The sequence below is a fragment of the Megalops cyprinoides genome, chromosome 6 (genome assembly GCF_013368585.1).
Source record: "Megalops cyprinoides isolate fMegCyp1 chromosome 6, fMegCyp1.pri, whole genome shotgun sequence".
Lineage (NCBI taxonomy): Eukaryota > Metazoa > Chordata > Actinopteri > Elopiformes > Megalopidae > Megalops > Megalops cyprinoides.
In genome coordinates, this window is record NC_050588.1 from 6,958,807 (window position 1) to 7,024,522 (window position 65,716).

Here is a 65,716-nt window from a genome sequence, read left to right on the forward strand (position 1 = left end):
TCATTTTAACCAATTCAGGATAAGGCCATTTAGAATAACATACTTGATTCTCACAGATCAAGATGCAGCTATGCTATGCAGAGTCCATGCTCCTCCACTGAGGATTTTTACAGGGCTCATAACCCAGAAATCGCTGGTTTAATTTCTGGGTTGTTCATTTCTGTTTAACCCTTAGTAATATACTTAACCCAAATTACCTCAGTAAATAGCCAGCTCTTTAAATGGATTAACTGTAAGAATTCCAAGCTATGCAAGTCACTCTGGACAAGATCAGAGCAATTCGTATATCACAGATGTAATGGTGGTCATGGGGGAATGTAAAATCTGTCTGTGTGTTTCACAGAGGATCCCTACCCACCTATATGTGGATGGAAGGTGCTGTTCTTCCTCACTCTGTCCCTCAGTGTCATTGCAGTTCCACTGCTGCTCCGTGCCTGGAGGAAGCTTGATGGTATGGACTTTATTTCTGCTCTCACCAACAGTGTAACGATGTCAAAACATTAGAAATTCTTTACATTTTCACCTTAACTGTAGCACACAATATATGACTTCTTAAATTCTATTGTGAATCAGAACATTCCTATAAATCACATTAAGTTAATTGATATTCAAGTAGCCAGTACCTAGCCCCATTTGCGAAATATGTTCTTGATTCATGTGTAAACCTATTTTTTCTCATCCCCATCCAATGAAATTAAATTATAGTGATATGTATTTTAATGTACTTATTAATAAAATTCTTTGTCACTACAGTTGTTTTGATTTTTGTCTTTGTCTTGATTTTTATGAACTATTTTCAATTAATTTTTTTTTGTTCTTTTTTTACAGAAAAGTGCACATATGTCACTAATTTGGGTGAGTGTGTAGTAAGCCATTTCACACATTGTCGACAGGAAATTAACTCATGGGGTGCAGCATTCCTAATAATTGTAATTGTAATTTTGGATCAGATATTATACGGTATGCTATTTTGCTGTTTGAGTTTTATTGCTTTTTGCTTAGGGTTTGTAATTGTAATTTTTAGAGTGTGGATTACTATAAAATCAAAAATAAAACTGTGTCCCATACCCTCTGTTTCACCTAGGATGCCTAGAACAGCCTTTTCACTCTGTAGTTACAGTAAAAAGTGCAGAACACAAGATCCTCCACAAGAAACCCATGTCATGGTGTCAGGAAACAGTTTCAGCACTGCCCAGTGGTGATGATCTTTAAATGCAGACCTTTTCATTTATGTTCATATTTTATTTTAACTCTCTTTTTCCAGTGACTTATCACCTTGAGAAGGAATTGGGTGAGAATAAAAAATACCATTCTAATTGATTATGTTGCATATTATGATGCATATTATAAAGTTTGAATCAACTTTTGATTAAAAAAAAGTACTACGTGGGTCTGCGATGACATAAGTTGAGGTGATTCTCATTGTGAATGTGTCTTGGCTGAGTTACATATTGGTTGGTATTTTCACAGCGGGCTTGAAACAGCCTATTAAATCAGGTACGTAGCATCCATTTCTGACAAATCTGAACTTGTTTGATCACAATAGGTGTGGTTATGCATAATAAAATGGACAATAAATTTTAAAGCCAGTTCATCAAATTCTCAGGGAATGATTTCCTGAGATAATTCATTCTTATAATGTACACTTCTTTTACTTTTGTTACTGCAACTACCCTCATAGTGCTGACATTGTAGTTCAAGGTTTCAAATGACATCTATAAAAATATATGCTACAATTTGCTTCAAGAGACTATTCATAACATATTTATCATAGCTAGGTATTAGTTAGTGGCTAAATGTTCAGTTAGCAGGATAATTTTCTTTAAAGTCAAAACTGGTAATATAAAAGAAATAATCTCCACTCATCAAATTTCTCTAAATATATAAAATAATAATTATCACTCTTTGCATGAATTATCCATTTCCTTCTGATGACTCGTCAGCACAAATGGACTTGTTGTAATGACCAACAGTAAGTTAAAGATAATATTTATTTTGGGAAACATTGATCAGTCTGCTCATCAGTAATGATAATTATGATTACAGTTTTTGTATTCTCAAAAGTAGATCTTGATCTAGATCTTGATCTTCAGTCCCCATAGTGGTCCACTGTGCCCAAGTTGACTTGTTTCAGTGGAAAGGGCCAGTTCACCATCACTGTTCACCATCTTCTCTGCCAAATACCATTTATTAAATTAATGGAGGCCTCAATTTAAAGTTTCACTTTAGAGTTTAGAGTTTCACTTTCGGTTTTCCCACAGCAATATGTGGCTAAACAATGATAATGCATTTGTGTCTGCAGAGTTTAAATATTTTCTCACTTTTTCATATGCTTTATTCTTTATACCTTCAGCACTGTGCTGAGGCTGTTTGGACTGGCTTTCATTGCAGTGTCTCTGTATGACGTATTATTTTTGGGATGTGACTTCATTTTTTCCTGATGTAATACTGATATAATATCTGTTTTTCTAGAATGGACATCTATTCGTAGTTGCACAGGTATGTAGAGGTACACTTGTGGTGTTGTTTCTTTTCAGTTGATAAGCTCTTTATGAGGAACTTCTCACTCCGTGGCTGCACATGTTGTGTGGCATAGCCCACCAAGTTAATATGGAACATATGTAAGTTTATCCTTAATCCTACAACTCCTCCCTCTGTGTAATGTACCCATGCTCTGTCCTCTCTGTCTCTGTCCACAGCTACTGTGACTTTGGACCCTGATACTGCGTACCCCAGACTTGTGGTGTCCAATGATGGGAGAGAGGTGTACGTAGGAGAAAAATGGCTGGATTGCCCTGTTGAAGATCGGAGGTTCAAACACTACCCATACATCCTTGGCAGGGAGTGCTTCATCACAGGGAGACACTATTGGGAGGTGAAGGTGGGAGATAAGCCATGGTGGTATGTAGGAGTTGCCAGGATGTCAGTGGACAGGAAGGGAGAGAACGACACAATCCCTGAAAATGGCTACTGGACGATGGAAATGCGTGGTGAGGGGGAGTATAAAGTTGGCGGAATGTCCCACTCCCTAAGTGTGAGGCCCCACAGGGTGGGGGTTTATTTGGAGTATGAAGAGGGGCAGGTTTCATTTTACAACGCTGAGACCGGTTCTCACATTCATACATTGACCGACCATTTCACTGAATCGCTGTACCCTTTCTTCTATCCTGGTATTACTGAAGGTAACATCCCACTCGTCATCTGTCCTGTAGACATCTGAAGGCTGGAGCCACCCCACCACCCAATAGACAGCTCTGGTCCTGGACGACTGCAGGGCATGTAATTGCCCCTTACCTCGTTTAGTGGAACTTAATTAGTTAAGTATTTAAAAAAAGAAGTGACCTCAGCTGGCATTCCTAGTGTAAGTAAGTTGATAAATGACATGCATACACCAAAAGCTTTCACAGGGCAAGGGGGGCAAGTCCTTGTGGTCTCTTTCTCTGATTCCTTGTCCTTCCTTGTTTCTGCATCTCTCCTGAAGTGCATTTTCCATTCATAAATTGCTTTAACTTAGGTTGATATTGCTTAGCTGACTTAATTCTGCATATCTTATTCCATCAGTAATACAGTACCTGAGTGTCAAGCTGAGTGTGACCTTATAAGTTAATCTAGAGAACGTTATGGGTGTGGGGAGATCAGTGCATTGAACATATGAGTCAATCATAGACACAGGCGGCTAGGCTACAGAAAAGAGTATTTCTTTATTGAAAATATACAGTAGTGTGACTGTAGCACAATAATAAAGTTATTTTAATTAAGATTTACACTTAATAGACTGTTGCTCATTCTGCATTGAGTGGGAATTGTAAGAAGGGGTGTAAAAGTGTCATTACATTGAGTAAGTTGGAGTAAATTGTGTTTTGAACATCCTAGAGTAGGTGGCATAACTACCTCACTGTGGCAGAGTATGTAAGCTCACTGCCTTGGTGTTTGATTGTTATGTACAGCCATTCAGAGCAGAATGTGTGACACATTGACCCTTCCCCACCTAACTGCTCAGGGAATGATGTCACCATTCATTTCAGAAACAGAAAAGTGTGTTTTGGGGGTGTTGTCGTTGAATCTTGTCGTTGCCAGAGCATTGAGGCTGTGTCTTGAAATCCATGAACCTGGGAAATTATTCAACACCCTTCATGAACTCCAGGAACTCTGTGGAGGAGAAGGTGATCAGTGAAGCATGTGACAAATTGAACATTTTATCAGATTGCTCACATTGAGACCATGATGTTTTTACATGAATACGCTGGATTCTGCATTGGTGGTCTAAACAGTTTGAATGAGTTTACTCAATATTTCTACTACTGTGACTGCTGTTTAGATCTAAATCTTGGCTACATTCAAACCGCACACTCTTTGTATCTTGCTTTTTAGGTGTGGATTTCATTAATTGATCCAGTCCAGTAGATGGTGCTATAGAGTATTAAAGGGGATGTCAGTTTTAGTGGGCAAATATTCACCCTGGCTGATGATATGGCTCAGTGGGATCTTTGTTCATTACTTCATTTGTTTTACTGGTGTCCCTAATAAATGACACCTTGTTTTACTGAGAAACTCAACTCACCGTCATAGTCGATCTTTCCGTCATTGTTTTTGTCACCGTCCCTCATCAGTTCCTCAATGTCATCCTCGGTGATTGCCTCGCCTGTGTTCTCCAGCATTGTCTTCAGCTCCTCCAGGTCAATGTAGCCATCGCCGTTTCTGACACAAGCAGGAAAGCCATTAGAAATATTGGTGTTAATTTTGTACGTTTATAACATTTTTATTATTTTTGTATATGTTGTAAATTCTTACATAACGCATTTATGATATGTGTCCGTATTTATTGACGTGACCTGGATAAGTGCACTCAGTCAATAAAAATACATACTTGACTGTTTGAACTGCTGTTCGAGTTGTCATTATTGTGGATAGGATGAGGGGGAGGTTGTCCTGTAAGCCATTGCTGCAGCGACTCTTACTTGTCGAACATGCGGAAGAGTTCAGCCAGCTCCTCCTCAGACTTCCCTTTGCTCTCCTCCTTCATGCAGCGCACCATCATCACCAGGAACTCGTCAAAGTCCACTGTCCCGCTGCCTGTGAGATGCGCGCACACACACACACACACACACACACACACACACACACACACACACACACACACAACCACATACAGTCATACACACACACATACACACACATTCATAAACACAAGTGGCCACAGACACACACACATACACACAGAAGCATCCATATACAAACAAGCAACCGCAAACGCACACATATGCACACAAATGCACATATGCACAAACAGCCGTATACACCCAAGCAAACACAGACACGCACACACATATACACACAGGTAATCAATGAGTCAGGGATAGAGTATTTGTGCACAAATCTGTTGGAATAATCACAGTATGTGAGAGACAGAGGTGTAGGACACCCAGCGCTGCAGCTTCAGGCCCTGCTGTCGTGACCGCAGACCTACCGTCCTCATCTACCTCGTCAATCATCTCCTGCAGCTCCTCCGGCGTGGGATTCTGGCCCAGCATCCTCATCACCTTCCCCAACTCCTTAGTGCTGATGCAGCCGTCCTCCGCATCCTGGATGAAGATGTCGAAGGCAGCCTTGAACTCTGCGGGATTGAACACAGACAGGGAGAGGTCAGTGCTGCCTGGCAGGTTCACATGCTTCAAAGCAGGTGCTGCAGAATGAGCAATGTGAAAAGGTAATAATCAACAGTTCAGCATTGAAGACACAAGAAGTTACAATAAATGAATACACGAGGGGAGAGAGGAACCGGGACTCACCATTTTTCTGCTCCTCTGTTAAGTTCTCAACCTGTTGGGAGAACAATAAGAAATCAAACAGTGATAAATATGGAGATGGCTGCCTACAGGGCAGAACCCATTTCTCTGTGGAGGACATGGAGATATGAGACATCAGAATGCTTCTGTACTGTGCGGTGTTGCAATGCAAAAAACTCTATTAACAATTCCATACAGCTACCCTGTATTGAAGAGGGATAGGCTTTTTTGCCAATACAGATATTTTAACGATGCGTATCAAGAATAGTTTTCGTATTGTTGCTCTTCAACATATGTCCTTTGTTTCTGAATCTTACAAATTTGCTGGCTCCATAATTTTCCATTGAAAGTATATTAAAACTGATAGATTGGCACTTGATGTTCCACAGAAAGCACTCAGACCTTAGGGATTCATTTTACTGCTTACTTGGATGCTTATCTATAGAATAGATCTGCTAGTAAGTTCACAGTGGAGGACCTGCACTCCCACAAGAAAAGGAGGAAATGAAAATGCATTCAAGAGAACATTCTGTTTTAAAATTTCAAAGTCCATATAACCTAAACATATGTGCGTTTTCTTACTTTTAAAATTAAATTCTTGAATATATTTTCTATTTTTTTTTCCTAGTTTCTATGTGAGTGAAAGTCCTGCCCTTTGGGCTTAATACAACACAAGCTGCAGTCAGCACCTCAAGCTACTGACTGTAAGAATCCCAGTTCATCCAGAGGAAGTGCATTCTGTCTTAACCTTTGCCTGTCTGCCTCTCTCTAGGAGCCCGCCCTAGCCCCTTTTGCAGGGCAGCCGTCTGCACTTGTGTTGTTTGAGTGAAATGTCACGTTGCGTTCTTCGCCCGCTATTCTTGTCATGCAGATCAGAAGACCGAGAGACATTTGTCAGAGCCAACAGCTGTCCACTCCCCCCTCCCTCTGGAGAGTCCTCGGTTTACGCTGTCTGCTCTGCCGTTGGCAGGTAGAAGGATCTCAGGCATTTCATCTCTGAGCTCATGCAATGCACAAATGTGACGATAACAGATGTATCTGTAATAACATTGACACCCACGTCATTCCGATCGCTGTAATTTGCTGATCCTGTCAATTTGGACAAAGGGTTGCTCCATTTGCTTTATTGCCTTTAAAATGGCTCTGATCACAATCAGGGGAAATTGCGAATAACCTTAATGTTAGGCCTTTTGTAGGGTATAGGTAAAATGGTGATTAGTATCAGTTTTGAAGAATATGATGTGTCTTGGACATAGACAGATGTTTGCAGCAGTTACTTTTTCTCCATAGCATTATTTTCCTCCTAAGGATTAATATTTTCTCTTCGTCCTCTTCAATATCCTCAACACTAAATATGTTAAATCTTACACTGAAACATTCATTCTATGAAACTAAAATATTTTGACAACAATATTTTCATCATTCGCTGTTTGTAATGATGTTACTCACCTGCATTCATTGTTATCAGCTCTTCAGAGAATGACTGTTGCCTTAAAACATTTCATGTGCTTTTGTCTGAAACATATTAACTACAATATTCAATGTGTTTGATAAATAATCATGTGTGATGTAGAATGTTTAAGATGATGCACTTAAATCATCATCATTTTGTAGTATGAATCCTAACTAAGATGAAAAAAAAAAACCCAAATTGCTCCCAGTCAACATCCCCCCTCTCTAAATAAAGGTGATACATGACCCGCTCTGTCTCTGTCATGACCATGTTTAGCTTCACAAAGCCGTGTGGATGACATAGCTGCACTGACTGTGACTGCCAATTAACACCCTGCTCGTCAAAGCGCGCTATTTCCTTTGGGTCACAGGCGCACGCGCTGCACTGGCACTGAACAAAAATCCAGGAATATCATCCTTAACAATTCTAATTCAGATAATAATCTGATTTGAATCAAAGGTTACAAACTCTTTCTATTGTTTCTTACCAAATTATTTTGCTGAACTATTCAATTTAGTGATTTGGCTGCTGTTCAGTTACTGCACATTTCTCAAAGCTGTGATAGTTCAATGTTGTCCCAACGTTAGTTTAACCTATGGCTCTCACTTCTTCATAAATCCAATAACCCAATGGTTCACAATCTTTGAAAACATTGTACATGTAAAATTATATAAATTCATACTGGATTCAAAGCAAGGCAGGAAGCCATTTAGACTCAAGTTCACTGCAAATTGTAGCTCCCCCCTCTAAATCAGAAGAAGTAATACGTAGGGTGGAGCATAGTCAGAATGTTTAGAGTGAATGGGGCTCAGAGTAACAGTTCAGCCTTGAAAGACAATCTGAGTCTGGTCACCTGTCTGTTGTGCCTCTTCAAGCCTTTTATAGACTTCCAGCCTCAGACAGAACCATTTGACCTTAACGGGAAATACCAATGGACACTCAACTTCAAAGGTTTAAGGTTCTTTCCCTATTCAGCGCCAACTTCACTCCTCTGAAAAAACTCTGCATTCAAAATTTGAGGTCTGTACACATATTTGCATTGCTTTTAATAAAATTCAAACTTCTATTTCCCAGGACATCAGTACTCTATCTATCTTACAGAGAAGCAACGAAAAAAGTGTAGACAGTAATGCACTCTGGCCAACAACAACCTTCCACAAACAGTTGCCCAGACAAAACGCCTACTACCATTAACACACAAAAAAAAGCTAAAGGGACTTCTAACTTTTGCAAACAGAGAAGGAGGAAGTGATGTCCCAGAAACATCCACCTTTCTCTCTGTGTGTCCATTATGGTTCTACCCCTCCTAGGGTGGGGTAGGGACCACTCCTAAGCCTTGCTGAACCCCCTGCACAGAGGGCATCCTTCCCATCCCTACTCACCGCTGCTTTGTAAACATCATCCATGACTGCTGTCCTGACTCGGTCTCGCACACACAGGCACACAGAGACGCTTCCACTGCCGCAGACGCAGGACAAAGGCTTCAGACGACATCTGCTCCTGGTTTTATTGTTGGAATGAAGTCCTAAAAAAACCTTGCCTCCCTCTGCGTCACTCCTCTGTTCTCATCACACGGAGATATAGAGGTTCCTATAATTAGAGGAGGAGCTAGAGGCAGGCAGACAATAGGCAAAAGGGGCCAAGTTTGGATATAGTGGCCTGAGGAAGCTGTTGGCCTGAAGGGAACTTGAAGGTCTATGCCAAGGGTACTCAACTGGGGACAGGTGGGAGTGCAGTCAAACCAGCCAGTTCTGTCACAAGTGGAGCTCTCAGAGCTTAGACACAGGGTAAACTGGTTAAATGTGTGCCATTGTTTGATGAAATGTGTGGTAATTAATGAGGAACTTTAGAAAGAAAGGCCTCTGGAATTAGAAACCGTACTGCTTGAACTCCTCTAATCTAGTACAGCAAGAAACCAGATTAGTCAGATGAAATTGTGCCAGTAATTTCCCAAAAAGGAAAGGTTCTCTCTCTGTTAATTCCCCTCTCTCTGTATTGGTGTACCCCAAGGCTCTGTCTTCAATCCACTTTTGTTTTCTTTTACACTGAATCATTTTACATCATCATTGCTGACGGTTTCTCTTTTCATGTCTATGCAGAATATGTAGTTCATTTCATTTCCAGTTTCAAGTTCATTTCCTTTCAAGTTCATTTCCTTCCTTTCACACTTCAAATTCTCATGGTTTTCCTGCTTTAGGATTCAACACATCTGTCAGAGATCTAGTCTTGGATGTTTTTTCCACCACACCATCTCCAAATTTGACCTCTTGGCAATGGCTACATGCCTCTGTCTGTTGACATTTCTGTCTGTAGAGTTGGTCACTGTCTGCATCTGCAGGAAGGTCAGAGATGTGTTCTTGACTCATTTGTCAACTTTGATGACTGCAGTTCTCCCTTGGATGCACACACTCTCACCTGTAAGGACCTATACATTTTGTAAAATATACTCGCACTATGCATAGTAGAAATAAAGATATTTCCTTAGAAGAGGGGAAGGAATGTAACAAGCTCTTCATGTTGGAAAATATGTCTTATGTCACGTCAGATCTGCATGTGCGCATTTCACATAAGACCTAATGTTTTAAATCTCCTGCTACCAGAGTGGCTAGTATTACTCATACACCAGCAAATTACATCTCAGTGTTTTTTTATTTTGCTGCCTGACCATGCCATACCTAAAAGATTTTCTGGAACAAAGACATTTTAATTTCAAAAATATTTTAAATGGGTGCCACTGATAGATAAACGGTAGCATTACACCAACATGTGCATGGAGTTCAGTTATACATAATTCTAGCAGTTACAGGGAATGAGTAGGTAAAATGATCATTTATTACCTGAAGCGAGTAATTCTGAATTTCCCCCTTAGCTGTATTTGATCTTGCTGCTGCTGTCAGTACAGTAGCTGATTTGTATTCCTTTGGTCATAAGAGAGTCAACATATCACTTGTTATGGAAAGGTCCCCCTATTAATTTCCCTCCCTGTTTTGCAGTAGTCCTAGGCTCAATTTTTGGCCCACTTCTCTTTTGTCTTTTCAATGGCTCCCTAGATCAGCCTATTATTTCCCATGGTTCCATCTAAAACACACAGAAAATATATATTATATATTTGATCACAGGATTTCCTTCTTAGTGTTCAGCACTGTCTGACTACACAGCTGATTACTGATTACATGATTGACTATGTCTATAAATGTAACCTTCCCAGACCTGACCTCTTATATCTTTGTGTCCTAACATCTCCTTCTGTTGACAACAGTGTGCTTGTCACTGTTTGCTTCCCACTCAAATAATTTCTAAATGACTTAATGACTTTAATTCTCTTTTGGTTGGGCTTCATTACTACCAGTCGTCAGCTAATTCAAGTCTGCTTTTCAGCGTGTCCTCTTTCTTTGTCATTTCACAGCTCCCTTATGGTGGTGGAATGAATGTTGCAACTGCAGTCTCTTACCTTATTAAACCTTTGCATCATATACTTATTTTACCACCCCAGCCTAATTTATTGCCTTCAGTTTTCATACCTCCTTCTTCCATTCTTCTACAACTGCTTTCTAAAAGCCGAGCTAGAGTGCAATACTCTTCTCATAAGAACCATCATTTCCTCCCTGTCCATAGCTCCTTAGCCTATTTTTAACTTTGACTTTATTAAAGAAATGGTTATTTTGTCTGAAAATACAAAGAGGTTGGCACACTTTACTTTATCCACAGAGCTGTGCTTATCTTTGCACAGAGAGAGTGACATAGCCAGCGCCTCCAGACACTAACAGTCTACTGATGGAGGCTTAGAGGATGCCCACAAAGAGGTGATGACATCAGCTCTTGGACATTAGCATGATGGACAGCACTGGACTAAGTTACTTGAGGCAAAAGCCAAATGCTAGATGATTTCACTGCTAGCACGGGAGGGCAGAGACAGAGGAAGACAGAGAGAGGAAAAGAGAGACAGAAAGAGGGAAGGAGGCTGAATGACTTCAGAAAGCACCGACAGTAACAACACTTTGCTTTCTGCCTGCAGGACAAAGATGTAAGCCTAGTCAAAATCTCAACCTCATCTCTTCAAAGTCACCACACTGACGTTTGCAGACTAAAGGCTTCCACTGTGCTCATAACCTGCCTTTACAGATGACTGAACTTCAAACAAGACAGATGAACTTGATTTACAGCCTATTTTGGTGCCCTATTGTTCTCTTTAGCTTGTATATTTAAAGCGAGGGGGCCACAGTGTTACCAGGCCCATAAGAGAGACAAATGAGCTGCGAGATGAGGGAGTGGTGTACTGTTTCTACAGCAGCCTTGCCCTCGCATGTGTCAGCATAGCTGATTCTTAACTGGTTTCACTATCAAATCTCCAACTAATCACTGCCTCTCTATTTAACTCTCAGTCTCTCTTTCTCCTTCTCTATCCCTTGCCCTCCTCCTCTCTCTCACATAGGTACATGCACTTTGGAAAGCCCCAGTGAGACCAGTGATAGCTGTGCTTACAGTTCTGGGCATAGTCATTAGAATGGAAATAAGAATGAATGGACAAAACAATGAAATGGATTTAGGGATAATAGAGTTTTTGAATGGTATATCCATTCCCAAAGACATTGCTGCTAAGTTATATGGGTATCATCCAAAAGTGTGTAGTCTAAACATATGTTGAACGTGAATGTAGCATCTGAGAGAGGGTGTGGAAAAGAACAGACTTACACTTGACGTTAAAACCAGGTAACCCACACTAAAAACAGGCTTGCTAGTTAATGGCTAAATTCACCAGAGGTAACAGTTTGTAAGACCATCTTTACTGACAACCAGCAATATGCTACATTCAAGTCCCCAGCTTGTTATTCTTAGACCCATGAGAGACCTGAATGGGGGGGTAGAGTTCTTTCAATAACTCCATTCCAGTGGTTCTAATCCTGTGGCCCATTTGACTTACTTAAAGGGAAAAAAGTCTCCCTGACAAAGTAGAGTTAGTCAGAGGAGTAAGAACTTCTTTTGTAGAATCAGGACAGAAATGACCAATCAAGAAACAGCAAGTGAAACAGTGTTGTATCTCCTCTACTAGATGAATAAAATAGAGTAAAATATACACAAATTTTCTAGATTGTAATCATGATTCCTCCTGATAATGGATCCACACAATCAAAGCTGATATGGCAGGTGTAACCATGCCCCCCTACATCAATATGTTTGCTAGCATTACATGTTGGTCATTTCAAAATTTGCAATAGTTGAATTTAACAGCACAACACAGCCATGCATGTGAAGCCATTTTGTTCATAATATGTATTTCGGGTTAGAGAACCGGGTTTCATAAAAGGTCAAATGAAAAAGACAATCCTGCTTGGACTGGTGACAGAGGCATGGTGTCAAAGGAGGGGGGGGGGGTGGGGTGGGGTGGTGTCATCATGACAATGGCCTATGCTATTTTGAGTCCATTTGTCCTTGACTGGAAATTGAGCTCCTAGCCCGTACCATCGGTTCAGCTGTTGGCGAGAGAGTGAGAGAGAAAGAGAGAGAGCAAGGGAGAGAGCGAGAGAGAGGAACTATACTATGTTTGTGGGGAGGCAAAAACCCCCTCTTCACTCCTGACACAGTGAACAGAGAAAGAGAACACCTGCCATTGTCTTGTAGCCGTGCTGGAGGACACAGAGGCCGAAGGTCAAGTCTATGAGCTTAAAATAAAGAGAGCTGTGTATGGATTTAGAGATAGGTTTTTGCCACGGGGGCAGGTGGGGGTTAATTACGGTCATGTTCAGTCAGATGGGAGCTGGCATCCAGTAAGAATGAAGTAGAAATATATTATTCCTGTTTTACTGGTACTTGAGAGTTTTCTCAGCAGCAGTGTGCCTGTGTAGTTTTCCACAGGATATTTATATATTGCCATTTTATTTCAATGGCGATGACTAATTTTCTTGCATGCTTTTGTTACCAGCTTGAGAAAACAGCAACAAAGTTCAAGTTCAACAGCAGTCAGAACTCAGAATAACTGCTCCTCTTCTGTATATGTACATTGCAAAAAAGTGTGAATGGTTCTCTTAATGAATCTAAACCTCACAGCCCACTACACTACTACTTCTGACTGCTACAATCTGATGGACAGAAGTGGGTTTTCTAGAAAACAGCCGCTATTAACAGCTGTTTCAGACAAAACTGCTTGATTGTACTGTAACTGTTTTGTTTAAAAATTTCTGACATGAAGACAATAAAACATCCTCACTGTATCACTTTTCTCAAGTTTTTTTCAAATATATTTTAACCATTTTTTAAAATAAATTGTTACTAATTGTAATTCTTGCCAAATACAGTTGTGATCCTTTTGCTTCTTTTCTTCCCTATCTTCTGATTGGAAAATTCTGGAGATGTTTGTCTGATAGAGTTACATGACAGTTATTTACAGCATGTACACAACAGCAGAAACACACGGCACTTCCAAAGCGTGGGAGCAAAAAGTGACATAAAATGCTACTGAAAAGCAGAAGAAATTGTCCTTTCAAAAATGTACATGAAATTCTATTATGTAGATAAATACTGTTACACAAGCAAATTGAGTAAAGCAGTTATGTTAAATTACTTGACTACTACATAAATAATAAGACACTGTATTGTACAGTAATTACAGAGTCGGAGGTAGCTCATGCTACAATATGAGCTAGTTTGAGCTTATTGAGTGCACTGCACGTACTGCAGCCACTAGAGGTCAGTGTAGAGCTAATGTGAGATATGGATAGAAGATGGGTTCACTGTTTTCTTACCCTCCCTACGATTACCAGCATTGAAGCACCGTCCAAGAACATCCCTTTAATAAAAAGGACTTGTTGCATGTTTATGTGATGCAATAACTGGGGTTGGGAAAAGTAATAAGCAGTGTTTCAATGTGTTTCTTTTTCTTACTAAAAATATGCTAAAACAAGTGGTAGACTATACAAAAATGGGATGAAACATTATAAAATAACTGTTTTCGTACAAATATTTCATGGAAAATCTACAAAATGATGTTGGTTATCCCCTCCTTTGTGCCCCTCCTGAACCAACCTGGTGAAGTTCGCTGAATATGGGATTTTAACGTCAAAAACTTTAATGTCAAATCCTGCTTTAAGTGTGATTTACCTGTTGCTGGGTAAAACATGCTCTGTCATCACAATGTAGGCGACTACTGGGACTACATCATCTGCACAATTAAGCCCTAAGCAGCGTTAGATCTCATAGGCTCGTAAATCACAGATATTTATTATGCTATTTTTTTTGGTCACTACTTCATAAAGCACCTCTTTGTGTGTTCTGTATTTTACAGGGGAGGCTTCGGTCAAGTAAATTGCATCAGGAAACAGGGTGAGGGTTCTGCGTGTTAGCTCCCCGATCTCAAGTCCAGCTCCTAAACCGCTGCTCTTGACAGCACAAGCGGATAGATTTCCCCCGACTGAAACAGGTGTTTTTCTTACCATTCAGTTATGCACGCTACCATCCACAGCCCACTCTCACTTTGCCTCTCAGAAAAAAAAACCCTAGCTCAATCTCGAAGCCCTAGCTGTCTCTCAATGCCGATTTTGTTTTGGCAAACCGCAGGGCGCCCGCTCTGCAAACACCTTGTAGTAAAAACATATATATTTTCCGCGAAAGCCGAAAAGCGGCTGAGGGGAAAGGCAAACTAAGGTAGGCTGAGTAACTGAGTAAAGCAGAAGGGAGGGACAAGGAGAGAGACCGGAGAGGAGTACACTGTTTATCTGACGGGATTCACGCGTTGTCTTGAACAACCTCTGAAGTTGACTCTGGGAAGTCACCTGAGGGCAAGTTAAACCTCTTCTCTAGAACGAAGCGTATGTGGATCAGCCAAGTGAACATGAAGGGGAAAAAGGAAAACTTGTTGAAATGAGGGATTTCCAAATGTATTAGTTATAGTAACCATGCAACCAATCATTCAGTTAATTAAAACTGTTACCTTATTCCGCTATTTCCTTTAATTTTCTTCCTGTTTATGGGAAACCTCCACATGTGGTTTTTGGTTATGCTGAGACACGTAAACAACGGTCAAGTAATTTTTAGGTGCACCTCTTCAATTTGAACATATTTGGCACTGATAATGGAACTCAAAGGGGGTAGAGTATGTAAGCTAATTTTATTTTATTTTTATTTTTTTTGCTTGCCATATTAAAAAATAGCTTTGTGTTTATTTATGTCTCTGTGACAGTACTGGGTGTGTGTTTGTTAGAGTGGAGGAACTGGAAATGCAGTTGCATTTATATGCTCCACAGACTCTCCAAATGTATTGTGAAGTTGTGTTGCCATGCAGCTATAGATTTAGGAATACTTAAACTTAAGCCTCGCACCAATTTGATGTTGCTTTTCACAGTGGAACATTTGTGAATGAAGTAACATTGTGCATGAAGTGTGTATGTGGCGGTGAGTATCAGAGGCACATTCAGTCACCCGAAACACACGTGGACCCCTGTGTGCCATACCAGGGGGATTCTCATGTTGTAGCAGTTGACTTCTCCATGATCCAGGAATGAGGCAAAAAGGGCTACTCTGTGGTGGAGCGGGGAGAATTTCTCCAGATTGTGATTGCTGTGTCTTATTGTCTTTCTTTTGTGTGTGTGTGTGTGTGTGTGTGTGTGTGTGTGCGTGCGCGCGCGTGTGCTTATGTGTATGTGTGTATGTGTGTGTATGTGTGTATGTGTGTGTGTGTGTGTGTGTGTGTGTGTGGTAGGCGTGGGGGCGGGGTGAGGGGGGACAGGAGAGACAAAGCTTCCTTTCACTCTCTGCAAGACCTTATTCCTTTTCAAACATACACTGCCAGCGGAGTGCAGCCAACCTGGGATGCCTACAGTAAGATGCAAAAAAAAAAGCAATCCATGCAGTTTCCCTACCTAATTCTGTCTGCTCGGTGTGCCGCAAAGCACTAAAACAGACCCATTTCCAGGCCCATTCGCTCGTGCCATTCGGTGTCATCATCATAATCGTGTCTCAGATAGGCTTTCTCTCGCTGAAGCTCCACCTTGGTTTGTTTGTTTAAGACGGGGGATCTGTTGGGAAGGGGGTGTGTGTAAGGAGAGAGGGGGGCAGAGAAGAGGTAGGTGTTTTTTTAAAGGAGGAATGAATGAGGAGCTTTGTTGGAAATGTTTTCCTTTTATGTTTTTTTTTTCCCTCTTCCTAACGTCCCTTCCTCCTTCCCCTCCGTCCCCCTTCACCTTGGAGTTTTTTGTAAGTGTGTGTGCGTTTGTGTGTGCATGCGGGGTAAACGTGCTTCATGGAGGAGAGCATTTAAAGGTCCTGCCACAAAGGTCCTAAACCGTGGGTTTAGCTTTGCAGGATTCCCCCAGCAGACGCAGACGCAGAGGCTGTGGGAGAGAGGCTTGCTCGGCGCGATGTACGGGACAGTGCTCTTGTGTCTCTGCGCGTGCACCGTAGCCGCTGTTGCTAACGGGAAACTTCCGACCAGGAGAGGCCCGGAGGAGAGGAGCACCCGTGACCCGGCAGCGGTTGCCCTGGATACACCTGTGCCCGGCAGAACTCTCCCCCCAGGTGAGTGGCGGCATCGCTGCGGACGGTTTCCACACTCCGACAGCAGATCTGAGATCAGCTTGTCTCCACCCGATCCTGACCTCGACAATTTAGTACAAAGTTTTGATTCTGATGCAGGACCAGTCAGCAGAGAAGTGCTTATATGGACAATGTCAGATGTTGGGCAGGAGGACTGTGGGTCATGTAACCCTATATGGTATGTGTCTGTGCACCAGGGAGCGGTGGCCAGTGCCTGGTGAATGGGATCTATCTGTTTGAGGGATCGGTCTGGTCTCCTGAGCCTTGCTCTGTGTGCCTTTGTCAGAGTGGAGTTCCGCGCTGTCGCTCCACTCCCTGCGCCAATGATGGTAAGATAACATGGGTGACCCTCGTGGTGACCAGATAAACACTGTAGTAGCCACGGGAATGACAGCTTTTTGTGAATGACTCTTTCAGTGATGGAAATGACTGCTTTTTGTGAATGACTGTTTCAATGGTGGGAATAACTGCTTTTTGTGAATGACTCTTTCAGTGATGGAAATGACTGCTTTTTGTGAATGACTGTTTCAATGGTGGGAATAACTGCTTTTTGTGAATGACTGTTTCAGTGATGGGAATGACTAATTTTTTTTTTACATTAGATGTACACTGAAAATTAAGATTTTGCCACAAGAGAAAATTTTGCATTACAAAAGAGTTCATTGTAAAATAAGAGCATAGGAGATACATTTTCTTAACAATTTTCAGAATCTTATGTGATCCCTGTTTTCTCTTTTTAAGTATTCTCTCGTCATGATATTGTTTATAATGAGATTACAGTTGGGAACTTTAATCTTGTGTGTTTTTAAGGAGTGACAATCTTAAAGTGGGAAAATAAGGAAAACTTTGTACAGTGTGTAGCTGGGTGTGTATGATTACAACCTCTGTTGCTGTAATGTAATGTAACCCAAACACAGGCTGGACTTTGACTCTTAGGATGATTCATTTAAATACACATCCACTGGAAATTATGCTATTGGCAAGCATTTTGGCTCCCTGAAAGGTGAAATCACTGCCAGCATCAGGTTCACATTTAGATCAGTAGGTCAGATAATGTCTCAATTTATTTGCGGCCTGGATTCCGAATTCCTGACCCAGTTTCTGGGTTCATGCATGCATTGGGCTCATGCATATATCTTCATGCAGATCCTCTCACCCCTAAGTCCCCGGCCCATGGGGAGAGGGGACCGCCCCGGAAGGTAGCATTGAAGGCGGGGATGAAAGCGAGGAGGAGGGCTGACGGGAGAGGCGACGGGAGCGGCAGGCTGCAGCTCTCTCCCGCCGTGCTCAGGAGGAATGTGGCCGAGGCGAAGCACAAGCAGCAAGAGACAGGGTCCGTTACGGTGAAGGAGGTGAGCGTGAGCGTGAGCGTGAGCGTGTGTGCGTGCGATACGAGCGTGTGTGAAAAGGCGTGGCATCAGGGCAGAGAGGGGCGGTGCCAGCGTAGATCCAATTTGTTGGTGATGGCTGTGCCCTGACTGATTTATTTTGTGTGTAAAAACTGAGCCCTTAGTATTCCCACGATGTCTGAGTCTGTCTCTGGAGGTGAAGCTGGTGTGATGCCCTCTTGTAACCTACCTGTCATAAAAATGCATGTACAATCGTATTTGTATGTATGCATCTCATACAATGGCTGCTGAGGTCCCAGCGCTGTTGCCCAGGTTCTTTCCAACCTTCTTTGTTGTGTGGTCCTCTGGGTAGCTGACAAAGAGGGTGGCAACAATCGGAAGGAAGCAGGAAGCTGGGACGAAGGTGGAGATGCCGAAGGTGGTGAAGGCGGGGAAGCCGCCTCTGGCAAAGGGGAGGGAGGCGGCCGGAGCGGTCGACAGCAGCGCCGTGGCGGTGAAGAAAACTCAGAGCGGAAAGAAACAAAAAGACGACGATGATGACGACGAGGACGACGAAGACGAGGACGACGATGACGAGGACGAGGAGGAAGAGGAGGGGAAGGAGAAGGAGTGCGAGACCACGCCGCCCCCCGAGCGCTTCCCCAGCTCCGTCTTCAACAGAACCGGCTTCATGGAGTCCCTCCCCGCCGGGTGCCTGCTGTCCGAGTCTCTGATCGCCTGCGGCAGCGTGGGGATGGCTCACCTGCCCATCATCACCGACCTGGGCGTCAAAACTCTCTACCTGGCAGGTGAATGGCGAGAATGAACAGAAAGCATACACCGTGCAGCATCCACTGTATTCAGGTTCTGGGCAGAAAGAATGCATAAAGAAGAAATTAGAAGTCCGTGCACTGTTTGGTCCCAGGACAATGTACTTAAGTAGGACACAGTTAAGGACAACATTTCAAGCAGAGACATACTAATGAAAATCCTGCTTGCATCAAAACATCATTCTCTATTATGTGTCTTTAAAACAGATATTTTTGAGAGGAGACTGTGTGTGAACATTTAAACTTCACAGCACCCTGCAGTGCTGTATTAGTTCAATTTCCCATAAAATATGTTCAGTCATTTTGAGAGCAAACACACAGAGACCACTGTAACTAGTGATGAGGCTTCCTGAGTCCCAAAATGGGTTACCAGTCATTTGCACTGATTTGCACCAATCATTGTGTGCTGCCACAGAGATTCACTCAGAGAAGGCAGTGATTGACAGCACGTGAGCTCCGCCCATCCCTGGGTTTAAGAAGCTTCCGTCACCCATCGCTGCCTGTAACTGTAATGCGATTAATACCTCTGTGCACTTCTGCGTGACACTGCTCTTGGACATAACTGTGCGTTCTGTTCGGTCCTCAACGTAGACAACAAGATCAGCAAGCTCCCGCCCCGGGGCCTAGCTGGGCTGCCCAACTTGGAGTGGCTGGATCTCAGCAAGAATAAACTGGAGGACTCCTCCCTGAGCATCGGGGTGTTTCGGGTAAGTCCTCGGACGGAGAAGGCGGGGCCGGCTAACACTGTTAACAGTTTCCAAAAAGCGCAGAGCGCTGTCGCCATCTCGACGGTGCTCCAGGGGGTGGCACTAACGCCTGGCTAGGATACACAATGCCCCGGGCCCGCCCCTGTGGGCCACTGGGACGAGCCAAGCCTCTGCCCCGTTATAAAAGCAGGGGCAGGACCCGGCGCTGTCTGGGCTGACGCGCCAGGACTGAGTCATCGTAGCACCGTGGTTATAAGGGAAAACAAACAAAAAAAATCAGCGGTCAACACAGAGGGTGTTTCTAAAAACAGCGCAGATATTGCGGACGTCCACATGTACCCAGGCCTCACAGCTGTGCGAAGTCCCTTAAGCCCAGCATCTCCACACAGAATGTCCCCGCCAACCGCCAAAGCACAGCTGCCCAGGGTGAGGCCAGTAGCCAAGAGACATTTTGTGACTTTAGTCACTGAATGGAAAGAGATAATCTGAAATTATCTCTATTTCAGCAGAACCTAGAAGAGGTGGTATCATGAATTTTACATTTGTATTGTAAGAAAATGCATATTTTATAAAAAATCACATGTGACATTGCTGGACAGATTCATATTGGTTGTGTGTATTAATCAATTAAGTCATAGGAACACAATTTGTCTCTTGACAAGTGCCAACAAAAACTTTTTTTTTTGTTTTTGAATATACTTTTGTCAAAAGTAGCATAAAGATGAGCACACATACAAAATTAGCCATGTCAACTAAGCTAATGACAAAAGCCAGACTCGGTCGACCCGTTATGATTGTCACAGCTAATATCATTTTGTGTACTTGGCACCGACTGGATACAATTACCCTTAGGAAAAGGTTCTCTGATGTCCTTAGCAAATATCCATTTGCTCTCATAATCATCCCTGAGTCTACTCTATCCTTTTCTCTCAGCTACAGCTTGAGTAGAGTGCTGTAAAAATGGCTACTGTGCATCACCCAGTATAGGTTCTTTCTGCCTTTAGCAACTGATCCTGGATCAGAATATACGTTTTACTCATAATGGTTGTGGTTTGGATTTGGGGTGGGAAAGCTAAACTTAGATCTGTTGTCAGAAGCAGAAAGTACCTGGAGTGCACCATACAGGTGAGGCTACACATTGATGGGGGCTGCCATAGCAATTAAGAATACTCTGTAGCCTTTAGGACTTCAAGTCCCATGACCACCTTTGAATTAAAACACACTTTTCAACTAACCCATAATCTGGAAATAAAGCATCAAAGCAGAGTGCTATGGCCATTGATGGCAACCTAACATTATGCCAGTCCTACCAGAGTCATCTAATTCCCAAAATAGATCAATCCGACCATGAGAAGAAACCACACCCTTGTGGAGCATATCCCCATCGCTGCAGATACAAGGTAGAGACGTATCCTGACCACACGCGGTCTCTGTGACCACAGACTGACCATTGGGAAAGTCAAACGCAGAAAATCCTGGACCCATCACAGAGGGCTGGGGCTGTGGTCTCTGCAGCAAATGCTCCCAAATGAGGAACAAATACACAGAAATTTTACAGTATCCCTTCCCTCGTTTCCCACAAATGACAGATCCAGAGAGACTGGCTGTTCTACTTGGACAGGGACACGCTGCATTACTTTGTGTGAGTGCGGCCACTGCCTGACACAGCACTCATTTTTAGATATAATTGACCTGGAGCTCTGCAGCAACCCACATAGAGCAGATTTCTCCAAATGGACGTTTGCAGAAATCTAAAAATCCTGCAGAAAGACACTGCTGTGGTAAACTCGGTTTTGAAGGTGTTAACGATCATACCCGTGTGGTGCCAGGTCCTCAAAATCAATTTTAACATGTTAAATGCATGTCATTACTTTTTTCATGTTCAGTTATGACAGTAGCTTGTAACTGATAAACAATGCTCAAGACTATGTCACAGATGGAATTTCTATAAAATTGGCCATGGACCACACACAGTGAAGCACCCTACCTAGCTCCTGGTCTTCCCGAGTCTTGGTGAAGTGTGGCATTAAAAGTGGCTGGATATTTGTTTTTTTTTTTCCTTTTTTAACTGATGAGGATCTGCTGAGAATAGGTTTAAGTTTAACTTCTTTTAAATCATCCATTGTTAATGGACATCCTGTCCTGTTGATGATGTAGTTCCAGTTGCATCTTCCAAGAGATTAGACATGCAGATGAAATGAGTCACAAGCCTTTTAAATATCAGTCTTTGTGTTTTGAAGCCTACGCTAACTATATTTTAACATCATTCCAAGGGTATTCTCTCTGATGATGCAGCTTTGAGAGTTTTTTCACAGAATTTGCGAGAGCTGTCAAAATCCAGCATAATGTAGTTGCCAGTAGTCGGAGTCCACATCGTCTAATGTGATGAAGTTTCATTTTCTAATAGGGTGCACTTGTGTAACCGCCGTGGTCAGAGCAGGAAATGGAACCACATTGGATAGCTCAGACAAGAGATAGAATTAACGGGGCTCCTGAGTGGTTGAGCTGGCAAAGACACTTGAGTGCATGCTGCATGGCAAAGTTCAACACACTGCAACCTCGAGTCAAAAGCTGATTTTAGGGGTTCACAGTGGCAGGACATATTTGGCTTCATTCCACCGGGACTGGGTTGATGTCTCCAGCCAGGGTTCGCCTCATTACACCACTCATTAGTACTCTTTAAGGACTTGTTGCTCAGGGGAGGTCAGTAATGGATGCATCTATCCTGCCTGTGAAGGAAAGGCCTTCACATTATCCCCACATAACCTGTGCTGGTCTAAAAATTGTTTAAGTCAGTAATTTTTTCTTAATGTGTATAACTGCAAAAAGGTTTCCTACCTTTACAAAATCAACAACAGTATTACTCTACACTGGTAAATTCACTCTGTGGTGAATGTGTTTGTGAGGCCAGCAGTTGGATAATGAGCTACAACTGACTAAGTGGTAAATATGAAAAGACTTGGTCTACCTGCAGTAGAGAGGGATTGAGCTGCTGGTTTGTTGGTGACTTTAGCTGGTTAGGTAGTTGTTTGCTGTATTTGTTTTTTTTACTCTCTTTTTTAATGAATGATGCATCAGCTGGCATCTTTACACTACCTATGGGTGTTTTCTCTTGTTGTGCGCTGTATGACCTGTAGAGTGTGAAATGCCCATTGGCTGCATGAGGGAGAATAGGAAAAGTGCATTTCATAATCAGTACAGAGGATGTTGCAATGGGGTACAGATTGGCAATAACAAGGCCAGATTAAAGAAACAGGGGGGAAAGCTTCAAAATACCATTAATGTCAGTATCAAAACAAGATGCTGATAAAATGTTTCTCCCTTTAAAAAGATTTTTTGGCTCACACAAAGTAAATCCACTTATTACTGCAGTGGTGCTGATCACGAGAGAAGGTGACATCACCCCCCCCCCCCCCCCCAATGTGAAGAGACAGGACAGGAGTTCCATTGATGCTTTGGATAAGGACCTAGGGTCATACCTTTAGTCAGACATGCACCATGTCATGGTAATGGCAATCAAAGACCTGCTGAATTTGATCAACACAGTGTGTTACGTACAGCGAAGTGGAAACATCCCAATTTCCAGACTATTCATGGATAAAAACATAAAAAGGAAGCCAACAAACACTGCCCAAAAATGGGACAAATACACCAGTCACAAACAGCAGGGATTGGGATGGATAATGTGCCTGTCGTTTCACGTGGTCCTGTATATCCTTCTTCACTGCAAATTCAATGTAAGCATCATCCAGTCATTAGAGGTCCTACCCTGCCACTCAAACTCTTTGATGATGTAACAGCAATTTGTTTGTTTGTGCTTGGTCAGATAGCCACCTCCAAATGCAAGAACAAATGTGTCTTAAAGCTAATTTTGCATGGTTAAAAACATATTTCTCCTATGTGTTTCACAGAGAAACAGAAACTGATTTCTTCAATTGCACTGGGATTCAGGAGAGACATTTTCAGTGACACAGAAGTTGTGTAACACGGTATACATATAGCAGAATAACACACTGATTCTGTACATATGCTCACTTTTTTGTACCGTGTGGTGTTTTTCTTACCATGCATGATGACAGCACGCAATTCTTTGACTTGATACAGAATCTGACAAAGCTGAAAAGGATAAACCTGGATGGGAACAATTTGACAAAGATCCCACGACTGCCAACATCCCTGGAGGAGCTCAAGATTAACGATAACAAGATCAGGAGCCTAACACCACATAGCTTCAAAGGTGTGTGTGTGTGTGTGTGTGTGTGCCATGGGTAATTGTCTGCATGCATGCGTACGTGCATGTGCGTGTGTGTGTGTGCGTGCGTGTGTGTACATATGCTTGAGGTGCTATGTGGGTCCGTATAAGTATATGGGTCACTGTGAATGTATGGATGGCACACATACAATAAACAGAGTCCCCAGTGTAGTGACAGGGGCATGGGGTGATGCCATCTTTTAGAGGAAACAGATGTCCTGCACTCACTCTGAATTCCATTGCCGTCGCACTGCAGAGTCAGGACATAACTCTGCTGTTCGGGCCAAAATTCCACTCTGGTTTTCTCAATTTGGCCACCTAAGCATCCCCACGATTCTGTTTTACTTGATTCTCTGCCTTTACCAATGTGTGCCGAACTGGCAAACAAAAAATGCCAGCTGCGATACCCACATGCTAAATAGTCCTGGTGGACACACTAAATAGTTCTTTGTCCCATTCATTTTAAGGCATTGCAGCGCTGAGCATATCCCCAAACAGCCAGCGCCATTATGTTACTGAATGTGGGTATGTCGGGCTATAGTTTTAGTAAGGGTGCGTGAAAAAAAGAATCCTGCACACTCATCTACCACAAAATTCACACAGTGGTGAATTTTCGTCGGACAATGTTGACATTTCGGGAAGAGATTTTTATCAGAGCGGTGTGTGTAACCATTACCATGTGTGTCAGTACAGTGGCGTGTTCCAGTTCTGCAGCAAAACAGCTAGGAAAGGGGTACACATTTGGCTTGACACAGGCGTGGGTGGGAGTCATGCCTCCGGTCGTCCTCAGGTTTGTCCAAACTGCTGACGCTGGAGCTGGAGGGCAACGGTTTCCATGATGGGAACGTGTCCCCGCTGGCCTTCAGACCCCTCAGGGTGATCATCTACCTGCGGCTGGACAAGAACAAGTTCCGCGCCATCCCATCCGGACTACCCCCTTCCCTCCAGGTCAGTGAGAAACCGAGGCATTTCGGCAAGTACAGCAGGATCAGGTATTGGTGGCCGACAGTGTAAGCCATTCGCATTTGCATATCAAATTCATCAATGATGATAATGGTGTGATTTTGTGTCTCCTTGTTTTTGCCACAGTAACGTAAATGTAAATACATTAACTGTTACTCCATCATACATGATTATACATTAGATATTGGTGATGCATACAATACATACATATAATGCAACAGTACAGTATATTAACCGCAAAAGTATCAAGCAGCGATGGCCAACAACTCATAACACTGACCCCTTACTTACCTTAAATCCCGAACTACTGAGATCATCGCTTGGTGCCCTCCTGGATTTGTCACACAAACATAAAAGGAACTGAACTTAAAACAATTGTTACTGCACTGTACAATACATTATGCAGTAGGGGTGGGTAATACAGTACAGTATATCAATAGGTGCAAGAGTACCAAGCTGTGGTGGTTTACAATTCAAGTCATTTACAAGACCTTAACACATCCTTTTGTTACTGCCACATACATGTAGAGGTGCAATAGTATGATGCGCTTGTGGCCTTTAATGTAAATTATGTATGTTGATCGTATTATGACATCCTTAATATTGTACTGTAGTGGGGCCCGCAACATTTTGAACATGAACACCAAACCTGTGCTTCCAGGAGCTGCACCTGTCAGAGAATCGAGTGGAGGAGGTGCATGAAGGGATTCTCAATAAGACGGTGGAGCTGAAGGTCCTGGATCTGAGCCATAACCGCATACGGGAGGACCGCATCGCGCCTCGGGCCTGGATACACCTGCCGTAAGTGTGACCGTGTCATTGGGGTTCAGGTTTCAGCATTTGTTGGGCAGAGCATTACCTGTGTCCCTGTGTCTTCCTCTCACTGCCGACAATCACTTGGCGATGACAGTGAATGTGTACAATGTAGCTCTCTTTTAATCATCCTCATGCTGGCATTGCTGTTTATCAAATATCAACCCTAACTTACCGTTATACCAGTGGATGTCCATGTAGTTTTTCCACATCAGATCACTTGCCATATGAATGAACACTTGACCAAAAGTTAGTGTGAAATCCTTTTCAGGCTTCCCAGTCTTCTTCAGAGAACCTATACAAACGCCTTTGCTCCGCATCTCCTTCTCTCTGCAAATTAGGCTGTTAATACTCATGCTTTAAAAACTGACCTTGATCATCTAAATGCCTGAACACTGAACACTATGCTAATATATAAATATAGTCTGCTCCATGCATGCCAAGCTGATTTGCATTGTGCTGTTCAGAATTTTTTTTGGAATTTTAACTCAATCAAAGTGCATTCTGGAAACTGAAGGCAGACAAGAAGGAAGTTATAAGGATTATACATGGTCTCTGCTAAGATAAAAAAAAAAAAAAACATTGCAGCAAATACTAAATGACTTAAAGAATTCAGGATAGATTTACATATACAGATTTGGAAAAGATTCGATTGTTGCGGGGAGGTACAAATCAATTGATCATTCATTGCTCGTGCATTAGAGATGACATCAGTGCATGACATTCCTGTTGAGTGAAGCAGGGATTTTTTTGTTTTTCTCTGTGAATGCCTACTAAATTGTAAGGAAAGTAACACCATGCTAAACTTTCTGATTTCTGATGAAGTTGCCCTTTAATGTCTGAGTGCTTGCTTAAACTTTAGAATGTAGTTCCTTAACAAACCACAAGAGAGAGCACTGTTCCCACTGTGTCCAGTCAGATACCTTCCCTCAACTGAAAACTGGCTACTGCAAAAAGAATATAGACGTTGTTTTAACTGCAGTTTTAAGTAATTTTAGTTGCACCCAACAAAATGAAAACCAACAATAACAAACATTTTGGTTTTTTGACGGTTGTGGACACATACCTGTTTGTGTATCTTATGTAAAATTAAATCATTTTACTGCCTCTGTGCAAAAGTAGTTTATTAATTCTATTACTATGCAGCATCTAATGATCTTACAACCAGATGCAAAGCAAGCCAGTAGTGATTATAGAATATTACCTTTTTAGGAGTTGCTAACACAAAACATGAAAAAGATTAACCATTTACAACCTATGGAAAGCAAAAGAAAGATCAGTTACCACGGAAACCATAACTGTTTACCTTCGGGCAATGCCATATTGAAAACAAGATACTTTTTTCCTTTTCTTTTTCCCATGACTACTTGCAAACTCAATGACAGATTAGTGTAAGGTGCAGTACTGCTCCATTTGTGTGGAGACAAAGATTTGCATCCTCATCTGTAAAATGATCCAGCTGTAAAATTCTTTCTGTAAAATTCATAATTATCTGTGTTGTGACCCCTGGGACAAATTTGTTAATCAAGTAAATGGCAGGTGATTACACAGACATGGCATCTGGAGACATATAAAAAAGAATGATTAATGAACCTACATGCTGAGACGACAGCAATCCATTCTTGGGGCATACGGTGTATTTGATTTGCTCAGATGTGGTCAATTCCACTGTGCTTTTGTTGCCTCGGTATCCTTGAGAACCACACAAGGATCTTCCGGAATGCATACATTGTGGTGGTGTCACTGAATTCTTCAACATATGCTCATGTGCTGTTGAGATTGAGAGAGAGAGAGCATAGAGACCAAGCAGTAAAGAGCAAGGACAGAAAGAGCTTATCACTGTATGTCAAACCACAATGTGGAAAGGCCCTGGTCAGGACTATGTGATTTTGACTAAAGGTTTGGATTGTAGAAACTGGTGTTTACGACCGCCCTGGGCCAAGACGTCCTGTTCCACATTTAGAGACGTGAAAAGGCGTTAATTATAATATTCCTTAGATAGCACCACCAGGAAAGGCATCCGTCGTTCTTGAACAGAGTATACCACAGTTAAAGGTTAGAAAGAAGAAGGAATTATGCCTTCTATGGTCACTGCAGTGGTACCATTAAATTCTGGCTGATTCTGGCTACAAGACCAGTCATTTCTGGATGAGTCACCACTGATCAGTCAGTGTGTCAGTCTGGCACCAGCACACTGACATACATGACACAGATTGATAGGGATTAAATGTTTGTTAAAGAAAGCATCATAATAAAAAAAACTGTAATGTATGTAACTTAAATCTTAAATTTTGATTTGGTTTAGACTACAGTGAATAAGACTGAGCCTATGATATCAAAGTAAGCAGGCATGGGTAACTGCAGCAGAGATTTGGATTAGAATCACTGGCCAGTGTGAGCCATGGTTCCCTTAAGCAGTGTGTGTGTACCAACCACTGAGTTTTTTATGGTTCATAAATGTGCTCCTTTTCTATGTGTTATGTCACACAGTATCATTTGGCACTCCCATCTTTCATATTTATATGAAACGATCTCAGTGATCAAAAGGTGCCCAATCATGCCCTGTCTCATCACACTGGCAATGCACAGTAATAGTTAGAGTCCTGGACTCTCAAACTTTGGACTGTTAAAGTGAATGTGAAGTTGCAGTCCTAGGTTGACAGGGACAAAATGGAACCCCCAGCCATTCCAGGTTACTGGAAGCTACTGACAGGCAGCTTGCGCTTCTAGTGAAATCAGGAATGGCTCAAACTGCTATGGATTATGAGTCATATTACCAGTCCCTGGGGTCAGGGTGATTATACTGCTGCTTCTCAATGGGAGTCCTATCCACTCAAAAACATGCGGCTGGACTAAATCCAGCATTTGCAACAAACTTTCCAAATTACCTGTGAACCAAACAAAAATATCGCCAGGGTTGAACCAAAAAGCCAAATTAGCTTAACTCTGCTTGGAGGACCGTGGGATCATGGGAGCCCTGAGACGCTTTTTGGATGTGGAGAGGCACAGTCCGGGCTCAGGGCCGTCAGGGGAGTGCCCGTCTGCCTGCTGTGTCGAATTGGGAGCCCTGCATCATTATTTTCTCAGAATTTTAATTTCTCCATAAAAACAGCATTATTCAGCAGTACAGTGTCAGACTCTGGTTTTGACCTCTGTTTTTAATGCGATCCCTCCAGCCATATTTTTTCGATTCAGCTCCATGACTCCAAGTCGATCACGCCTCGTTTGCTAATGCTTTTCATAGCTGGTTGATTTAAGGGGCATTGCTATTTATTTGGGTGGTGGTGGGGTTGTTATTTTGTCTCCCCTCTTCTGTCTGTTTCCTTTTTCCTTCCCCTCAGTCTTGGGGGTTGAAAGTACATAACAATTAAAACGGTAGTAATAACTCATGTAGCACTTTTTTGGGAAAATGTACATCTTATGCACTGAGTACATTATCATTACATAGATAAAAAGCAATAAATGAATGAATGTATGAATGGATGGATAGTAAATTTATTAAGACAATATTTATGTAAAAGCCTGTGACTGGCACTGTTTGTAAGAACAAGAGAAACACCAAAGTGAAAAGCCAGTTTTGTTGGGTTTTTATTTGGAAAGCACAGGGGATTTTATTTGATGATAAGTCCTGAGAGCTGGTGTGACAGCTTTACACCTTAATAAATAACAACCAGCTGAGGGTAACCTCTTGCAGACGACAAATCCGGAATTTAGCTCTCAAGGTCATTTGACCTTCCTGCTTTAGGGGTTTGTTTTAAGGGCTCAGAAGATGAGCAAAACGAGAAATATTTCCGCAAACCTACAGATACCTTATTGGGGGCAGGACCCAATCCCTTAAGACCATAGAATCCAGAAGGCTTCTGTTGGATTGAGTGAAAACCAGCAATGTGTTAGTGTTCAACAGAGTCTCAATGGTGAGGCTACTGGGACAGCATCCCCAAGTTAACATCAACCCCACTGCAAAATAAACCAATTACAAATCTACCTCAGAAACAAGTGGGAGTTACTATTTACTATGTGCTATTCCAACCACTCCCCTAGAGAAACATTTTAAGGTGGACTTCCCAGCATCGTTCAGCCCACACAAGAAGCCAAGGCCTGGAATCTCCTCTGAGGACAGTACTACATTATGTACCAAAAGAGAGATGCAGGGACCTGGGAATTTACTGTGGAAATAAAGACAACCTTAAATGAGTTTGAATATGGCCTTAACACAAGCATTCTTCTCAGCCACACTCACCCTGGATTCAAGCAAAACCAGTGAGACGTCTACAGGAAAATGGGATTCAGAAGAAAGAAAACCCGATTAAATTACAAGTGACTTTTTAACTTAAGATGGTTAAGATGGTAACTTTGTGGTTTTGACTGAATCCAGGCATAACTTTCATTGTTATTAATGTGGTGCAGATGAAAATGTACTTTTTTTATTGCAGTGACCTTTCTTTTAAGAGGATTTGATGGTTTTAAATGGAAAACCATGAGCCTTTGAAACAGGTAGCTAGTACATTTGAGTATGATAACCGCTATCTGTTCACTCAGAGCTGCGGCTGGTGAGAGAAATTCAGTTTTCCTTTGCCCCAGCAGGTTGTGATATCCCCGGGGGTCTGCCAGCTGCCTCTTGCTCTGAACTGAAACTCATATCTCTCCTGAGGCCCGATGCGCTTCAATCTAAATGCCTGCTAAACCCTCTAACTCTTTCAAAACTGTTTCAACTCTTTCTGACGTCTCGCTCCTGAGAGCGTGGCTCTCACGCTGAGCCCCAGAGCTCCCTCCCGCAATGTTTTCCTGAGCGTCCCGCTCCGATTCACAGTCAGCGAAATTATGTTTCCCCAGAACCTGTTGTGTTTATTTTCCTAGCACTGTGTCCGGTGTGGGCCGCAGGCTGGCTCGCGTTACAGTGCAGTAAATCCCGGCTGTCCGTCAGAGGCAGCGGGGCGCCTGTCTCGCACTGTAAACGTCACCGTCACACCCCGCCGCCGCCCCCCCCGCCCCCCCCCAAGCCACCCCCGGAGTTTCAGCGATGCTGACTGCTGACTTGCTGACTTTATGTTGCCTTTGGTTCACAAGTTCCAGACCAGATCAGAATCCGCTGGGATTTATGTGTGGGGTCAGGGTTGACACAGTTATATACAGTCTGCAAAACATTTTACTGGATTTTTTTGTCCTTTTTCAATGGGAGGAATTTGCGCCCGAAAGACATGCATATGCATGTACAACTGGATGCTGCTGTGACTTCAGATGCTTTTCATTTGTTTGCTTAAGCTCTCAGAGATCCGGAGTGGGTATCTACTGGGGGACTGATATTGCAGTCTCTACGTCCCCCTTTGACAGTAGATAAGAGAGGCAACCCATCTCCGGCCGACCCCCGCTACTCTTTTATTGAAGGAAATACCAGCGGATTAGAACGCATGGGAGCAAGTCCCACAGTGCCAGAGCAGACCCCAGAGGCCTGTTCCCTCTCTCCCTCATCACACCATTTGTTTCTAATTAGGACAGGGGTGAGGACAGGGAGTGGAGGCTCAGTTTGTTTGGGATGTTGTTTGTGTGTGTGTGTGTGCGTGTATGTGTGTGTGTGTGTGTGTGCGTGTGTGTGTTTGTGTGGAGGGAAGGGGTGGTGGTAGGGTTTACAAGGCAAAAGAGATACAGGGGAAGCAGAGGGAGTGAGACTGACACACTCCCAAAAGCAAAGAGAAGTAGGTATTGAGGATGAGGGGTGTAAAAGTTAAGGGGGTGTTGACAGGGAATGTGTAGGGCTTCAGAGAAGGGAATGGTGGGTTCTGGTTTGTGAGTTGAAATATCGGGCGGAGATTATGGGGACTGATCTGAGATGGTGTTTAAGAAAAAAAACGAAGTGGTTGGGGAACAAGGATGCTGTAGACTGTTTTGGCAACATGGAGAGACGGGGAAGATCTGTCACCCACTGTAAAATATGACAAACAAGACAAAAGACTTCTCTGAAAGTATATTTTAACCGCAAATCGCATATCTTCTTGGAATATTTGTTTTGGTCATGACTACTCAGACTCAGTCTTTTGTGCAATCCAGTGGTAATAAATCTCTAGTATAAATGGACCACTTTCAGTCATCTACCCTATAAAGCCACATTGTGTCAGAAACACAGCTATTTGTGCCATGAAGAAATAGTTCCAGGTTTGTTTCATGTAGTCATCAACTGGATCAATTATCACGTCACTAATGCATTTATTTCCTGTAGTATGATCTGTGGCAATGCCCTCAGAGGGAGAGTATATTTGTCAAAGTGACTCATTGACTGAATGACTGAAGGAGTCACCCTGGAGCCGTAATGGCTGACAGCGTGGGCATCTGGTTAGTGAAAGTAAACACCTGCAAATGGTAATGAGCCAAACCCGCATCCTGTAAAAAATCTGTTTAAAGACCACATTTATGGTGGTACATGTCCGCAATTACTGATGAAGAGATTAGCCGGGACAAAACCCAGCACATACAAGAGGCCACAGAGGCCATGTAGGAAGCCTGGGACAGCCCTGCTGTGCCATAAACGTTATCCTAATAGCTTAAGTACAGTCTGATTAAAATGTTAAACTGTGCATTAGGATGAAGTGCGTGTATTAACAATGCCTACTTTCCCAACCTTCTAATTTAAGAAGCAAGCCATGGTCAGCAAAACAATGCTGCCTATAAAGAAAACCGCAACTCGGGTACCCGAGACAACTGTATATTTCACCTGTGTATCTTTTTGGAAATGATAAATATGTGGTAAATGAGAAAGCATTCTTCAGAATGCCGTTGTGGCTTTAGGCCGGACGTAACAGTTTCATAATGGGTTACATAAAGAGTCTGTGCCTCAGGGAAAAATGACTTACCACCTGCAGATCTGTGCAGATGTGGAGCACATTTACTTGCACACAAACACATATTCTGAATCTGGAACACTCACACACATGCACGCACTGAGATTGTTATTACAAATAACAGTGAAATTTCTTTGGTGGCAGTCATCACTAGATGGGCTGGCCTGGTGTTGTATGTGGAAATAAAACAAAAGGTATACCCAAAGTATATACCAGTAATTCAGGTCCAGTGATCTGATGTGTATATTTCACCTAAACTCCCAACTATGCAGACTAAATTTCAACTGAAAGAACAGAAAACTCAAAACTGCTCCCTGACCTATAGCATTTTAAAATGCAAAGTTATACAGCAGGGCAGTCATCTTTGAAGTGGCATAGTTTAGTGTTTAATGTTTTGAGCGTTTGTTCTAATGTATTAAAACCAGAAGTTTATGCTCTAACAACTCTATGTCAACTCATTATATCAAGGGCTAGTATGCTCTTGCATATAGCTTCTGCCAGATTTTAAAGACAAGGTTACACATTTGGATGGACTTTCAACAATTGTACAGCTAAACATACAATATTTGATTCAATGACCTATTGAATGCAATTGTATCCCCCATCTCACTTGCAATGACTTATTCCGGTTATATTTTATGATTATGAAAAGTCTTCTTTGTTCCCTCCAAAACAATTCACATGTGTTGGATTTTTAGATTTTTACAGTATCCAGTCCAGCATCTTGACCGTTTGAAAGCCATGAAACAACAAATATATTTTATGGTTATGAAAAGGGGTGATGGGGCACATCCATAAACTAAAATAAGTCATTTGTCTGCATAATGAAACGATCATGTAATCTGATGTATGTCATACTCTACATACTTCTACCAACAATCAGCGACTTTAACCCTTTAATCAGAAACCTTGACAATTTATTTGTATTCCATTTTCAGTATCGTAGTATAGTGTTAAAGTTCACCACAATACATCTGACCGTTAAATTATTGCTCCTGTCCGTGGTGTGGGTTGCCTGGCGCCAAAACTGACAGGTGTTGGGAGAGCTGCCAGTCGCGGGTTTGAATGTGCGGTAGGCTGCTGTTTATTTGAGAAAGGCTCTTCACCTCACTTACAGTAGGAAAAACTCAGCTGTGCAAATTGCTCACAGAATTTACAAGGAAGCTCCGAAACTCATCCTGGGAAAGTGGTGACTGTTCAACAGAAGGGAAACGCTCATAATGCCTCTCACTGCATGAGTGAAATTCGGCACTGTTTTCCTAGCTACCCTATCAGTGGCATCATCTCTCCGCGGGACTGATGACCTATTGATGAAAAGGATTGACGAAAAGTCGACCGCGGAATTGGAGCCGCGCGCGTCTGCCGAACAAAGGCCCCGTGGTCGCGTAAGCCCCGGTTATATAATGGTAGTTGTGTAACCCTGGCATAAGCGCAGTTGGATCTGCGTTGGCGAGCGCGGTGGGGTGGCCACAGGATAGCTCGTCTCCTGGTTCGCGTTAGCGGAGAGAGTGCCTGGGGGGGGCGGCTGCTCATGATTGTTTTTGGCCCCTGTCTCGACGGTTTAGCGCTGGCTCGGAGCACGGCAGCACGTCAGAGGCATGTTTCACACGTGAAGGTGCAGCCGCGGTGGAGCAGATTCACAGGCTCTCCCGCTATTCAATAAAATAAGGATAAAATAAATAAGATTTTACATACCGCTCCATTTGCAAAAATGCACAGGTAAACGCTGCTCGCAAGGCTCGAGTCAGGGCAGCCTGGATGGACCAATCAGCTCTCAGCTGACCGAGCCAGGCTAGATGGACCCAAGTGCGTCCTTTAAAATTGGATACATCTCCTCTTTTGTGCAGCGTTGAAATTAAAAGCATGTGGAAATGAACATCTGAAGGCTTCTTAACTACCAGGCCAGCATTTTATCCAGGGAGTGTGACGGTTGTCTCAAATTCGGGAAAAAAAATATCATAACCACACTGATTTAATGGATTGTTTGATTCTGTCATTTCTCTCTCTAGTAACCTTTTTCTTGTTATGAATATTCACATGTGTTATTTGTTTGAGTCGAAAGTTAGGATTTATATTGTCATACTTCTAGTTTTTTGTTGAAAAGAGGACATTGCTTACGAATTCATGGTGACAAAACAACTTTAGCATGCTATACACTGTCACTCAGTGCTCAACTGTAACTGACTCCCCATTATCAGACAGTACAAGTCTTCTTATAGATAGTGGAGGCATTTTCATTTGAGTGTCCAAGGTATCTTTGGTAAGGTTCAAGTTAACAAGGTAACTTTGAACACCATAAAGTTGCAATAGAATTGTAAGTTCCTTTGAAATCATATCCTGGTTTTGTAACCACCCTCAACCTGTTTCCCAGAATGCATTGCTGTATTTCTCCTCCCCCTCTATGGATTGTAGGAGATTATGTTGTTGAAGACTGTTTGTGATTACCGAAACACTTAAATATGGATTCTAAAGGCTTAATTCTCCAAGCTTAATGTGTGGACTTTGAATTTGTATCAATCATATCAGTGCGCCCGTCTAGCGCCAGCAAACAGAAGGGGCATGACATGGATCACAGAAGGTGGTGGATACAACAAAGTGACATGGAAAGCTCTTTGCTGCAACTAAAATTTTTGGGAGTATCAATAAGTATTCATTAAAGCATTCATCCATTAGATGAGTTCTTTCAGAAGTTAAATCAAGGTCCTTACTTCTGTGATCACTAAAGATCGCAAGGCACTTCTCACAAAGAGTAGGAGGGATCCTTGGTGCTAAATTCACAATCAGGTTCTTTCAGTCTGGTCATCCAACAATCCTCCAATGTAATTGGTTAATTAGCCCCCTCCCTCTCCACCTCAGCTCATGTGTGGTGAGTGTTCTGGCACAAAATGGCTGCCCTGCATCACCCAGGTAGGTGCTACACATTAGTAGTGGTGGAGGTGACTCCCCTGCTTCACAGTAAAGTGCTTTGTGAATATAATTATTGTTGTTGTTATTGTTCAGTCATCTGAAGGCTTAGGAGGTGATTGGGGAAACAAAAAAAAGGAAATTTATGATATTATAATGTCTGTTTATCACTCATGTTTAAGGAAGAGGAATAAAAAAAGAGTTAAAATAGCAGAAGGAAATTTCTGCACCACGAAATGTTCCTTGCTTTTCAATGTGCATCATGAATAATTTTTTTTAGATTTTCGGTAAAGTAGGGTTTCACACAAAGTTTTGTATTATGCACCTCCTGTCATTAAACTCAATGAATTTTTCACAGCCTCCATAATAAAAAATTTACAGTTGCGTTGTGTTAACATTTAACAACACCACTGTTGAAGAAACAATTTCAAGAATTCTTGTAACTTATTAATGAACCTTGCAACTGTATACCTCTTAATTTTATATTAATACAGTTATTAACATATATATTTATACAACATATATATGTTAATAACATATATACACACACACACGTACACATATGTAATGTACATATATGTAATATATATATATATTACACATTACTTGTGTAATGTGATATAATACATATTACACATATATACATACACAGACATTAGGAATGGTTATTTTCTTTCATGAGAGAAAATTCTAACTCTCCATGAAGAAAAACCACAATCGCCATGGGCTCCATATTTTGCATTTAGCGATCAAGTGAAAATGACAGCCCCTTTCAGCATCTGCCAGCGCTTGTACCCAGCCGAGTATGGATGTCACAGTGACGTTGATTAGCCTCTGTGGAATCATGTTCCACTCTTTATAAGAGCTGTGTGGAGTTCAGCATGTATCCCAGAAGCAGGCACACTCTGGCATCCGCACTGATCCGGAATATCCCAGTTTGAACCTGTTTGCACAGGGCGCATTTGTAAACATGAAGAAGTAGCCCTTTGGTGTCCAAGTCCTGTTCGCGATCAACATTGGGGTTTGAAAGTTTCTGCTAGAATTTTGTACCCATAACCAACAGTGCATAACCACCAGGAAATGTGAGATAAAAACTAGGGTAAAATACTGTTCTGTTCAGGGATATATAGGGGATGGAGCTGGTGTAGTTTAATGCTGACATCACAGGGTTGTACATACAGTAGCAGCACTACAAAAGAATTGACACAACATACTCAGTCCTACATTTACAAATCCTCAAACTTCCCCTTGCACCTACTACGGCATTTAACAGAATGTGGTATGTAATGTAATGATTACTGCCGTCGGATTGTGACATGATTTAGTATGGTCTCTGCTCTGCCTGTCCATTTTGTTTGCACTTTTGTAAGTCAGTCTGGATGAGAGAAAACCCCATGAATGCACAGGCACGACACAGCCTCAGGCACAGCGTGTCTCGAATTGGCTTGTGCCACACCAGCAATAAACAGCAAGTAAATCCTCACCAATACAGAACAGGCCCTGCCATTGCACTTGAAAGAACAAGCCCCTTGCTGGGAGAGCGTCCCAGTAAATAATGCGTTGTAGCTAAGCCGTCCAATTAACAGCACCCAGTCAATAAAAGCAAGATAGAACGCTCATGTTCATGCAAAGCAAAACGGAAGCTCTCGAGGTGAATTCCGTGTTTAATGAACATTCCATAACAATCGCAATCACCTCATATCCTTAAGTTATAAAATTACTGTATGTCCCACTGCGCTTTTATGTACGTGGAGTCTAAGGAGTCCAGCAGTGCAGACCTATACTATGCAGGTTTGCATACATGTTACATAACTTTGCATGGGGCTCAATGAGCAAACCTGGGGCACACCTCATGTACCATTACTGCATGCCTAACAGCATTTTACTCCATATTAACTAAGTGAAATGATTTTGCAAAGGCCTGTGAGACAGTTTACATGTGTTGGGTTTTTAGCTTGTTACAGTTACAATGGGCAAGACAGTCCAATGTCTTGCCCATTTGAAATCCGTAACATAACAAACTCCTTGGTATTGAACTGAAAGCAGCTGTCATATTTGGGAAAACGGTATCTGGTACAATACAAACTAATTTTTTTGTTTCACTTTGGCACAAACAAGGTTGTTTGTATGTAGGCAGATGTTTTCATGTTAATAAGAAGTTGTAAAGAGTGAGTCTAAAGAGGGGAAAGAGAGAGAGACAGATGGAATAGAGGATGGGGGAAAATTATCCTAAATGTGGAATAAACTTGTCTGTGAGCACCAGTAAGAGCATTGGTCCCTTGAGTTCTTCTCAGAACTTTCTTGGCAAGTCAAACACAGATGTCATCTCAGAGAGGCTTTGCATGTTTTTCCTTTGAATTCCCAGCAAGCTAGAAGCCCTGGATCTTTCCCACAACAAGCTGGTCCACGTGCCCTCCTTCCTGCCAACAGCCCTGCGCCAGCTCACCTTGCACCACAACCAAATTGAGCGCATCCCCGGGTACGTCTTCGGCCACCTGCGGCCGGGGCTGGAGTCCCTCAACCTGTCCCACAACCGGCTGACCGCCGACGGCATACACGGGGTGTCCTTCCTGGGCCTGTACCGCTCGTTGACCGAGCTGCTCCTGGACCACAACCGGCTGCGGTCCGTCCCCCGGGGCCTGCTGCTGCTGAAGTCCCTGCAGCTCCTGAGGCTCAACCACAACCTCATCAGGTAGCTCTCACCTCTGCTCCACCTTATCTGCAGCTACCTCTCTGTGCTGTAACACCTAGTTAACCTAGTTAGTTCACTCCCAAAGAAAAGCCGTTTTATTGATGAAGGCAGCATGCAGGAACTGTTGAATCGTTTTTTATGAAAAGCTGCTAAGTGCGGGTCTTTTATAAATTTTTCTGGTAAAGTTCTTTTGATCCCTGAACCTCTGCCCTTTTGCAGTCAATGTTGTTACTGGCAGTTACACGTTAGGGTCGTCTCACCGCGGCAGCTTGTGTGCTGAATCATAGGGAATAGCGAGTGTAATCCTCCAATATTCATGCATGCCACCTACTGTGACTACAAGACCCTACCCACTCACCTCTCTCTCCAGAGGAATGGAGCTGATTTGTTCCACCTGCGTGGGCTCCCAGCCATTTTTGGCAAATGAAATGACCAATTTCAAACACATGTAGGATTCGGTCTGCACTCAGCGCACCCGCCTCTGTATTTAACCAAAATGTTGAAACAAGAACATGCTTTATATAGATAAGCCATGAAAATTATTTACTTATGAAAGTGGGGAGGTGTGTGCTGAGGCTTGGCACAATGATAAATCTATGAAAGTAGGCTCAGCATCTTGTTTGGATTGATCTCATAAATATGGAAGTGAAGCTAAGGTAAGACTCAGACACATTAACATATTTGAGGGCCTCGTTTTGGAAGCCCTGTGCCCATCAGCCTTGGTTTTTCCACCTCTCATCTGATGATCCCCTTCCACATCAGCTTCTGCCAGGGCCTATGTGTCTGTGTTTTTAAATTAAAAACAGATCTCATAAATATGCATCCTCTGGTCCTTATAGCTTTTTTTCAGATGTGTGGACGTTAACTATTGTTCCAATTTCATTGACTAAACCATTGTGGGAGGTCTATTAGCATAGCACTTCGCTAATAGAGAAATGTGCGGCGCAAAGCTGGTACAGATATTTCAGTGTGCGCCCTTTCACAATCCCACGGGATTTTAGAGTTTTCATTGCCAGGGGCTGAAGACATGGAAGTGGAGTGAGAAAGAAAAGATTGGAGTTGGAGTCAGAGAGCGAGAGCCATGCTGAATGCGTGTCAGAAGGCAGTCAAAATTAAATGTACCACACACACACTCACACATACACACACACAAACGAAAGATGCCATCTTAGGGATACCAGCTTAAACATCCATCTGCGCCAGAGCGAGACAGAAGGGTGGCTTTATGATTTGTTTACTGCCGCTCTGATTACTACTCCATATTACATATATAGAAGAACATCCACTACTTTGCTGTTATATTTTGCTTTAAAGCTTTGGCACAACTTGTAGGTCCTTCATCACACCAATAATAACTCTTTCAGAAGGAGGATATTCCATGGAATTTGAGTTTTATTTCTATGCAGCATTATCATTTATGTTTTTTGAGGTTTTTTTTTTTTTGCCAAAGTTAGTCCTTCTCTCACTGGCAGTCACCCTCCTTCCTCAATTTTACTCAGGCCCACAAACACTCAGGGCCTCCTCTCTCCCTTTTCATTTCCACAACATCCACCTCTAGGGCCTTGACCTTTTCTGCCCTGTTCAGCTGTCCTGGAGCAGAAAAGAACAGTAAATGAGATTGTTTGGAAGAAATAAGTATTTAATTTTCTCCTGTGAAAAAACAGCGTAGCCAAGCTAAGGCAAACCATCTGATGAGACAAAGGCACAGAAAGTGATGTTTGAAAATTCATTATAAGATCCTTATTGTAATGATTATAATAAAAAAACTCCTCTGTGTAATGTTTAGTGAAATGTTTTTGTCATTAAGTATTACTTTTCCATGAAAAATTTCTCATAGTGTTTAAGCTCATAAACCCATAATTACGCTGGTGAAATGATGATAAATTGTGTGTAGCCAAAGCACATAGAACCATTTCTTGTACCATCACAATGTCGCTCTCACCCAGCTGCTTTTAAATGAGACCAAAGGGAACAATTGCTACCAAAAAAAGAAAAAAACACTTAAGTCCAAGTTCCTCTCCCTGCCAACAGACCTTATCCCTCCATTTGATAAAAACAGTAGTGAGAATGCTCTTGCCTCTCCAGGTATGTGCCCATGAACTCCATCTGTGACACCAGAGTCAGTGAAGACTCACCCCTGGTCTCCGTTCACCTGGAGAACAACCTGATCAACCGCCGTCTCATCCCTCCGACAGCTTTCTCCTGCATTAAGAGCTACCACAGCGTTCTCCTGCGGCCCCAGGCCTACGAGGAGGAGGAGTAGATCCCTCACCCCCCCACCCCCCCCCCACCCCTGTGGCCCCCTCTCTCATTCACAGTCTCATTCATACTCTCATTCTGTTCTTTACTCCTCTCACTCTTTCACAGCATGTAAGCAGGGCTACTTAGCCTCAGTGCTCACAAGCGTTAATCTAAGCCATGGTGTTAACCACCAATTTCGACCAATAGTTGACTTCATGGAACCATGTTAAGGTTCCCCCTGCTCTGAGGGATTCAGTGGCTTAGCCAGCTGTTGCACTGTGGTCCTCCAGGACCAGTTGCCCTGGATTTTGTCATGTCTGCTTCTCCACTGTGTCAGTTTAGTCTTCATAAGCCCAGTCCTTTTTTCACGCAGGTCATCATGAATTTATCAAGGGTGATTGATCATTCAGACCCATATATGTCAGCCTTCCTGTAGCAGAGTGGACATAGCATTCCCTTAGTCCCAGTCCTGCATGCCGTCTGTTTTCTCATAACCTTTCTCATACTTTCTTCATCCCTTTCTTACTACATAGACTACCACAAGCCCAGACTTGCTCATTGTGCCATTCATAGCCTAGCATTCCTGCTCTTGCTTATGGTAACAGACTTCTACAGAGAGATACTTCAGGAGTGGGACATGCAATACTGAATATACATTAGATAACATCCAGTATTAGGCCATTATAAGAACTAGGCAGTCACAGTTGTACTAATACAGAAATGGTGCAAAGACTGCAATTAAGCATCCTTTGTAGAGAAAAAATGCTCTCAATCATGTGTTTGTAAAGAATACATTTTTCATCCTAATAATTTTACTTTTACTTGTATGTGTCTGTTTGTGTGTATGTGTGTTTGCCATTAGGCAGCAATGAAAGTATTGTGACAAATGTGTATTTGTGTGGCAAAAACTTACATTAAATGGTAAAAAGGCTGTATGTAACACTGCATTGTGCCAAGTGATATCATCAGAGAAGTACTTAAGTGTACTAATGTAAAGACCATGGCAGGTATTTTTACGTAGTACAGTGACAGATATATAATGCAGACAGTTTCAAGATAAAGCTCAGCTTTCAATTGACCCACTTTAGCATCTTTAGAGCTTTAATACTGCTGCCATTTTAGCAGAAAAGTTTACAAGAGGAGACAAGTTATTTTTGGCAAGCAACCAACAATATTCTTGGGGGCCTGTTGGCGCTTTTTAGACTTGTAGTTACCTGAATGAGGGCAGATATCTGTGTAATATCAAGAAAATCAAAAGGAGTTAAATTCATTTTCTGAGATCCCTTAAAGTTTTCTGGATGTACGTATGAGTAATTTTATATTATAGGACAATATGAATACATATAGTGTCTTGAGGAATCTGTTAAACAGTTAATTCATAGAATGTCCTGGGGTTTTTTCTTGAGGAGAATGAAGTTGGTGGTGTACTTATTGACCTTCAGGGACATTTGATTAGCATGAGACTCTGTGCCCTGGATTTAGGAAGACTGCCAAGTTGTACAAGGGGAAAGTGCTATTCAATCAAAAAACAAAAAGCCGCTCCCAGTCCTCCTGGCAATGCATTTAAACAAAATGTCTCTTTTTCTAACATACTGTAGTTCCTAACACGGGTGGTGTTGATTAAATCCAGCAGTCATTTTTATGATATATTATAAATTATGTGACACTGACACAGATTAATGTAGAAGTGTATTTTTTGCATTCAGGGGGAAATCACATGTTAGGAAAGTACATTCCCTTTGATTTTTATAATCAACATTAGCTGTTATGTAATATCTTGCTAAGGCCCCTTAGCAAGATATTGCTTCGTCAACTTATAGAGAAGGCATCCATTAATCTGGAAAACCAGACGGTAAGTACATGTCTGATCACAGCATCCTGGCTGACATTCTGCCAAGCTTCTCCGTTTCACAAAGGAATTACATGACTCTTTAATCACTCCTGAGGATAATATGATTACATGAACTTGCCTCAACCTGGAGAGGAATAGTGCCTACACTGCTGGTAGTTGAAGTTTCATTAGATCTGCACCCTGGCCTTGATTTTTGAAAGCTGTGAGCAGACAGTTGTTGAGAAATCCTTGTGAAAACACCCTTCCTAGTGCAGCTAGCTAATGTAGTATTGAACATTACTTCATAAATAAATAAAATATGAGGTAATAAAGTGAATTTTTTTTCAAAGCATATGATGCACAGATTCATCAGTCTTTTTATATGAATGGGTTATGATGCAGGAGTCTATCTCTGTAATTAGTTAATAAGCTCCTGATTTAGGTAGCCATTTTAGTAATATTACTCAGCTAGCCAGCTATAAATTGTTCATAGATCAAAATGGATTTTGCAATGGTTTGTCTCATAGCTAATTAATAGTATTGGCTGGCTAGCTACCCGTTGCTTCCAACTCTGCAAGGAAGTATGAAGTCTGAAGGTTGAATCCTGAAGTGAAGAAGAAAAACAAAATGAATATCATTAGCTAAATAAGTGTCTCCATACATTCTAATTTCTGTATTTGTTCAGTCCCCCTTTGACAAACTGTTACAGTCATTAGATTTCTAGCTACATGACTCACACTACTGCTTTTAATCAGTAACACTAATAATGAAAAGCTCGGTCAGTGTTATATGGGAGCATGCAGTGATGGTACTGTCATGCTGGACATTATTTAGTGCATTGCTCTGCAATATGAAATGAATGAAATGCCAGTAAAGGAAGCCATGCCGATCAAGAGGACAGAAGCAGACAGAAGAAGCTTCCTATTCCAGTGGCCCTGAAAGAAGTCGGCAAAGCCCAGTAAGAGCTAAATACTGTTGCTTTCACACCTCTCCCTGTCTGTTCTGTCCTGTTCTGTTAAACTTGTGGGTGTGCACAGGGTGTAAGACTGAGGGTCTCCACTTTTGATGCTGCTTTTGTTTAGCAATTTGTGTGCTGCCTAGCACTGGGAGTGTTTCTTGACATTATTTTAATCTATTTTAAGTGTGCCTGTCACTGTTTTAAAATGACTACTTTCTTAGTCTATTTGGAATTACACAGTTGTATGTATTTACCAGCCAGCAGATCATTCACTGGATGCTGGGAAAGTCATGGTTATGGTGTCAATTTTCACTCACCGCATGAGGAGCATAAACCTTTGTTTTTCCCAGTAGTTATTACTTTATTAGTCCAGATGAGTTTTTACAAAATGAATGAGAGAATGAGTATTGTACACAACCTCTGAGATATTGTTTATCAAGGTTGTTTTGAGAAGCTGAGGTACTTATGCTGAAAAAAAAGGTATAAAATACCATATATATACCATATATACCAAATGCGAAAAAGACATTGCCATTGCCCTGCCATGACTTGGCAGAAGCCCTGGAAAATTAGGCAATAAGGTTGCCCTCTTCTACTTAATATCTAAGGCCTGTAAGAAACATCAGGAGCTTGGAAGGAAAAGCAACTGCAAGGAATTTCAGGGGAAAAAACAAATGTCTGTACCCTTCCTGAGGGCAAGGCTGTCCTGTCCAGCTGGAGGCTTCTCTGCAAGAGAATGACAAACTGCACGCAATGGCACTGAAGAATGCCATATGGCACCTCAAGTCCAGCCGGAGTGCTGCCAATCTCTGCGAGCCAGGAGGAAGCCCTGAAGCCAGTACTGAGCGCCAGGCGGTTTATCATTGCCCATGATCCAGAGCTAAACCATGAACCACGAAAAGGGCCTGCCTGACCAGCTCAGACTTGTTCCACGTGCACAGCTAGCAGGTGGATAGATTGGCATGGGGACTGAAGTGTGAGAGGAATGCAGGCTGAGTCCCAACCAACATGGCACGGTGCTGTCAGACTACAGGCCCCGGCAGCCTGGATCAGAACCTGACCGGAGGGCACAGATCATGATGCGGAGCCATCCAGGACAAGCTCACAATGCAGCAATGCTGACTGTTAAATTAGGGGTTTGACTTACAGGAGTGAAACAAGTCTGCTGCATAAGATTTGACAAGTGGGAGCAGACCCTCACAGGTCCAGTATGGAACCACCCCTGCAGTCAGGGTGAATACCCTAAAGGCAGGTGCAAGCCAGTCCCACATTCTCAGCACCTGGATCTGAAGACAGAGGGAATCATAGTACCCTTCTTCAATATGATAGACTAGCACTAACATTGGTAGCAGTTCACCACTTCAATGCTGATGGGGCTATAATTAAACCAGGTGTGTTCAGACATGAACGTAGCTCTGTCCCTCCACTATTGTCCTCTCTCAGCCAATGAACTGCAGGGTGCTTAGCCCTCTATTATTTGTGTGATCAATATAGTGAGGATATTGTTTTTCAGTTTTAGTTTTTGTAATAAAGTTATTAATTTGGATGACTGAAGACCCAGTAGCCTATTACAGACTGGCTTCCTAAATGTTTGTTTCTGTTTATTTTGTTCCACATTGAGGTTGGCTTAGTTCTTTGTTTGCTTTGGCCTTCTGTAAACTTGGAATCTCAATTTCCTCTCTCCTCCTATCCTCACTCTACTCCCGAGTAGAGGCGGTACACCTACCACATTTTGAAACCTTCTGTTCTGTAATCTAAGCAGATGATACATGCAGTTTTGGGCCATCTCTTCGCCATTACCACAGCGTCCATGTCGTGAGTCTACGGATTCCAGCACTATCCGCAGAACAACAGATCAAAGCACGCACAGTCAGGACTGCTGAAGGCGAGCAGCCAAGGAAGGGCTCAAGGAGAGCTGCTCGCCGTAAGTCACGGAAATGAATGCTGGCAAACACCAGGACCAAGGCCAGTCATTCTGACAATGACACAGCCTAACCGCAGGAACCCGGGCACCAGGAGCCATCGAACCAGTCCTGTGGTATACAGAGATAATAGGCACCGTGGCACACGCCTAGTAAGCACTAAATTATGAGCACACAGCAGTCAAGGGAGAGCTGAGGGCCTTGGTCAGCCACAGTGCTCCTACGATGTCCGGAAATAACAGCATGCTCACAACCTGTGGAGGCAGGAGAAAAGAAAACAACAGCACAGCTCTCGCAACTGTTCACTCTGCGGGGAGTGCGGGGGTGGGGTTGGGGTGTGCTCGACACATGGAGCCAGCAGGACAGCAGCAAAGTGCGGGGTCACAGCCTGCAAAAAGTGGATGACAGCCTTCAGGGACACCATTGGGAGTCCCAGAACCGTGAGGCCTAGCAGCCTTCCAGGCCCAGGTGTTCACACACTGAAGAAAAATGTGGGTCAGCTGCAAGCTAAAAAGATAAAACAGCCCCCTGGGGGATCCCACTGCCTGTGGAAACGCTATCATCTAACAAAATCTTTCTACTAATGATAACAAACTTACAATAGCTAAGGAGCAGGACAGGTTGGGTATGTAAGTCATGTGCACTTTCTTCTATGTAGCACTATTAGTGGCTGTTACAATGGCTTTTAAGGGGAAAGAGAGTTTCCACAACATTCTGCAACAGAAAAGGCCGAGGGATCATTCTTAGAGGCCTTTCATATTCATGTATTGCACACAATCAGAATCTGAATGCAGCTCTGTTTGAATGAGGGAGCATTGAACTTCGGGTATTTTAGCTGAAGCCCACTCCCAGGGAGGTGGAATAGCAAATGGATTCTGTGGCAAACATATTCAGGGAGGTATTGTAGGCAGTGTTATATTCATGATACTCCAATAAATCCATCAAAAATAGAGATATAGGTGCGGGGCACCCTCTTGCTGTTCCACTTTGCCCAATACTAAGTTACTGTTGAAATACCAAGTTTTTGCCAGAAAAAATAGGGAGTTGGTCGAATCTCCGCTAAAGTACTGTGGATTATTTTATGATATTCAGTGAAAAACATACATTAACGTATGTAATTCCGCACCATTGAACTTGTTTTCAGTTCAGGACATTTAGCATTTGCAAATTAGAGCATAAGTAAGACAATTCATCTATTTTTAGGCTTTTGTCCCGGTTTTCAACAAAATAAGTTATTTCTGAGGGGTTACATGATTCTGGTTGGTTTGTATATACTCCTGGAACTGTGGTTCAATATGGAAGCTATGCCACATATCTCAAGGGCAGTGAACGCATATCATTTAACAAACGTGAAAGCAAATAAGCTTCTCACGCGTTTTTGTGCACCATAGTGACATGCAAGAGGGTGACTGGCTAGAATTCAAATGCCACATATAATTGCACATTGGGAAATGTTGTTCAATAAGGAAACCACATTGCGTATTTTGAGGGCAGATGAGTGGATAGGTAATTAGTATGAAATTAAAGCAATTTCTCCCACATTTTTGCACACCTAAATGATACATCCAAGGGCAATAGGAAATGGAAACGAAGGCCACATGTGGAAGGCCTGTGACAGCATCACCTCTGGAGGCACTGCTGTCAGACAGACCGCACCGCTTGCAGAATGCAGCGTTCTTGTGCTCCTCTGTCACGCGGCACTACGCACAAAAACAGACAATAAATGCCCGACAAGCAATTGGACCCAGACTTTGATATCTGAGCGCGGATTGTTCTGCGCTCCTTCCTTGCCTGGGAATCTGCGAGCACAAGCCACAGAACCCTGATGTACTGCCAAAGTTATTGATAGTGACTTCATAGCTTTTTCCCTTATTCAACACTTGGATGATGATAATGAGCCATTATTCTGCTTGCCTCCCCTCTTCCATCCCCTGCATGAACACTTTAAATGAATAAATGAAATCCATGTTGACTTATTTGGTTATATTGTCATAGTTACATTTATGAAGCGATTCTCAATGGGTAGCTTCCATGTGGCGGGAAACACAAAGGTATCAGTGCACTAGATGTTCATGCTTTCAGCTTTCAGCATGAACAGAGTCAGGGGTTTGGAATTAGACCCTGGTGTGCAGGAGGTAGTAAACACTTCCTCAGCTGAATAATGACCTCTTCTGCTGTCCTACCTGCCTCTCCCATACTGTTCGGTCAGATTTAAGTTGAAAGGTAGCATGTTCTACTTCTCCAATCCCCAGCAGGCACAGTGAGGATACTGAGCCGCAGAGATGTGAGGCTCCTCTCTGGATTTAAATGTGAAATGGACGCCTCGCCCCCAAGCCCACGGTCACATCCTCTGTCTGCTGTGGCCCTAGTGTCAGGGAATGAGCTTCCGAAAGTGGTCAGGACAATGGAGTTGCAGATTGAAGAGCCACCTATTCGGACTGCCCCTTGGCTCTTCTACCTAAGCAGGTCTCCTGAGGTCTCCTTCCCATTTTGTGTCATTTTACTCTACAGTATGTTGAAGTTTCACTGTTGGGTATATTGGAGGCTTTCTGTTAGGTATACTGTAATCTTACTACAGAGTATGTTGCATTGCACTTATGTGTTGACACACGTGCACTAGTTATCCTAGCCCCGTTAGGGGCTGATGCATGTTTGAATGTTGTCTGTTGTGTGCCATGTGTTCAGTCTTTTGTGTCACTTTATTAGAATCACTTTGTACTCCCTCTTTGTATCTGTGACAAAATATAAGTGTAATTGTTAATGTATCATACACGGTCACCGTAAAGTTGATTACTAATTTCAAAATAGGTTGGTGTATTGCTTGCCAAAAATGGACTCTTCACTAGGGGTTGCTACTATGCTAAATTTAAGAAGCAACACATATTGTTCAAAAATTTTCTTTGAATTATATGTTAAAATACTCTGTTATATGCTGGAGCAGTGAACAACCAAAACCAAGCATCAGTAGCATTGAACCAAACCATTATTTCTCACATGCATTCTCACCAAAACCCAGACAGAAACTTAGAAAAGAATTTTAAGATATATGCAGCTCCAATTTGCCCATTCAAGTAACCAAACAATGGAATTATTAGACACAAAACACGCTGAATGGTTCAGTTTTTTCCACCGGTCTGGACTGTACGAAGCTGTACGAGCTGTAAAAAAAATGTGTGGTTTCATCGTGGTGAGGAGAGATGACATTATTTATACAACTGGAAGACACAGACAGGCTCTTGAAACAGGCATTGCTTGGATTTTAATCAAATCTGTCCCCTATTGTTACTGTTACTGTTTGGCTTTTGATTTATCTGGGGAAATGCAGCCAAGATGATTCAGAAGACAATGCTATTCTTTTGACAGCATTGTGCTGCGTGTCACATTAAAATGTTGGTTGAGGATCAGTCAGTTGACAGTCACTGTACAGGAGTTCAGTGGTAAGCCAATAATTCACCCGGCAGTTTAGTATGGTATCTTTTTTCTCCCAACATGTATTTTTCACTTTGTTATGATACATTGAGGTTAAAGTACAAATATTGTCTGAAATACCCCTGAAGGATTAACCTTCACCTATCCTGCAATTTTAGTCATTTATACCAATAAACAATACTAGTGTAGTCAGTATAATCTTTTTATTTGTGTTAATGTGAGTGCAGTGAATTTCCACTCAGTATTCATGCATCATTTTACCAATACCAGAATACAGTTCATTTGAAACTGGACAATTGTAATTGTCACTGTATCTCTGTGTCAGGAATGTCTGTGTTCAAGTAGAAGGTCAGCCATTGGTTAATGAGTGACACCTGTCCAAATTAGCTGCACTTAAAAACAGGGGTGTATCAGCTGTGGTCAGAGTGGTTGAGCAGGGCTTTCACACTTGCAGCTCTGGTCAGAGTTCCTGTGTATGTGGTTGAGTTTAAGGATTAGTATGCTTTTCTCCTGCTGCTTTTATGGGCAGTGTACCAGTCAGCACTGTCGTAGTGTCATGAGGGCAATTTAAAAAAAAAAAACTTGTGGAAAACAAGTGTGACGTAAGTGTTCATTTATCGAGACCAGTAAACTGAACACAGTATGTAAATATAAAAACAAAAAAAAATCACAGCTAGGTGCCACCCTGAGTTTAAAAGCACCCTCGTGTCAAATGCAACCTCGAACCTGATACTGGAAACTGGCTGTTGGCTTTACAGGAGGGAATGAGAGAGGAAAATCAGTATGAGTAAGTATTCGAATGTAAAAGTGCATAAACACGTCAGCTATGGGCCTCCTCCCAAATTCTGCCAAACAGCCCCTAAAAGTGAGTAAGAAAGCATGTTTGATCTGCACATAGCTCACGTCCTGTGACAGCCCCAGCATTAGGTCATTGGCAAGTGGAGTTACTCTGTCAATGTTGAGTTCTCTCCGTTGGTCCCATGGAACATAAAAGTCATTTTAACAGAAACTGGAGACTTTACAAATGAATGAAACAACTGGATTTTGATCATTTAGAAGTTCACTCCCCTTAACATATGGCTTCATATTGTACATGGTAGCCTGCACTGACAGTGGCTCTTTTCTCCATTCCTATAATTTCAAATAATTCACTATAAATGTTCCCCAAGTTCCGTACTGGCCTCCACTGCTTTCCAGGACTCAGTAACTGACTAGACAGTACATTTCTGAAACCATTTTTAGACATGGAATTTTTGTCAGAACAAAGAACAATATTGACAAAAAGTGCATGAATCGCAGAATAAAAATTTCACACGAGGAGCGCCACAATTTACATGACTACTGTGTGCATTGGCAGAAAGCAGACATTGAACAGTGTGGACAGGGAGCTAAAAATTTTTGACGTTTAAATGAGATCCCAGGAGATTTACTGGGCATCTGGCTTTCGGTGTTGTGGGCAGAGGCTTGTTACCATCTATTAAGAATCTGCAGGCCGTCCAGTGGTTCCCACACAGCTGAGAAACTGGCACCACAGATATTCTGTTATGACCAGATATTCAGCTCCAGCATTCCTTCTGTCCTCTGTCTAGGAGATTTCTGTTTGGAAACAGGAGGTCCAGGTACCATCTGTGTTGCTATGCTCAATATAGACATTCAATTTTAGATCACACTCCTCTGGAAATGTTCGTAACAAGCCAGCACATCAGATCAGAACTTCCAATCTGAAGTGCAGTGAAGAGCTTTGAAGAGCTGAAAATTTGGCCAGTAAAGAAAATCTGTGCTGGCTTTACAGCATGAATTGCTCAGACAGAGTGGTGGCAGGGTGGCCTTTTTCCAACGCACAGCACTGGCCCCAGCCTCTTTCCAACAAACCATTTACCTTGACCTCAGACTTGGCATTTTTATTTTCACATTCCTGCCTTTCCTTTCAAGCTTTGAAACTAAGTTTATTTTAGCTGTAAACCATGGACCATGTCATAGCAGGGCAAAACTATGTATATTTGCAAGCAATCTATATTTCATCCTGCTACCTCTAAATTCTGGTACCACAGAATTCTGTGTATGTCATCTTGGTTTCCCTGAGGGAGCAGACCATGTTCAAGGTTTAGATCTCAACTTTAAAATGTAGGTTTTAGTTTGTGACAACATGATTTAATAATAAAACTTCATTAAGCAAAATAAAGCAATTAACATCCCACCACGCTTACGGTCATGCATAAAAATGCTGGACAGACCCAGTTGCCCACTCTTTTGGCTACCATGGCTACATTAAGAGATCTCAGGAACTGATTGTTGGGGCATGTTTGGCAGGAGATTCAGTTGACTGCTCAACTTGCTGATGTTTCAAGAGGAACAGTGACTAAGGTGATGCTGGCATGGAAGCGTGTGGTCATCAAGTGGTCGAAAGCACATACTCCTCATTGTGAGTGCATTAGTTCAAGATGCGAAGCAAAACAAAGCAGCTCTGAATCAGTTGACTGCAAATATCAATCTAGGGCAGTCCATTGAGACCTTCACAGAGAGGGATGCTATGGTCAGGCTCCAGTGCTTAGGCCACTTGTTACACTTAAAAATTCACATTCACACACCTACACAGTGTGTAGCGAAGGGCAGTGTGACAGAGTACTGTCACTACAGTTGAGTATGCACTCTGACTGCCCTACCAATGAGCCTGGCTCTTTGGCATTGCAGTCAAGCTGCAGGTTTGGTACCCCGTCGACCTGGGTTTGAGGCCAGGTGGGGTGACTGCTCTCGCTCCTTCGCTACAGGGTGCAAGGTAAATATCAATAAATACAAAGCCATTCTGAGTGATCATTAAGCATTTCAAGCCTGGTGGAAGTCTCTTCCAGTGTGACAATGCCCCTATCCACAGGGCATGAGTGGTCACTGAATGGTTCGATGAGCATTAAAAAAAGATTTCACATAGAAACCATATGACATGGCTGTCTCTGTCTCCAGATCCCAACCCAACTGAAATCTGGAGCAGCGCCTGAGACAGTGTTTTCCACCACCATCAACAAAACACCAAATAATGGAACAGCGTGTGAAAGAATGGCATCGCACTTAGAGTTCCGACGCTTGGAATCGCACATATGCCAAGGCGCACTGAAGCTGTTCTGGCACCTCATGGTGGTCCAGCACCCTATTAAGCCACTTTGTGAATGTTGGCAGTTACCTGTATCTCAGCGACAAAGCTAGAAAAGCAATAACAGAACATATCAACACAAAACAATGTAGGTTATTGTCTAAAAGTAACCCCTCATCACACCATACTAATCATATTGGAAAGGACAAAATGCCTTATAAAAGGCACGAACACTGGGCTGTGATTCACTCCCTGGCTTGTGGCTCCCTATTGTTTTACCGTGGAACGGTAAGCAAGCTTTGTAAAAACGCCAATGGGAGAATGTGTTCTTGAGCTTTTAGAAACCAGCAGCTGTGCTGGTTTGACATGAGTGAAGACAGGACTCCCTCCAGAAAGGCCTGCTCTCTTTTTCACCAGATGATCTGCCCGGGCTGACTATAGGGAGACTCACTTTACTCATTTGCAGACTGGTGTAACTCAGTGTAACTAACATTTAACTTATATATTCACTAAATTCTTGACAGAAGACACATCTCTGGCAATTCTCTGGCAAGGCTGATTTTCAAAGGTATTGAGAGCAGTGTGCATGGGTGTGTGCATGCGTGTGTTTATTTTGTCTGTGTGTGTGTGTGTGTCTGTGTGTCTGTGTGTCTGGGGGGTGTGGGTGTAAGTGAGACAGTAGCTTTTGTAAAACACATGCATGTTGTTATGGTGATGGCAATTGGTATGAAAATAGAAGTGAAAATAATAGAAGTGTCACTCTGAATAAATCCTATTAACAAATGCCGTGTATCCAAGCAGCACAGTATTCAAACCCTTGACAGGGTTAGAATGTACAGTACTTCATGTTACAGGTGAATCCTGCCCAAGAGCTCATCTGCAGTTGTCTGTTGGCTCATCTGCACTTTCATTGCTCATTGCCTTCCCCCAGTCACGAGCAACAGAAATCTGTGCTGTTCTGTGTGTACACACAGGGGGTCAGGCTTCAAGCAGTTCAACCGCTGTGTTGTTGAACCCCAGAGAGAAGTGAGGTAAAAGTGTATAATTGGACACAGCAGATAATTAGATTGGATTAGATTTTAGATTAGATTCAACTTTTTTGTCATTACACATGTAACAAGTACAAGGCAACGAATATAATATAGCACATACCAAAAAAATTCTGAAAAAGTAATTTATCAGGAAAAGCTACCAGGATCACTAGGCACAGAGCAGTGTTAAGACAACAACAACACTGCATATGGTGAAAAACAACCTCTAGGACAAAGGCAAAAGGCAATACTCCCCCCACCCGCGACACCCCACTCCGCACAAATACACACACATACACACAGACAAAAACATTTTTGCTGAAGAAGAAGAGCTACACAAAGTTAACATTACCGGCCTGCCTTCTAATGAGGTAGACTGCAGCCAGATAAGGTGCTGGCATGTACTGCAGTAGCTGTGCCACCGCCAAGAATTGGCATGTACTGTATATGCACTGAACAGCCTCTGGTCTCTGTTATTGCCAATACTGTGGGATTGTGCTATATTTTTAGTCCATCCGCAACCTACTCCCACAATTTTAGGCACATACTGCATGATCAGGCAATTACAAATGGCGTTTTATTATAATGTCAAAATGCATATTTATCCCTTTCAGAAAATGCCAGATATGGTTAAATATATATTATTTTTATAGTATCCAGTTCAAATTTGCACATCTCTGATATTCATGCAGAGGAATCTATGGTTATAGTTCCAAAGCTACAGTATGTGCTAAAAAAAAATCCTCAAGAGCAGCTTTGTCTTGGCATTTGACATTGTGATTGCCTGTTGTTTCATTCTGAGTGGCATGTACAGTTGATGTGCTCTCCCAACAACTCCACCCGAAGCTGCCCACATTATGGGTGTTCCAATTGCTCTAGCTCCCCAAGTTGCTCCCCATTCTAGTTTATTGAGACATACTCCCACAAAATCAGGTGCATATAAGCAGGCAATAAAAAAGAACTAGCCTTTTTATTTTCCTGTCAAAATGCAGCTTGATCCTCTTAAAAACTACCAATTGTGCAGTTGGCAGTATGGTTTCTATGGCAGTATGGCTTCTCTATTGACCTCACTAAAAGCCAGTTCAGAACAGGTGACTGTAGATTCAATGACTGAGAGCAATAACAGTTTTGGAATCATTAAAACTCCAGAATTCAGTTTATAATCATCTGTTGACTGAAGCATCCATTGGCTGCTGTGATAACATTGTGCAATTACAGATGATTCAGATGTTCCGTGTTCTCCAGTAGACACATTCGAATTGTATGGAAATTCATATCTACAGAATTGTGACTGAAAGTTAATTGGGATTAATATTCACAGTGAGTAGAAATTGCAGAGAAGCTAAAGTGTGGTCTGCAGAAATAGGCTTTTTGGTGGAGGGCTGAATCCAGTTCTCATGCGTTTTCTCTAACAACTTTCTATGCTGTGATTTGCATTCTGGTTCTTCAGTTAGATTCACTTTCAGGATAGGAAAATTCAATCAATTTTGAACTGATTTTCAAATGAAATTGTTTTTTTATTCCACTTGCTGATATTAGTAGGCAGGAGGCACATTGAAGTCTTTCAATCACACTCAGTTTGCCAGCTATTCACCTACAGGGGAATTTCTCTGGAGAAAATACAGGTGCGATGGAGAGGAGACCCCCCCCCACACATGTGCTGTGCTTCTGTCTATTTTCCTGGGTGTCATTTCTTGCTTTTGTTATTTGGTTGCAGTAGAAATGGAATACTCTTAAGCATTTATCTAAGACTCTATCTAATAGGAATTACTTTCAATACAAACGTATATAGCTAATTTTAATATTTTGAAGCTTGAGAGCACTCAGCATTTTTGGAGTCTGAAAAGATGCATAATTTCATACATCTGGTGCCATATTTCAGTAGTCTGTTTCCAAGTGACTATGTATGTGCTTATATACTGCTTACGTTTTTGGTATCTGAAGTTCAGATGATTGGTTCACTTAATTTATATCCTGATTCCAATGCACCAATGTTAGAGGATTCACATATAGATCAAAATGAACTGAATCACACTTCTTTTTGAATAAAACAGCCATATGAACTAGGTGTGAAAGTTTCCACTGGAAAGCAATTCACTTAATTTTGCATCTGGCATATGTGAAACCAGAAATGCACCCTGGAGCTTAGGTGCTCCAGAGTCAGAGTTAAACTGGCTCTAATAATTTGATAATGGGTGTGAAATACTCCCAGCCCTTATTGGCCCCTCAGATACATTTGTTTCTGGGGGTGATTATGGTACTGCATTTGATTTCCTGCAATATTATGTTTTTCCCATTAGTTTCGGTGTAACAAACATCTATGTGGTATTATAAATGATCCAAGAACTTAATACTTCAAGTGGAGCCACAGATCATATGCATCACATTACCTGAGAAGCAATGGTTTATACAGTGGAGATATACAGAGATTTCATTCTGCTAATTTAGCTGATCTACAGGAAGCATTTTAGCTTGTTGAGGCTAACATTTAGAGAAAAGCATTATTTGGTTGGGATATGAGCAATGACTGTGTAACAGCTCTCTCACTGTACATGCAGGCAATTCAATTTCCCCCCCATAAAGCCATTATATCTCATCAGGGGACCACAGCAGACAATCTCTGTCTTCATGGGAACAGGAAGAGGGGTTGTTTGTTTTCTGAAGAAAAAAAAAACTGGACAAATCTTTGAAAGCAAGCACAGGAGAGACATGGAGTGAAAGACAAAGGGAATGCCTTTCAGCTATTTAGGGAGATGAAAGCATAAAAGCGCAGTTGGCAGAAACGCAGACTTTAGTAACCCTGAGATTTTTTTGCAAGGGTCAGTGATTGACCTGTGGTGAGATGCCGAACAGTGCAGAACAAAAGTAACTACTGATATGAAAGTCTCAGTACATGAATGGGGGATGTGCTACAGGAAATCAGCAGCTCCAGTAAAATCAGTTCATTACACACATCGGATGACCCATATCCCTGTTCTGACTGAGGAGGATTTTTATGCTCCAATACCAAACTGTGTCATATTGTGGGATTTGTCATTTCAGGAACCAATCTAGGATATTGTACCTGAAAACAGATAGTAATGTGCCAGCAAGTCGACCAGAGTATCAGTGATGTGACAATGGGTGACTTCCTTTGGAAGGGTACAGAGTTGTCATTGGCAGTTAGAGAGAAGGAGGGAGTGACCTAAGGAGGCAAGGAGAGATAAAGGGGGTAATAGGACAAGGCTTTGGGGATTTTACAGACACCCTCAAGGCTAAATCCCAGATTATTTTATATGAGGCATGATAGAACAATGTGAGACTCAGTACTCTCCTGCACTTGGTTCACTGTGGCCTCTCAGAACTTCAACTGTGGCCCCTGAAATGAGTGTGAAAGTGAAGAAAAAGCTAACTAGATTAATATGACAGTTCTAATTACTAATTTGATTAGTATGTAGCCGGTATGGCTTCAAGACCGCAGGGAAGATGGGAGAGGATACAAGGGGAGTGAGAGCTGACACTGGCGCTCAGTGGGTGTATTGCGAGAACTCAAGTTCACGTTTGTACGGAAGCACTGCAGGTGAGGCGGTGTGAGACCTCATTCATCGGTGTGTTTGACCCTACGAGCCTGCTGGGTGCAGAGCGGGCTGTGGGAGGCTACCAGTGTGTGCCTTCTAGGCAGGTGCAGCTTGATAAGTGCCGTTAGTTAGGTGCTGCTTCCGCAGGAGAGTGAGGGGGAGATTTTTGGGAGGACCGCCGTCTCAGGTAGTAAGCTTGATGGATTAAAAAGTTAATGCTTGAAACACATTGTACAGTGAATTGTCTTTGTTTTAAGACCACGTGTGTTTTTTTCTCTTTTCTTGCGCGGTTGGCCAACGTGTGAGAAAATAAATTGCTGTGTGACGATACAGACACCATGAGAGAGGTGGCCCACTAGCTTGCCACTGCTTTTCCCACTGTAGGAGATATACGATAGTGCCTGTTATCCGTGTGTGGCTGGTATTTGCACATTGAAAATTTATGTAGTTTTTTAAATTGATGGGTAATATTTCAAATACCTGTGGATTACGGCACTCCAGTTAAAGGGCGCATCCTGAACGCTCTTGGGAGTAATTGTACTTACTATCAGCCATGTGGCTACTGTCTTCCAAGGCTATCTTAGTTTCTTCAAATTCTAAGCATTGTTGTGAATTCCTGGGGGTAATTGGGCCTACTGTTGCTTGTGTGTGCCTGATATATGGGCTCCTATAGGATATGCCAATCTTTCTAGTCTAGAAAACAAAATTATATTTAAAATTATGTTTATTACATGTTTGTACGCTGGGCTTAGTGCGGGCATTCAGGCCTAACTTGACACATGTGTAGTGAACGCGGGGCCTGGGTTTTGCCTTTGTATTTATTGGAGGGCAATGAAAGTTGTGGTGCTTTTTCTTGCCACCTGAGTCTAGTGTGTAGCATGAAACACAGTTTGGTTGTGATAGGCCCTTTATGCCCCCCTTCTGCCCAGTCTGATAATATGAGAGCCCAGTTTAGTGTTGCCCTTTGTCAGGCTCCATGCATTGGCATGGCATGTGTTTGGTGCAAAAGTCTCCCGAGTGGTTTCCATGTAATTTTCACATTGTTGCCCATGGCACAGTGATTATTTCCTCTTTTTTAAACTCTGACTGTGAAAATGAAGAATATATTTTTGATACACCAGCCTCTTGTCCCGGCTATTCTGGACGCTTGCCTTTTGGGGAACCCAGCTTTGGTGATTAGGAGGGACCCTTGCCCCTCCAAGCAAGGGTGACATAGTTCAACTCTCAGCAGTTGGTATTCGTTTTACTATCTGCTTGTAGTTTGTGCCACAAGTATGACAGTTTGTATAAAAAATGCTATTGTAGGGCACTGCAAAGTACATAAATTTGGGGGCAAGGAGTGCTCAAGTTATCCGTGCACGGATGTGAAGTGTAATATCAGCAGAAAGCAATGTTTGGCAACATAGACGCTCCATTACCTATTCCTCAAATCAAGTGTAAAGTAACAGGTTTCACATACAAATAAATACACGTCCGGTAATAGCAACATTTTACAATTCTCAGAATAATTAATGGATATTTGCATTTGAAAAGGGACAATGACACTGGTAAACTGTGGGTCTTACTTTGGGTCAAGTTTTTCATGTTCTAATCCCATAAGAGTATAGATTTTGCATGTCACTGTAAAATTTGGATTGGCAATGGCACCAACTGGACCCCAGAGGCTACATTTGGTGGATCTGCCTCATTAATCAAGAGAGTATTCTATTTGTCTGTGCTAAGACTGAAAGGCATAAATGTTAAGTTAGAGACAGGGGCATGGTTGAAGGGTTAAGTGTCAGGGTGGGGCGGGTATGCATATCCCAATTTAGAGCTTTTAACTGAGGCACTAGAATTCATGAGAGACAACTGCCAAACCCAACAGTACTGCGCAGTGACGTTATATACATTGTGAGGTTCTTTCTCACTGACAAATAAGAATGCATTAGCCCCAACCAAAACACAATCCTCGCCTCAAAGACTGTCTCCCTCCCTCCCTTTCTCTCAGTTACACGCATACACTATAAAAAATGGAAGCATGTCTCCCTTGTAATGTCATGGGTCAGAACAGAATTAGACACAGCAAGAAAAATTAGTGTTGATCAGAGCACAGGGAGTGCAAATAGCGAGCTCTGTTGACCCTTTCTCGCGCCCTGTCTCCTTTCTCACCCTCCCACACCCCCCTCCCAATCCCTCCGCCTTCCTCTCGCCCAGTGAACTCCTGAGGAATTTAAAATCTGCTTAAGCACTGTACAACGGGAGCCCCGTCCGCTCACCCCCTCCCCTTCCAATAACAAACACAGGAAGCCGCTGTCGCCGAAAAAAACAGACAAGGAACGGGGAAAAGAAAACACTGCTTTTTATGTGAAATGCGAGCAAAAACCATGCCAAGAAAACCGATCCTTTTTCTCTCCCGCTTCAATGCATTTCATCTCACTAAAGTTATCTTAAATTCTTATTTCACTGCATTCTTATTTAATTTCGTGTTCTTAATGGTTTGTTTCATTTTCTTTTTTTTTGATATTATTTAGTCACTTTAGCTGAAGTCATTTCGTAGCCAAGAAGTTTCTGTTCTACATCACATTCTGCATTAAATTACATTCCTTGCTGTATGTGTGTAGATGATTGATCTGTCAAAGATACGTCTTTGTGCTAAACCCTTGGAATTATAAGTGGAGTCTGTTGTAATATTCGTCATTTATCCACAGTGTTCTGGCCTTTTTCGAATGTACATGATTTTGCCTAAAGACTTGAGGACAAAAGTTTGGGAACATACAGTGTGTCTGTCTGTCTGTCTGCACATCTGTCCATGGCTTCATGAGATCAACCTCCTTTACCAGATGTGAACCTCTCAGCCAAGCAGCCCTGTTGACAGACAGGGTACTGAGAGGAAGGGTGTTTGTTGGGGGCCAAAAAAGATGTGACATCTAGATTGTTAACCATAAATCATAAGTTAAAAATAGTAACTTGGCCAAATGAAATGCCTCCATAGCGTCGATTTACCTGCATGGTTTTCGGTAGTTTTAAACTTCCCCAATGACAAATTTTGTTTGACGTCCTCCATCTTTAGCCTATGAATATTTACCGCCTGAAATAGCCTGTGTGTTGCATTGTCACATAGGCTAAATAAACAAACCCCAGCACTGAACAGAAGGTAGCCCAACACAGACAGTAGGTCCATCATTTTATTTATTTTTACACTATATTTTCACTAAAAAGAACTTGAAGCACCATGTCAACTAGGCTAGCCCATCCTAATTAGTAGTTCAAAAGTCAAATGTTCATTGCTAGTTATTGTTCGCCCAACAAGAGCGAGATTGACCTGAACCCGAACATCATTTCTAAATTTTTGTTCGAACCTGGCCCGACTCGTCGGGTCCGGGTCGGATATCCACCCTTTGGTCTGTGTGTGTGTCTGTGTGTGTGTGTGTGTGTGTGTGTGTGCATGTGCAAGGATGTATGCATGCTACCCATGATTTCTGAACACATTTGCTAACATTGGTTCATGATCACTAACATGAGGTAATAGAGCTTCTGCTTCCCCCAAATTCTGGGAATGACTGCACTGATGGTGCTTTTCCCTTCAGTTTCTTCACCATTGAGTTCCTCTTTTTCCCCTGGATTCATGATCTATCTCAGTCTACTGCTGAAATCTTTGTCGTGATCTACCTCAGCCTACCTTTAAATGTTTCTTTGGCTTTCTATGAATGTCAAAAAGCCTGTGCAATATGCGGCTCACGATGCACAGAAGTGCCAGGAAGTGTTCCTGAAGTGATGCGAACACAGCAAAAGCCATGAGCGTACATGTATGTGCGTGCATCTTCGAGAAATTAAAATGACGGATGGGTGATCTCTTTTAACCATAGACACCAATAATGTGCTCTCTCGCAAAATGACTGTACAATTATGTAGAATCCGAGCCGTGCCACATGCACGGGAGACGGGCAGCGAGTCAGGGCGGAAGTGGGAGCAGATGAAAATACACCATGTCATTACATGCTACGCAGCGAGCGCGCCGGAGTCAGTGCAGAAAAGAAGTCACAGCGTTATAATGGGAGCCCTCTCAGGCAGCAGGCAGCTGTGGGCCTGCAGTGAATTCTCCTCCCTCCTATACACATGGAGGAGCAGTGGGGAAAAAAGGTTTCAAGTCGTGTCGCAAGTCAGGGTTTAGTGCAAGGATTGGGTTGCGGCTGGGGGGGCGGGGGGGCAATTCCAGTCTTTGAGGGGGTGTTGGGCTGTCTGGTATTCAGACCCCCCTCAGGGTCATAATTACTTCAGCTGAAGGTGCCTTTCAGCACTAGACCTCCACAGGCTGGCAAAGGTTCATTTAAGTGCAACCACAATTCACCCTACACACCTAGGTAAACTGCCAAAGATAGCATGAAGATTTAAGGTGGCGTTCTTTGACTGTTCAGAATCAGACCTGGACTATGTGGCTGAATGTTTCTGACAAAAAGGCTGAGTGTTCAGTATATTTCACTGTTCACCTGTCTTAAAGATGGGAACTCATGTTTAAGTTCTCTTTTAAATGAAAACCTAAACACCTACAACAACACCAGCCCTCTGCTTTTTGGAAGTTCAGTAGAAGCCCCTAAAGGTTTTGTGTTTGTTTCCCTTGTGTATAAAAGGATGTAACACTGAGATGAAATTCATTGATAAGATGCATCATCATGGTTAATGTCAGAGAGCTTTTGAAGACTTTCCGTTAAATGGTCATTTCCCTTCACTAGTTTGGAGACGGCTACTGAGGAAGTCATTAAACTGCTGAATCTGCCATTATCTAATTCTGCCAGAATGAGTGGTCTAAAATGCCCTCAGATGTTCCAAAACCTCATAAAACACTATAGGAAGCATTTTTTCAGTGTAATTCATTCCAGGAGAGGGTGTAGAATTTACTACGTATAGTGTAAATAAATGTGATCTTACTGATCTTACATCACTCAGAGCAAAGCATAACATTTAAAAAAATTCAAACATAAAAGCCACCCAATGTGTACATTTTTGTTGATGTTATACCAATTTATATATACCTACATTATCACTGTTCTATCTAAAGTTATTTATTAAGGATATGTTCGGACACCTTATATACATGTGTATGTATGTATGTGTATATTCGCAGGCTGTCTAAGCACAGGTTAATTGGTGATGCTTGAATGGTGTTGTGCATGCACACACTGGTCTGGGAGTGTTGTCAGCCTGGTTTGTCTCTGTAACTTGGATGGGTACATTTCTGTTCTCTCTGTCTAATCAGGTTGCACAAATTAACCTCTGGTAGGGCTTGAATAATATTTGCTCACACTCACTGGTTTGGGGTTGTTGTTAGCCTGGTCTGACACTGTTGCTCATTCAACTTTAAAGGATACACTTTCGTTCTTTTGTGCTGGAAGTTGCTCTAGATAAGAGCATCTGCTAAATGCATGTAGTATAACATAAATGCAATGTAATGTGTATAAAAATGTATATATAAACACGGACACTTGTATGAACTGTGCGCTTTCATTTCAGTTCATTCCTTTTTACCATCATCTTTGCTGAGCATCTGCTCATTACAGATCTCCTTGGCACATCTCCCGGTGCTGACGGGAGCGCAATTCTCCTTCGGCCCTTTGGTCCTTTTTAAGCGGAGCCCGGCACTCGGTTTCTGCGGCCTACAGAGAGAGTGGGAGACGCAGAGCCAGGAGCCGGGTTTCGATATGCGGTGCCAAGGAACAGAAAATGAGAAAAGTGGACGCGAGGAATCTTAAGTGTGGAGAGTGTGGAGAACGCAGTCCTGCCGCTTGCCCTCGATGGCGCTGTCCGTCTTCACGGGCCACTGGGCCAGCAGGCTCGGCCGGTTCCTTCAGCATTCCCTCCACCAGTATCCCCCCCAATGAGAAAAAACAAAGAACAGCTGCAGCTGCTTGTTAGGATGATCAGGGAAGCTGGTGAAATTCACTGCTTCCAGCACAGGAGTTTGACATAATGTGACATGAGTCCTTCCACCCTGACCCATAATGCAGAACACACTTCCACTGAGATGCAGTGTTCCTCCCGGGAGAGGTCAGAGGTCGTGACAGACGACAGGAAAGAACACAGGAAACCGAAGCAAACTCCCCAAAAACCAGATACCAACCACTACGGAAACAGAAGCAGTGATCTACAATGCGGCAGATTCCTCTGATCTACGCTCTATGTGCCTATCAACACTGTCACAGTGTAGTGCTGTGTGTAGACATGATTAATGCTGACTGCCACATCTTGGTGGAATGTGCAAATGGGACACAGTAATAACAAAAATGGTCACTTAAAGTTTGAATCTTTGCTACACATTTGACAAGACATGGGACAGGAGGCTGAGAGACAACAGTTATGATGTAACACATCTGGTGCCGTTAAAGTCCCGGTTCTCTGCCCTTGTCTCTTAGAGCAGGGTATGTAATGTGTCTCATTACACTAATGGGATTTTAAGCCTCCCTCCCCACAGTGCTTTCACTCTTGCTTCCCACCCATTCCCAGAAACCTCATTTCAAAGGCGTCTTGTTCAGCCTCCAGTTAATATCCCTCTTTCTTTAAGCGTTTAAAGTTACTACTGCACATAATTATTATAGTAGCTGTGAACACTAAAAGGAAAAGGGAAATTAATTTGAAGCTTAACAATAGTGAGGAGATTTCTGGGAATGGGTAGTATTGGGTGGGAACTCAAAAGGGTTTTTAAACTGGTATTGCTATTCGTCTGTCCGTGTAATGTTACAGTTCTTGTGCTGACAGAGAAAGGCATGCCAAGAACAGTTTTCCCAGCGCGGGTTGCTTCGGAGACCAGGTTGTATTCTGGCTTTTGCACCCGCTCAACCAAGGTGAGGCTTCATGTTAGCTCTTTACTTTGGATGATCTGCCCCTGGAAAGCTTCTGAGCGTCACCTCAAAGTTCAAATTTAAGACATCGTCATCCTCCAGCTCAACAGGCCAATTCGTTCCACGGGCAGCCATGTTCAGCCCTGGCACTTCGGAGCCCCTTCAAGAAAGTCCTCTCGTGCACAGGAAGTGAGGCGAGGGCGACCAGAGCCTCTTTGGAAGAAAGAAACTGCAGTCGCCTGAGGCCAGCGGGGAGGCACTGAGGTGGTCTGGGATCACGTCCAAAACAAATCAGGGCCACCGAGAAATGGCAGCTTTCCTTAGGTAAGTGACCGCCCAGCATGAGCACGACTACAGTTTCACCTTTGCTGTGCAGGAGAGAGAGAGAATTCAGGTGAAACTTACAAACTGGCTGCACCTTTTTTTTATTTTGAAAGGGTAGTTTTTTAAAATGCCTTCAAGCTGCTCTTTTGAAAGAATGCAGCTGGGTAAAATGCACAATGCCTGAACGTTGAATTGAATAATTGGGACTTGCCTGTGTGGAAACAAAGAAGCTGGCTTGCTGAACTCATGACAATTATAGAAATTAATTTAAAAAGACTGCTTCGAGCTTGGTTTCAGCTCTCTGACACTTCTTTGACACCTGGAGTGAAGTAACTGGGGTTCTTTCCAAACTATCACAGTTCCAACCTGTTCCTTTTTGTCTGAGATGGCTACCTGAAGTTGGAATAAATATCACAAGCACTGAATTAGTCTGATCGTGGTGAACATACCTCCAGTGCTGCTCTGATGAAATCTCATTTATATCTTAGTTAGCATAAGGACCATTTTCTTAAAAAAATAAAGACAAGCAGAAATGTAGAACTGGAAAAGACAACATCACAAATTTGTAATGCCTGCCATTGCTGCCATTGTAATGAATTGGGTCCCAGAGAACTAGTATCGTGGAAGGTCAATACTGTAAAACAAGAGGAGATGATAATTCATTCACTTATTTACGCATTAGTTTGCTCCATTTTAATCCCTAGATGATTACTCCTAGATGTTGATTTGCTTTTGGAACAGGCCAGAAGGCAGCCCGGCTCTGAAGGCACCACAACTCCGCAGCTGTCTTTCTAATTATAAATTAAAGCAGCTGATGATGCACCCATCTGGATTCATTTTGACTAGTAATTCATGCAGCTATAAAACTAGCATTCTGTATTGCAGGAACCTGCCCTCCCATGCATGTTGCAGGATCTGCAGTACTCTCCAGCTGCAGCCATGTACCAAAAGAATGACATGGCTTGAAGTACGGCATGACAGATGTTTATTGGCTTATTAGTAGGTGTGACACATGCCTGGTGGACACTGGCCTTTAGGTTGAATCACATGCTTCAAACATCCAATCATACCATGGAGAGTTCTCGAGCACAACCCTCCAGCATGTGCTGCAGAGTGCTACAGAAACCCACAGATCACTCCAGCATTCTCTTCCCTCTGTTTTGTTTCTTTGTTCGTGACCAGCAGCAAAGCATTCTCCGTTTCATCCTCAGGCCAAACACACCCAAAAAAACAAGAGTGCCTGAATTTTTCTCAGTCCGTCCCCGGGTTTGTTTGAAAGGATCAGGGGTTTAGGAATTTCACAAAATGATCCATTTATAAAAATGCACCAGTGTTTTCAGAGGAGGGAGGATTTGGGGGGGGTTGGGTACTTGGTTTTGATTCCATGTAGGGAACATCTTATGGGTATTTGGAGAACTTTGTTACTGAACCCTTTCTTTTGAAGAAAAAACTGTCAAAAATCTCTAAAGAGCCCTTCGCAGTGAAAGCACGGCTGCTGGCTGCTGGTGCCACCCAGGTACAGCTTTGTGCTGTAGAAAACACCCTCGTAGGTCCAAGGGCCCAGGAATTCAGAGCATGCAAGGAGAGGAAGAAACATCTCCCTGTGCAATGATAGTGATGGATCACCCACACTTATGTAGCAGAAGGCTACCCCTGCAGGTACGAAACTATTTGGTTGTGTGCAGCTAGTAATACTCAGCCTGATTCTGAAGTTTCCCTCAGGCTCCGTTTCAGAAACATTTAATTACCTTATTTGAAACTTTGATTACTGAGGGAATCACATTTTTTGATTGACTCCAAGTCTTGTCTTCTCTTAGGAAGTGAAAAGTTCCTCAGGGGTTCTGTGATTATTTGTCTCCTCATCCCCTCTCAGACATGATGCCTGTCTGTACTGGTCCCTCAGTGGTGGAATGAACTTCCCATGGGGGTCAGGACAGCGGAGAGCGGAATCACTGGCCATCTTCTGATACAGACTGAAGACCCACCTCCTAACACCTGCTACTTGTATGACTTGCTGTTTATTTTATGTGTAGCATCACGATGTGTTTTGGATTCTATGATCTTGTGACTAGGATGTATTTAGTACACTTGGCTTCCCTTGTCTGATCAGGTTGCACAAGTTAACCTCTGGTAGGGCTTGAAAAATATTACACTCACACTCACTGGTTTGGGATTGTTGTTAGCCTGGTCTGACACTGTTGCTCATTCAGCTTGAAAGTATACACTTTTGTTCTTTTTTGCTGGAAACTGCTCTGGATAAGAGCATCTGCTGAATGAATGTGATGTAATGTAATGTATTTTTTTCTCTGTTTGAAATGAAGGAGGCCATAATGAGGCAATAAATCTTAACTTTTTAGAGTACATTTAGTTGTGTATGAAATTTTAATTCCAATGACACTAACACTGACCAAACCTGTTTTTTTAACTCCTGATGAATCAA

The 65,716-nt window shown here is 42.5% G+C and overlaps 2 protein-coding genes and 1 long non-coding RNA gene across 3 annotated transcripts; 2 read left to right on the plus strand and 1 right to left on the minus strand.

The window, feature by feature from the left end:
- The first annotated feature begins 370 nt into the window (after nt 1-370).
- Nucleotides 371-1,497, plus strand: LOC118778688. The gene is made up of 4 exons (XR_005005013.1): nt 371-451; nt 829-855; nt 1,265-1,291; nt 1,471-1,497. It is a non-coding gene; the product is annotated as an uncharacterized LOC118778688 (long non-coding RNA).
- A 2,446-nt stretch (nt 1,498-3,943) lies between these two features.
- Nucleotides 3,944-8,728, minus strand: tnnc1b (troponin C type 1b (slow)). Its single transcript, XM_036531049.1, has 6 exons — nt 8,622-8,728; nt 5,790-5,820; nt 5,468-5,614; nt 4,959-5,073; nt 4,562-4,698; nt 3,944-4,149 (listed from the first exon to the last, which is right to left on the minus strand). The coding sequence occupies exons 1-6, from the start codon at nt 8,643-8,645 to the stop codon at nt 4,118-4,120; spliced, it is 486 nt and encodes a 161-aa protein (XP_036386942.1). The 5' UTR covers nt 8,646-8,728; the 3' UTR covers nt 3,944-4,117.
- Nucleotides 8,729-16,589: 7,861 nt separating this feature from the next.
- Nucleotides 16,590-40,349, plus strand: si:dkey-32e6.6 (extracellular matrix protein 2). The gene is made up of 10 exons (XM_036530710.1): nt 16,590-16,746; nt 16,962-17,093; nt 17,911-18,134; nt 18,466-18,901; nt 19,514-19,629; nt 23,734-23,866; nt 24,672-24,829; nt 25,506-25,645; nt 37,760-38,086; nt 40,172-40,349. The coding sequence occupies exons 1-10, from the start codon at nt 16,590-16,592 to the stop codon at nt 40,347-40,349; spliced, it is 2,001 nt and encodes a 666-aa protein (XP_036386603.1).
- The last annotated feature ends 25,367 nt before the right edge of the window (nt 40,350-65,716 follow it).

Coding starts and splice junctions, on each gene's coding strand:
- si:dkey-32e6.6 (XM_036530710.1), top strand. CDS start 16,590: ATGTACGGGACAGTGCTCTTGTGTCTCTGCGCGTGCACCGTAGCCGCT. Junction 19,630..23,733: donor TGAGCATCGGGGTGTTTCGG/GTAAGTCCTCGG, acceptor GACTTGATACAG/AATCTGACAAAGCTGAAAAG. Junction 38,087..40,171: donor CTCAACCACAACCTCATCAG/GTAGCTCTCACC, acceptor TTGCCTCTCCAG/GTATGTGCCCATGAACTCCA.
- tnnc1b (XM_036531049.1), bottom strand. CDS start 8,645: ATGGATGATGTTTACAAAGCAGCG. Junction 5,821..8,621: donor ATGATGTTTACAAAGCAGCG/GTGAGTAGGGAT, acceptor TTCTCCCAACAG/GTTGAGAACTTAACAGAGGA. Junction 5,615..5,789: donor AACAGAGGAGCAGAAAAATG/GTGAGTCCCGGT, acceptor TCAATCCCGCAG/AGTTCAAGGCTGCCTTCGAC.